The sequence below is a fragment of the Oryza brachyantha genome, chromosome 7 (assembly GCF_000231095.2).
Source record: "Oryza brachyantha chromosome 7, ObraRS2, whole genome shotgun sequence".
NCBI classification, from domain to species: domain Eukaryota; kingdom Viridiplantae; phylum Streptophyta; class Magnoliopsida; order Poales; family Poaceae; genus Oryza; species Oryza brachyantha.
In genome coordinates, this window is record NC_023169.2 from 3749901 (window position 1) to 3821800 (window position 71900).

General features: G+C 41.4%; 5 protein-coding genes and 2 pseudogenes across 6 annotated transcripts; 4 read left to right on the forward strand and 3 right to left on the reverse strand.

Annotated features, from left to right (window-relative positions):
* Nucleotides 1–47: 47 nt before the first annotated feature.
* On the reverse strand, nt 48–1916 carry LOC102713790 (polygalacturonase). The gene is made up of 5 exons (XM_006664834.3): nt 1662–1916; nt 1445–1576; nt 1168–1359; nt 560–1075; nt 48–460 (listed from the first exon to the last, which is right to left on the reverse strand). Exons 1-5 carry the CDS (start codon nt 1914–1916, stop codon nt 227–229), a joined length of 1329 nt encoding a protein of 442 aa, XP_006664897.2. The 3' UTR covers nt 48–226.
* Nucleotides 1917–8242: 6326 nt separating this feature from the next.
* LOC102714063 (CTD small phosphatase-like protein 2) lies at nt 8243–14322 on the forward strand. 2 transcript variants are annotated; one of them, XM_006664835.3, is made up of 7 exons: nt 8243–8328; nt 9102–9365; nt 10404–10528; nt 10886–10982; nt 11776–12267; nt 12815–13152; nt 13847–14322. In XM_006664835.3, exons 2-7 carry the CDS (start codon nt 9212–9214, stop codon nt 14045–14047), a joined length of 1407 nt encoding a protein of 468 aa, XP_006664898.1. In that variant the 5' UTR covers nt 8243–8328; nt 9102–9211; the 3' UTR covers nt 14048–14322. The 2 variants fall into 2 exon arrangements, with proteins under 2 accessions (XP_006664898.1, XP_015698937.1); XM_015843451.2 differs by having other exon boundaries at nt 8290–8328; nt 9182–9365.
* A 757-nt stretch (nt 14323–15079) lies between these two features.
* Nucleotides 15080–32013, reverse strand: LOC102722411 (annotated as a pseudogene).
* Nucleotides 32014–42332: 10319 nt separating this feature from the next.
* On the reverse strand, nt 42333–44155 carry LOC102712549 (polygalacturonase-like). The gene is given in 5 exon segments (XM_040525866.1): nt 42333–42753; nt 42872–43387; nt 43492–43677; nt 43785–43916; nt 44009–44155. Coding segments are annotated over 5 exon segments (1215 nt in total). The 3' UTR covers nt 42333–42519.
* Nucleotides 44156–46543: 2388 nt separating this feature from the next.
* LOC102712826 (40S ribosomal protein S15a-1-like) lies at nt 46544–48129 on the forward strand. Its single transcript, XM_006657486.3, has 4 exons — nt 46544–46639; nt 47404–47541; nt 47627–47787; nt 47890–48129. Exons 2-4 carry the CDS (start codon nt 47409–47411, stop codon nt 47986–47988), a joined length of 393 nt encoding a protein of 130 aa, XP_006657549.1. The 5' UTR covers nt 46544–46639; nt 47404–47408; the 3' UTR covers nt 47989–48129.
* A 6891-nt stretch (nt 48130–55020) lies between these two features.
* LOC102713098 (polygalacturonase-like) lies at nt 55021–56797 on the forward strand. Its single transcript, XM_006657487.2, has 5 exons — nt 55021–55167; nt 55263–55394; nt 55498–55689; nt 55804–56319; nt 56437–56797. The coding sequence occupies exons 1-5, from the start codon at nt 55021–55023 to the stop codon at nt 56668–56670; spliced, it is 1221 nt and encodes a 406-aa protein (XP_006657550.1). The 3' UTR covers nt 56671–56797.
* Nucleotides 56798–59847: 3050 nt separating this feature from the next.
* LOC102722692 lies at nt 59848–61893 on the forward strand (annotated as a pseudogene).
* Nucleotides 61894–71900: the final 10007 nt, after the last annotated feature.

The window sequence follows — 71900 nt, forward strand, 5'->3', positions numbered from 1 at the left end:
CATAATCACTGAAACACTACATGTAGAGACAGTCCCGAAGGATGGATCACAGTAGTTTTGAAGCTTTATTACTGATCATAGTTATGAACCGAAGAAAATACAATTTACAACTATTCGTAGCTGCATCTATATATGTTTGCGCACTTACCATGCCTACATAATGTCTTACATTTTATCTGTACACAATTGTACATGATCAATTTCAATTAGGAGCCATCACATTTGATTAGTTAGAGGAAGCACAAGGCTGTGGAATGACAGTCCCTGATTTCTTCCATTTCGCGTTTCGGCAAGTGCTCTTCGCATCACCTCCATCTCCCTTCACAGTGAGCTTGACGTCCTTCAAGTTTATGTCTTGGCAAGGTACATTCCTGCTGCAGTCCAGCTTGATGGCCTCCTTCGAAGCACTCGTGCCCCTGATGTTCTTGAAGCTCACATTGCTAACCTGAACTGCAGATGTCTGAGACAACAAAACCACCAAATTATAAGCATCCACATTATTTAGACTCTGGACACATGGATAGCTAAATGACAGTTAAGCTATCGCTGAGATTTCTACCTGTTTCTTGCAGGGAGTAGCAGAGTCACAGTAGTTTTGGTCAATAATGATTGGGTTCCAAACATTTTCCATGATCATGTTTTGGAACACGATGTTCTTCGCATAGCCCCGACCACCCTGCCATGTCTTGATGCGAGCTCCATTGGTTGTGCCATATAACCTGACATTGTCGACGGTGACATTGTTGACACGAGCTTTAGAGTTGTGATCGCCTAAGCTGCCGATGCTGATGCCGTGTCCCGGCCCACACACGATTTTCTTGACATGAAGATTCTCGGTTCCATCCTCAATTGACATGCAGTCATCCCCAGTCTTGATTGTGCAGCCTGTCACATGTACTTTTTTACTTCTGGTGATATGGATGCCGTCAGTGTTTGGGCTAGTGCCTGGTGCTGTGATTGTCAGGCCAAGGATCCTAACATCAGTGCAATCCTCCACAGACATGTGGATTTGTTGGCTGTTTACCAGCTTCAAGTTCTCAACTTTCAAATTTGAACATGAGGAGAATGTCAAGGCCTGTATAGATGAAAAAAAAGAGGCAGACTTATCAGAAAAAATACCAAGTTTTCTGAATTTTGATGTGCTAAAAGATCAAAAAGCAAACTCACCGTTGGTGCTTTAGTGCATGTCAGCTTCGAGTTGGTTTTGCAGGAATTTTGCCACCAAATCTTGCCATTTCCATTGATGGCCCCATGACCAGCGACAGTAAGACCTCGTACACCATTGAACATAATCCAGTGTTGGATAGTTTTCTTGCTCCAATCTGACTTCCTTGGAGGAGCCACCAAAGTACCCTCTATCTGAAAATTTTCAGGAAATTAAGATTGTTGCATAATTCAATTTTATATGAAAGTAAATATAAGTGCATGGGTGCATCTTTATCACCATTAATGTGATGCTGGATTTGCATGGACCAGATAGTGTAATGTGCTTGGTGAGGTATTTCATGCCCTTTGGAACAAGAACAATTGAAGGTTGTGAAGAGGAGCAAGCTGCAGACCATGCCTTTGCCAATGCCTGCGACAACAATAGTTTTTTAGTTTTGCTATTTGTCAGTCGCCTATTAATTAAAGAAAAGATATTAGATGGTGTTGTGTTGTACCTTTGAATCATCATGTAATCCATCTCCGTAAGCACCATGTTTGCGCACATCGAACACTAACTGATTTGACTTTACAGACCTGCCCCTGAGATTATCATCTCCACTAGTCAAAGAGGATGCATTCAGGTTGACCTTGGCATGAACACTACACAAGAAGAATGACATGACGACATATGCCGAGGAAAGCAGCAGCACGTTGTAGGCCATCTTTTCAAGTGCAGGTATGTACTGCAATTCAGACGAAGAACAGTGCATAAATGCTAGTGTCGATGCGAGTTCTGGACTTTGTAGGATGTGTTGATGGATGTGTTGGTTTGATGGAGTCCAAGGATCTATTTATATGCGCCAAGACTACTTGGAAATCTTTGTATGTTCAGCTCAGGTTGCTTGCTGTTGATCGGGAAGGTGGGTTCAGATATTTGGATCCTAGTATCACTAGATTCTGTCGGCATGGAAACTGAGATAAATGTGCCTGAATCCTAACAATTTGTTGCTTCACTAAGTGGTCTACTTGTATGGCTAAATTGCTTCCAGCTAAACTAATCCTTCAACTGAAAGTTCATCACTAAAAGCAAAATCAAGGACACCTGGATCACAATTGAGTACAGACAATCCTACATTTAAAAATCCTAAGCAATTTCATCGGTGCTGCACTCTTGAGAGTTGAGACCCACTAAGTCTGACAGATGTATAAGCCACATGTCTCCATATGTAATGGTATTTCATTTTCTATATGATTATGCACTTAAACCAGTGCTAATGACAAGTTATTAGAGAGAAAATAAAATAAAGGCATGTGTATGTGAATTCCAACGTGGTATTCTCTACCTAAAGGCCATGTTTCATTCAGGTCTCTGAATATTCTTGTGTTAAAACTTGAGGTGTAAAGCTAGCTCTTAGGTGAGAGAGGAAAAGGTATGGGGCTCCAAGGGAGCCTATGAAAAGGAAAACAATGCAGATTTGAGGAGATTGCTCACATATATCTTATTGAAAGTATGGAGAACTCATGGAGTAATCAGATGAACAACTTCTAGTGTGGCTTACAAGCATGGGGAAGTGGTTCAGAGATTTTTAATGAACATCCTCTAGTGTGGCATGTTAGTGCTTAAACAATTATCAGGTGTTATATGATTTTATTAATAGAGGATTTAGGTCAGTTAATAGGATTGTGTTGATGGAAGTATGCAAATCACAAGTCTTTTAGCCCTCTTTGTGCTGTCAGCTACACCACTTTACATGACAACTCTAAAACTAGTAATGTATCGTGCTAAAGCTACGATGTCAGAATATACTTTATAATATATTATTTGCCAAATTTATTTTCATACAAAAATGCATTCAAGCTTTAAATTGTGCCAAATATAATTTACACAAAGTGCGACAACATAGCCTACCTATAGATATTGAACTTGGTAAAATAAACCATAACATTTTTATATTGTGCATAAAATACGTCCACGTAGAAAAAAATGATATAATGTCATAACATTATTTAACATGGTGTGAACATAAAAGAATATTAAAACATAATCATATCTACTATTTTTTTAAAAAAAATGATAATGATCAAAGAATCATATCATCTTGAGTTTTAATTTTAACAGAAACATTCTTTGTGAGATCATGAAATAGCAATAAACAACTAAATATGAAATATTTAATGATATCGTTGATTATTGAAAAGCCCGGTTTTTACTTAGAAGTGAAAAGAAATAGAAGAAATAATAATAGCTAAAAGTCGTCGCTTGATCTACCAACATGTTGCTGCTCGATTTGCCTAGCTAGGCTGCGTAGAACCCCGGTGTCCAGACATTTGTTGTTGCTCGTGTGATCTGCCGTGTCTAGTCTGCTACTGCAGCTTGCACGATCCATCGTCTAGACTCTATCATAGACCCTTGCCTCAACCTACCTCCATATTAATGCTGGCAAATATACATAGTGCACAATTAGATTAACTATATTATTGCAAAGTGTATATATTTATTTTTATATAAATACTATAATATTATATGGAAAGTGTTTGTCTTATTTATAGAAACCTTTTAAATTGTGCAAGAATTTCTCTCTACTGTTATTTAGTAATCTTACTGATGTATCATTGTTTTTGCAAAATATAATATCCTACCTGCTAAATTAAAATATAAATATTTTTTATACCGAAGTGATCTCAACTATTTCTTCTGGAGATGGACTACGAGCTATGACTGCATTCTAAAGAGAGATTTCAGGAGAGATATCATGGAAGTAGTTAGGCCCTTGGATTAAATATATAGGAAGTATTTATGATCTTAGATTAAAGGGGTGAAGATGGTAGAAGTGAGGGTAGATAAATAATTTAATTTAGACCCAAGTAAGTTATTTATTTTTTTATGAATGATTTATGATATTGTATATTTGCAATAAAATTTAAAAAATACAAACGGTCAACGCCTAAAAAACCAGACAAAGTAGTATAAATAATATTGTGTCAAAAATAGCTCCCGCAATCATCTATGAGTCAATCTGAACATACACATATTTATAATTTAAATAATATATATGCATATATATCACAAAATTTATTTTATACTCGTTTAATTTTTTATTTAACATCGTTGATTCATTCATGTTGATACATACATATAAAAAATACGAAGGAGTATTTCAAATACCACCGCATGAAAAATATCTATTATTATTATTATATATATACTTGATTTTCTTTATGACTTTGATTTATTAGTCTTTCCAAAAATATACATGTATGATGACTAATTGGCTGTCTCTGATGGATATGCATGCATGCGCCCAATTCATTGACGAAATGTGTATTCTTTTTCCATCAATTTTGGTTGGTTAGCATGCATGACAATTTATCTACATGCATGCATGATCCACGGAATGCATGATTAGCGGCGAGCATGATTTGCATGCATGTATGCATGATCTGCGGATACGGAGGCATACATGATTCGCTTGTCATACCAGACTATGGAGTTGAAGGGCCAGCCGGCGGCTTCTTTTGTTGGAGGCGAGGCCGGAGCTTACCGTCGGAGGCGACAATGCTGGAGACTAAGCCGGCGGTGCCGAAGGATGAGGACGAAGCAGACCCGACGCTAGGAACGAAGGCAACGACGCTTGAGGATGAGGTTGGAGTTGAGCCGCCGATAGAGACAGGGTCGGAGGGACGGTGCCAGGAGTGAAGTCGACGACGTTGTAGGTGTCGCCGGGAGCCGCCACATGGAGCAGAGGTGGTGGAGCCAATGTTTGAGGGTGGCTGTGGTGGTGAAGCCGACCAAGAGTGAAGATGGTGTCGGCTTGCGGTGGCGGAGTTGGGAGCCAAGGCGGTGCCGGATGCGGGGGCGCGAGTACGGCTTGGGGCGATGACGACGTCAGAACTGAGCGAGAGGGTGCCAATTGGAGCAAACCATAGACTGGGGGTGGAAGGATGGAGAGCAGATGCGTCTGAGCTAGATTAAATGTGGAAGATGTAATCCATTGGATTCACGAGGTGAGGACTGTAGGATGAGGGCTCATGTTGGTGCATTGTAGGGTAGAAAATGTCAAACATTTGTTTAAAATGACCCGTGACAAAATAAATATTAAAATGTTGTTGAACTTTGAAAATAACATCTTGGTGGGTGGGCTCGCAGCTGTCAACTTTTTAACGGAGAGTACCGATATTGGTGGTTGATTTAAGAAAGAAGTTGATGAAAGAACACCAAAAACTTTTTGATGAGATTTTTGTGTACACAGTTTTGGTGTATCTGGGTGCAGTGAAATGACACGATGAAACTGGTGGAGCACGTCATCGGCATTGTTATTTGATTTTGCAAGGATGGAAGAAGCTTTAGGCCGTCAACATCTTTTCTCTTATACTTATATTTATAAGTCAAATTTTAAATTTTAAAACTTAAATTTAGAGTTGATTTTAGAGTTTCTTCTTCATAGTTTGTTTTTCAACGTTTGCTTTAGATTGCTAAGAACATATATATAGAAAATTAATTATGAATTATTTTTAATTATTAGTAATTTGTTTTGATTATGCTTAATATAAGGGCAAGGAACATCTCTCCTTAAAATGGAAAACGAAATGATGTATTAACACACAATGATTATTAGCTATTGAAAATAAATTAATATAGTTTTTTAAAACAAATTTCATTAGATTTTTTTAATAAAAAATACATCATTTAGTAGTTTAAAAACTATGTGCTTGGAAAACAATGGACTAAAAGTTGGTACGTGAAAAAAGAACCACCCTAGCTTCTTAATTCATCTATGCGGACCTTGGCGTTGTTAGAGAAATTTTTCTTCTTTTTTATTAGAGCAAGGTTAATAATATAACCAAGTGCTAGCTTTAAAACTTAACATATATTTTATAGCCAATCTAGCACAAACTAACTCAGTATATAGCCATACATGCCTATACTTATTACTACTATAAAATATATAGTGGATCAATGTGCTAGCCACCACCTCAACTCACCATTCTCTTTTAAACATATGGCACCATTCTCTTTTAAACATATGGCACCATTCTCTTTTTAAAAACCTGACCAAAAAAACTCCAATTAGTTATAGACTTTAAAATAGGCTCTCTATGTGTCTATGTGATGGTTTTAATTTCATAACAATGTGCATATATTTTACTAGTATACTATCACATTAATACACGATCCATCTCTCTCACATAAATTGTAATTAAAACATTTGAAAGATATAAGCATATACTACCAATTATCGAACAAAATTCAAATCATCCAAATGCTACCTCTCTTCTTATATGCAAGAGATTCTGCGAATGAATATACCTGGACAAGTGACTGTCCAAATTCATCGCTAGAATCACTTACATTATAGTTCAAAGTATAACGATGAACTTATCTTGGAATGGATGAAATAGTATATTTTTTATAGACATGATGAATCTTAAAACTTAAAGATGACGACTTAGATTTATATTATAAAACATATGGATGAAGTAGAAATAGGAACAATTCAAATCTCAATAATAAAGTGTGCGTAAAAACTTGTACCAGTAGGAAGCTCCAACAATACCGTGTTCGCTACTTCAAGTTACTAAGGCCATTCTCAATATAAGTTTCATGGACACGATTACCTAGAGTAACATGTCATCAAAAAATGTTTAAAATTAGGATAAAACACTCATCTCTCAATACATAGTTTCATCTATTATTGTTTACTAGGTTACATGCAAAACACAAGCTGTCTAGGTAACTGTGCATACAGAGTTTCATCTCTATGAAACTTATTTTATTTATCTCTTCATTAATACGTTACCACATCATCAAAAATGTCTACATGACACCTTATTTATTGCCCATAAAACTCTCACTTAGACTGACATAATCCATATTCTCTTGTTTTCCATGCGCACATTTTTCATAGTATATTTTTAAAAAATAATTATAGAAGATTGTTTTAAAAATTATATCAGCCTATATTTTAAATTTTTATAACTAATAAATAATTAAATGAGAGTAAAGTGTAACAGCGGTTCCTAAAATTGGGTGCATGTGTTATCTGGGTCCCTGAACTCTCAAAATGCATTTTTGGGTCCCCGAACTTGTCTTGGGTGTCATATAGGTTCAAACGGGCTCTGACCCGCTCTATCCACTGACGTGACATGCCACGGTGGCCTACGTGGCAGTGAGGCCATTGGGGTCTCACATGTTAGTATCTCTCTCCTTATTTTTTTCTCTCCCTTTTCGATTCCCCCACTCCTTTGTTGTGCTATTTCATTCCATTCTGACATGTGCGTGCGCCCGAGCGGGAGACGGCTGGCGCGTGACGGCGCGGGCTGCGGTCGGGCAATGTCAGCGCCACGTAGGCGCCACCGTGGCATGCCACGTCAGTGGATGGAGCGGGTCAGAGTCTGTTTGGACCTATATGATACCCAGATAAGTTTGGGGACCAAAAATACATTTAAGAATTCAGGGACCTAGATGACACATATACACAAATTTAGAAACCGTTGGTGCACTTCACTCTTAAATATATTAATATTCACTCTTAAATATATTAATCGCAGGCTATATTTTTCCGCACGGATCACACGAGCTAACCCCCGAAGCCGCCTCCGTGCAAGGCAGCTCAGCCGTCCATTCTGCTCGTACAACGCGCCACCCCCGCTCCCACCCCGGCCCACCGGCTGACTTGGACCGGACCCCAATCCCATTCCCACGCCCCTTCGTTTGGGATACGGGATTCCCAATCCCGGGCCCCGTCCCATTCCCATTCCCGTCGGATCCCATTCCCACCGGGGGGAGGGGAGGGGAGGGGATTACTTCTCGCCTCGGGATTCCGCCTCCTCTCGCTACCCTTCCAGCAGCCACCCACCACCACTCTCTTCTCGGCGGCGACGTCCACGCCCACGGCCACGGCGGCGGCGACGGGCCACCTCCTCCGGCGCGGTTCCCCTCCGCCACGTGCTCTCCCCCACCCCGACCCCGTCCCCGTCCCCGGTAGCGGTGAGGCCTTCCCTCGCGTTCCTCCTCCTCCTGCTGCTGCTCTGACCTCTCTCCCCCCCCCCCTTCCTCACTCCCTTGTCTCTCACTGGGCTAGGGTTTCTCTTCTAGATCTCGGTGGGCTGAGCCCCGGAGCCGGAGGAGGCCGGTGTGGCGGGGGACTACTGGAGGCGTGTTCTCGGGGAGGGGCGCAGGAGGTAGTAGTTTTTTCGTCTCCTCCACCTCCATATTCTTCTGTGGACTGTGGATTTTTGCGTGCTCGTGTTCGTGCTCTTGCTTCATTAGGGGTGGATGGGGGGGGGGGGAGGTTGCTTTGGCATGTGTCCTCCTAGATGGTAGGGTGCGTTCCTTCTGACTGAATTTTTTTCTCCTTCATGTGAATCCGTCATGTGTTCTGTATGGTGTGGGGGAAGCGAATTCCAAAATCGAGCGCCATTGCTTAGAGATTTCGACATGTAAACAGGAGGCTATCAATACTGAGATAGATGGGAAGAGCAAGTAGGTTTTCGAAATCATGTTTCTGGTAAAAGAAAAATTAGGGATTTTTGGTTCTGCGGGTTGATGGGAAAACAAAGAAAACAGATAGTGCGCTAGAACTAATCTGAAGTGTCTGTATGAGCCCCGTGCACATAAATATTGTGTGTAAATAATCTCCATGCCTTCACCATAGCTGCATCATATTATGAAGCTTAGTTGTATTGCGTACTTATGCTCATTTATTCTGTGTTTCTAGGGCATTTCTTTGAGGTACATTGAAGTATTTAACTCTTTGGTTTGTTGTTACCATAAAGCTTTTGTCTTGGCATTACCTAGATGTGGCTCTGCATCTGATTATATGCTTTCTCATGTAATCATTGTCAACTGTTATTATCTAAAAATTCCAATGTTATGTCTGTCTACATTATCTGAACTGCATTCTTTGCATTGCCTGTGAACTAATTCCACACATTTACTTATTTTAACTTTGCAGTGCTATTTTCAGTTTGAAGGAAATTGCAGTCAATCTGAATTGATTGGTCCGGTGTTGTCTGCATTCTTCTTTTGACCCAGATGATTTGGAGGTATCGACTGTAATCAACAATGCAGACAAGGAAAAAGGGTGCTACAAGAAATGCACATGGGGATCCTGCCAATACTAAAACTAGTAGGCAACCCAGAAGAGCAAATCAGGTTGCAGCTTCTGAAAAGAAAGTGAATGATCTCATTACATCTTCTGCCAAGAAGAAGAAGTCTGGTAAAGTTCTACTTTTGAAGTGTATATTGTGTACTCACTCTGTCCCAAAATATAAGCATTTTTAGGATTCAAATTTTGTACCACAATATAAGCATTTTCCCACTGATTCCCATGATTTCAATCATTCCATCAGTTCCAGATCCAATCAGATGCTTAAAAAGGGAATCTAATCAATTCAATCAAAAATTGACCACCGAAGTGACTAAAAGGGAAATTTTTAATATCTCCTTAGTAAGGACTATATGCTAAACAACCTAGAAATGCTTATGTTTTGGAATGGAGGTAGTATGTTAAATGTTAATGCCAAATCAACTTCATCTGTACCAACATATTGATGCAAACATGCTTAATGGTTATGTGACTATTGTTTATTCAAACAAACTAGAAAAAAACTTACTAGTATGATGTACAAGATAAGTTATATAAGCTTTTCTTTGACAAATAAGATGCCTTTTCAAGGTTCTGAACTTGCAACAATATGATGTGAAAGTGATACTCTGTTACGCTTCTAGAATAAATAAATATATTTTGGCCTCTTAAAGTGGTTGGCTCTTTAACCACTAGTCTGTTACTATACATAAGTTGATTGTTCAATTTATTATTACTGTAGTGCCCATTTGCTGGAACAGTTTTAAAATAAATTTATGTCATTTTCCAATCTTGAAATTGCAAACCAAATATTTAAAATCTAAAACTTAATAAATCATACCAGCCAGCCATTAGCATATATACATGTAAACATGGTATATTTTTCTTTAAAAAATCCTGCAAATAATGCAGTTGTCTACATGGATCCATCTACAGAAGATAATCATAGAACAAGCGGTAACCGTCACCAACTCTTCTTTCTGATGAGTAGATTTTCACTTCGAGCGTAATTCTTCCACTTGTTGCAAAAAGAGCCATGACATGCTTTGTATGCACAATTGGTTATCATTTACTATTTAATGTTGTATATCTCATGAAGAAATGGTTTTGATTAAGATTGAACAATGGCTGTGTTTGGTTTTTATATTTTAATGATTGCTTGACATGCAGTTGGTGTGCCTTCTAAGAAAAATAGAGCTTCGAAAGGTGGAAAGAAGTTGATCTCCGCATGTGATGCAGCTGATGCTGAAAATGAAGTTACTCAGGTGGTCTCTGGTATTTCCTCGGATCAGAAGGTAAAATATTTTATTGCTTGAAGTAAACTTTTCGGCTACTTTTCTATTTGACCCCTGTATAGTGAATTTCCTTAAAAAGAAAGAGAGAAAGGGCTAGAATACATTAACTGCTTAATGCATTTTGGCACATGATAATTACACTTCTATCATTGAGCTACCAAATTAACATTTGAGAAAAAAATATAGTGCTTAGCCCTTTTACAACACCTGACAATCATGCATTGACATGTGCTGTGTTTCCTTACTATAAAGTTTTCACAATGAAATTTGGAACTTCTTTTCTCTATATTATTTATCGGTATAGTTTGTATGCATACTTAATTACTTATGCATTTATTTCAACTACTACTTGGGCAGCGGTCAGATGACAATGTTGATGGCAGGCCATGTAATTCCATATTTTCCCCTGCATACCACCATCAGAAAGAATGTGGTGTGAGTAACTTTGCCAAAGGTATATAAATTTTAATATTTTGAATTCCTTTTTTGATTTCTTCATTGTTAAGTTGTATTTTTGTAAGGCAATGGCTTCTTAATTTTTTGGACTAGAATGCTTTAAAAGTCTGTTGACCACATCAACACAGTATAAGCTTCTGGATATAAAAATGTACTAACTGCTACTAACATTCAACAATCTGTACCCACAAAAAATCCTGCAGTATGATCCTGTTCTGATACATGCTGCAGTTAAGTTCTTGAATGAAAAGCTTTTCCTAGTTTGGTTAGTGGCAAATATATTTTACTGGACTAAATTATTCTAGGATAATAACTTCATATTAATATGAGTAAATCACCTATTTTTTGTCATACATTATTGTGCTGTCCTGTTTGCAACTTTGCATGAGAATAAAATGAAATATCACTTTTGCATTCCTTCTTAGGTGACTTGTATGAATTTATGCTCATATAAACAGGTGGATATTTCAGTTTAACAAGAAGGTTTATCTGTCAACATAGGGTTCCTTTCTGATTGTCAAATTAATTTGCTGTCATCTATTATTGGGGTCTGTGCACCAGTAAACTACATGTCTTATGCATGCATCATTCCTTGAGATTTATATGTTTCTGTATGACTTATATTCCTTATTGCATCTCTGGACTTGCCCTCTAACTAAGGGGTATAAATGCTGACAATTTATTCATCATGCATGCTGTTTCTATGTGACTTCACTGTGGCTATGGTGCTCATTTTGCTCTCCAAATCAAGTTGCTCCATTAGTTGATTGTTGAAGTGAATAATCATGCAGGGTTAGAACATAAAGGTGATACATTCGGTTCAGCTGGCTCAGTCGAAGAAAGAACAAGACATGCTCAAGGTAGAAAAGAAGCTACTACCATCAGATCTGAATCCAATCAAAATAATGAATCCACTAGCCATGCAGCTCAGACTTGTGTTGGGAGCGATCACCACACGATAGATGCACAATCAACTTGTTGTAACACACCACTTGAAGAGGATGAATTCAGTGAACTTGGAAACCTTTCTTCAGAAGTATCAGCAATATATCTTGCTATGCAGCAGTCTAAATTGGAGTGCATTGATGAACAAAGTCAAGATTCTATCTCAACAGAAGGTTATGTTGATCCTGATGACACTGAGGAGTATGATGATTTTGATCCATATGCATTTATCAAGGATTTGCCTGATTTATCTCTAGTGGTTCCCAAGTTTCGCCCTGTCCTACTTCCCAAGCAAACTCGGAGTTGCCCCACAACTACCCTGGTACTTGATCTGGATGGTAATATATACTTCCTATCTGAACACTTGTTATCACTACTACCTTAAGGAGCATTTTGTTCTACTTCTATGGTTAACTCCAACTACTTTCAAGCAGGAGTCCGTTTGCGTAATAGTACTTATTAGTGAATGGATGAAGTTAGCTACACCTGTTTACTGTTGTGTTAACTTCATCATTTCCTTCTGCTATGCATTGGTGTTAATGATACAACTACCTAAAGGCTGGAAACTGATAAACAGGAGCCTTGGAGATTGTGTACTGATGGACTTCATATGCATCATGATTATTATTAACATACCTTCATTGGTCTTACTGTTTGAATAGTCAACATAGATGTGATGTTGGCGTTTGATTTTGCCTGCTGTTTGGCATTAAACCTGCACATAGCAGCTAGTGCCTTCCCCAAAACAGGCTTTGACTTTGCTTTATTGTTCTTTTGTACATTTCTGTTTGGTCTATGTTCTCTTATATGGCCAGTTAAGACACATTTTTTGAACTGTGCTTCCTTGCCCCTTTGATTCATTTTATGTCACTCTAAACAATGCAGAAACACTCGTGCATTCAACTCTTGAACCCTGTGAGGACGCGGACTTCGCGTTTCCAGTTTATTTCAACTTCAGAGAACACACCATATATGTCCGATGCCGTCCCTACCTGAAAGAGTTCTTGGAGAGGGTTGCCAGCTTGTTTGAGACAATCATTTTCACTGCCAGTCAAAGCATTTATGCAGAACAACTTCTCAATGTTCTTGATCCTAAAAGAAAGTTGTTCCGTCATCGTGTTTACCGTGATTCTTGTGTCTATGTGGAGGGAAACTACTTAAAGGATCTAACTGTTCTTGGACGTGACTTAACTCGTATAATGATTGTTGATAACTCTCCGCAGGTATGAACTTAGCCATCCCATTTCTGTGTGACAACTTCTGTTCAATCTCTGTTTCCATTAGTATTGTAAACTTATCCTGGTTTTAGTGGTTATATATTTACATTGAAATGCCTGATTTGCAAGTTGGTGTATGTACATTGTGTTAGGTGGATGACTGCAAATATAGGTGTGCGGTGTGCATGTATCAGTTACCAAAGGCTGTAATCCTAATTCATAACTGTTAACTATGCTAGGGGTCTCGATTAACTTGCCCAATGTTGTGACATATAGTTTAACTTTCTACTTGCATGGCCACTTAGGACTTTTTGGAATTCCACTACCTCCAGAAGAGAACTTTTTAGCTAAATGGCTAACCTTGGCTACAGTTTATTGTTATATATTTGCTTATGCCATTTTCATGATAATGCCTAACATTTTTTTGACAGTATCATTGGTCAAAATTGGTACAATGTTTCATTGCAAGTAGAGTTAGTTTTATAGTAATGTAAATTACATAGCAAAATCCTTGACATTGGTCTTCACTATTAGTTCTTAAACACTTAGGCTGCACTGTTAGACTTAAAAGGCACTTGTGAAGCTCTGATTAAGTAATTAATATTTAGTTTTAGCAGTTGCCTTTTAGTTCTGAAACTATGCATTTTATTCATCTCCATATTTTTAGATCCTGAAAAATGTGCTGATGTCCTGCTTACAGGCTTTTGGATTCCAATTGGACAACGGTATTCCAATAGAAAGCTGGTTTGATGATCCTAATGACCAGGAGCTGTTGAAACTGCTTCCATTCTTGGAAAGCTTAGTTGGTGTTGAAGATGTTCGACCATATATCGCTAGGAAGTTCAACCTCCGGGAGAAGGTAGCGACCGCATCGTCCCTCCCAATGGATTTGCAGATGTGATCCACTGTGCAAAGGAATATTTCTGTGCCCAGGTGGTAATCACGGTAAATGCAGAAGAGCTATGGTGACTCTGTAGATTGTAGGCTGTAGTGTATCATGATCCCCCATGTTGCAAATCATGTATGTCTTTCAAACCACCATGTACAATGTTCTCCAGATGTAAGTTTGTACTGGAAGAATTTGGGGATCCCATGTATGACTAATCAAGGTTGCTAGTAGATTCATGGTGGCAAACTTTCCAGCAATGCAGATAAAATCATTCAAAAAAAAGATAATCTTTGATCTTCATCTAACAAAGAACACAGCCTAAGTTAAATTATCATTCCTGTTATCCTGTCATGATTGTTTTGGGCTTTTAGATGTACCTTCTGCCCTAACAAAATGGAGAGGGGGCGGGGGTTGAAAGCTGGTGTACTTTTATGAACGTCTTCAGAAATTATTACGCATTTCCAGTTGTGATGATACTGACAGATCTGATTGTAATCGTATTTGTAAATTTCATGCATCTGTGATGGACGTCGCAGATGCTGTATTGCTGTTGTCACTTCCAACTTTTATACGGTGGATGAGATATCGGAATGCTGTTTGTAAGGTATTCTTTTTAGCAGATGCAGTCGGTTTCTCTCACTTGGGTGTCAACATAAAAATTAGCAATGACTTTATAACATTTTGACTTAATTTCGCCAGGCAAATATCACATATGATTATCTGAATATCTGATGGTGGACGCCGATGATTGCGTTCTCCCACTGGATTGCGCTATTGCACTATATATCCATTGTTACCACGGAGTCTTACTACAATAAAGAAAAAAAAAGATGGCAAGTAGTTCGGCCAAAATAATTTAGAATGATTCCAGTTATAAGAAATAATCTCAACCAAAAATTCTTATACACTTCTCTGCTTCAGTTCGTATCAACTTTCGGTACATGCACTGAATCCCTACTGTACATACACACTTCTGTCTCTCTAGTTCCATTAGCTCAAATACATCTGTTGCTCTACATCTTCTAAGGGTGTTTCTGTTTCAGATCAACTCCTGAAGCCACATGGCTGGGGACTGACACTCCCAGACTCCTTCCATTCTGCATTCTGACATGTGCTCTTCGCATGATTTTTATCTCCCTTGACAGTGAGCTTGATGTTCTCCAAAGTTATGCCATGGCAAGGTACACTGCTGCTACAATGCAGCATGATGGCCTCTTCTGATGCAATCCCGCCCCTGATGTTCTTGAACAACAACATTGCTCACCTCCACCGCAGATTTCTGCAACAAAAGGAAAAACAATAAAAATCTTAAGCTTAATTGCACATATGAATTAGTAGTAGGTGAAGAAATTCAGCTTGACGATCATTGAAATTCTATATGGAATTAAGTTTAGCTTTGAACAATTGATATTATGATATACCTGTTCCTTGCAGGGATGTCACACCCGGAGTTTCGTCCTAAGCCTAAATCGTAAAAAGAAATCCGTAAATAACAATTGGCTTAATTAACTCAGGAAAAATCCCTCTAAAAGGAATTAATTCAATTAAATCGAGGCTCGCAAATCAACTAACAGGAGTTAAATTCAAATTGCAGAAGTATAAAATTTGGCAAAACAAATTAATTTAAAACTCGGCAAAAGTGGGGTTTTCCTTTTTCCCTCCTTTTTCCTTTCTTTTTTCCCTTCCTTCTCAAATTGGGCCGAAGTCCAATTTTCCTCCCTCTCTCTTTTTCCTTTTCTTTTTCTTTTTCTTTTTCTTCCCGGGCCGGCCCAGCCGAGCCGGCCCACTCCTCCTCGGCCGGCCCAGCCGCGCCGGCCGCTTCCCTCCGCCCGCGCGCGCCCCCGCCTGGGCCGCCGTTCGGCCCAGCTCCCGCGCCCGCGCCCGCGCCGCGAGTCTGCGCCGCCTCCCTCCTCTCTCGCACCACTGACAGGTGGGGCCCACCTGTCAGTGACCGTTTCGCCGCCTCTCCGCCAGCTCGCGCTCCCGCGCCGCGCCGCGCCGCGTCCGAGCCAGACTCCGCGCCGTCGCCGCAACCGCCGCCACCGCAACGGCCGCCGCCGAGACCGCGTCGTCGCCGACTCGGTCTCCAACCTCCGCCCGCCCTAGCCGGTGCCGCCACCCTATAAATCCCGAGCCGTCGCGCGCCGTCGCTCACTTTCCGTCGTCGCTCGAGTCGCCGCCGCGCTGCCGCCGTTCGCCGCCGCCGCGCAATCTCGCTACCAGTCGCCGGTCGTCGCCGCCTAGCCGCGTCATCGCCTCCGCCTCGGTGTCACCAACCTCTCCCGGGCTCTCGTCGTCGCCGGTGGATGCCTCGCGCCCGCCGCAGCTCCTCCAACCTCTCCGCCGCCGCGTCTCGCCCCCTCGCCGCCGCCCGTCGATCTCCGCCGCCGCTGCCGATCTCCCGCTCCAACCCGCGTCGCCACCTTCGCCTCGATCTCGCCGACCCGTCCGCGCTCTCGCCGCCGCCGGTGAGCATCCCCATCCTTCTCCCCTCTCTCTCCCCTTTCCGGCCGACCGCCGCCGAGTCGCGCGCCGTCGCCGGACGAGACCGAAGCTCGCCGCTCCCGCCGGCCGCCGTGGTCGTCGTCGCCTCCGCGTCGCCGACGTCTGGCCGCCGTTGCTTGCGCCCGCGCATGCCGTGCCATCGCCGCTCGCCAGCCGCCATCGCCGCTGTCCTTCCACCGTCGCCGTGCGTCGCTGCCTCGGCCGTCGTCGCCGTCGCGCCGTCGCCGCTCGCCGGTCGTCGCCGTCGCGCCGCCGTCGCCGTGCGCCGCCGCCGCCGCGTCGCCCGCCGCTCCCGCCGGTCGCCGCCGTCCGCCCGAGCCGCGCTCTGCTCCCCTCCTCTCTGTTCCCTCTCGCTGACGAGTGGGCCCCACCCGTCAGTCACCCTGCACCCCTCCTTCCTCTCTCCTCCCGTGGGACCCGCGTGTCAGTCTCTCCCTCTCCCCTTCTCTCATCGACAGGTGGTCCCCACCTGTCAGTCATCAGCTTCCTCTCTCCTTGCTGACGTCAGCAGCCCCATTAATTGCGCAATAATTGATTTAGGACTTTTCTGTTTAGCTAAAAAACCCAGAAAACTTCTAAAATTCATAAGTAATTCATCTAGTCTCCGTTTAGGTCCATTCAAATTTCATTAAATTCATAAAATTATCAAGAATCCATTAAAAATAGTTTCTTTTGCTGTTTCAGTAGAGTTTGTGCCTGTTTTATTTATTTTTGTGCTTTGTCGCCTAGATTCGAACCCCGCGGAAGAGCCGGTTTACTTCGAGATCGTCGCCGAAGTTCCCCAAGGGCCAGAGCAAGGTAAGTGACACTCATCCTTAAACATATTGAACCCATTATTGCAAATTCCCCGCTTATTTATTTCAAATATGCATTGTTTTAATTAAAGTACTTACCTTATGCTATTTTCGGGTAAACCTTATTATTATGCCGTTGTTTATCCAACTTTATTCATTGCTGGACCAGGGGTAACTTGACTAGAGATAGGCCTAGGTTAATGCTTAGCCGTGCTTAGAACAAATAGCTCATGGGATCACATATAATTATGCTTAGTTCTGAAATAGCTGAGATAATGATTCACTACCCGGTTCGGGTTAATGTCAACTAAAATATTGATAATGGTGGGCTGTGGGTGCATGGTTTTGAGAGTCGCACCCATGGCGATTAAGGACCGGTTCACGGGAAACCCTGGAAGTCATTAAGTGCTAACCACATGCCGAAATGGGTAAGGTGGGATTTGAAGCATGACTTCGAACTATTTGACGTACCCAGGCAAGGGTAGGCGTGATGGAGTATGGACTGGCAATCGTGGTGAACGAAAGCTTCTCCTGCTTCCGGATCTACCAAGGCACAAGAGGGGACTGCCCGACTTGGTGTAAAGGAGGGGGTGAAACCTGAAGTGTGGTGCGATTAAATAGGGAGGGTTGTGTAACGGGTCCTATCACGGTCTCCTTTCCGGTATGCCGTGGTGGTATGTCGGCGCACGTTCAAGTGTAGTGGAGTCGTGTCTTGTGGGTACAGTAGTACGCCTCTGATCAGAGTATAAACTATTCGAATAGCCGTGTCCACGGTTACGGGCGAGCTCCCAGCTTCACTGTGATTAGTGAACCCTAATAACTTGAGTAAATTGGTTATCTCTCGGGACTACTGCAACGTGGTGTAACGTTGAGTAGTGGTTGGGCCTGTTGCAACGTGGTGTAACGTTGGACAGTGTTGTGGTATTTTAAACTGTTATTTACTTATCCTTTACTGTATTTAATTACCTGTATTTCTTTTTATCTCTGTTATTTGTTTAACTGCTGCTTTATTGCAACTAATCCCAGCCTGTCCTTGTTAATCCCTATGCATTATTTATTTTCCCCTTGTCCGTGTTACTTGTTGAGTACGGTGGTTTGTACTCAACCTTGTTTAACTTTACCAACCCAGAGCTAGAAGCAGAGTCCGATGGAGGTGCCTCTCAGGAGTGAGCTGTTCCGCCATCGAAGTGTTGCCTGTGGACTGGAGCCGTACCCGCTGGAGCTAGTCTACCCCTTTGTTTTTCTTTCCGCTGCATTTCCGCTAGAATAAGTGTAATTTTCAGTTGTTTCTAAGAACGATGGTTATGTAATCAACATTGTCTTTTGTGTACCTTGGCTGGTCCTGGACAGGGATTTAATACACAATTAAGTTCAGAAATTCGTGTGAGGAATTTCTGGACGTGACAAGTTGGTATCAGAGCCACCTTTGACCGTAGGATCAGCCCAATGGAAACCCTAAGAGCCTTCTACTTTTCATGTTTGTGCATAGTTTGCGAAAGTGGGAGTGTTTTGAAAATGGGTTAGTGCTCTTCAAAAGCGTGAGTGTTTTAAAAAGACAAAACCCCTTTGATTGAAAAGCGTGAGTAAATCGATTTACGGGTAAAACTTTATTTACTTTCTTTCTTTTATGATTTATTTATCTTGAAATAAAATTTTGCATCTATTGATTCCAGATCCTTGTGTTCTTTAGATGGCTGACCACCCTTTGTATCATCGTGGAAACGGGATGGCTGGATTCGTGGCAGAGTTGGCAAGAGTCTCGTTCACAGCAGGATACCCCTACGAGCCGGAGTACACCACGATCCATCCTTTGGAAGGCGAGTTCCCCCACCGAGTAAGATTGGAGCTACATGGAATCCCCGGTTTCCTCCCTAACTTGGAAGCAGAAGGAGCTAGAGGTTCGCATGAGCATGCCTGCCAGGAAGCTGCTTACAGTCTGATGACAACGCTCAGGGCCAGGCATGACCTGACGTTTCGACATTCGGCTTACCGGTATCACCCTGGTCGTGGACCCAACTCCATGGTCAGTAGGTTTCAGTCTGCCCAAAGTGAGCAAGACCCTACCTTGGTAGGATGTGCACGGTGTTGCAGGGTCTCGACCAGATGCATCACGACCTCCACGAAGCGTCCAAGGCCTTGAACGACGCCAAACTCACCCAGATCGTTCGTCTGCAAGATGAGGTCGACCGCTTGAAGAAGGAGAACGCCAGGCTCAAAGGACTCCCAGAGCCCGGAGGTGCAAGGTGTCGCACTACGGCAAGAAAGTGAACCCGTGGGCCGCCAAGAGTTCAGTCTTACCCTGGTGCCCCGGATGAACCAAGACCCTTGATGCAGATGGTGCCAACCTCTCCGACCCCAGTGCCTGAGGAAGGTGTCTCCCCGTTCAACGCTGCAAGGAACCGCAACAGGGTCGTTTCGGTCTCTAGCAGCAGTGAGTCCGCTTCAGGTGAAGGTGAAGATGGTCTCCCTAGCAACTCCAGAAGCCGCTCTGAAGACGAGGAAGAAGATCCGTCCCCTGTCGTCGATCGTCGCTCTCCTTCCGCGCCCTAGACGCCGCCCTTAGCTTCGTTTTAGTCGTTGTGTGCTAGTTTTGGTGTGTTAGGTTTGCTTCGCTTGGGGCTAGTGGTGAACCATAGCAGTAGTGGGGTTATGGTTGTGCCACTAGGAGTTGTGTGGTTTTAAGTGTGTTTCTTAAGCAAGACAATTACAGTTCACTAATTAAATAAAGCCCCTGTTTGCTTAGTCGTTTCTTTTTCTTCTTTCTCTTTCTGTTCCTCCCGCCCCGCAGATGGTGAACACCCGCCACGGCAACCGCGACACCGACCAGTCCAGCACCGGAGGACCGCCCCCGCCGCCTCCACCAGAGAACCCGTCGCTTGCCCAGATTCTTGCTAGCCAGACGCAGATGCTCTCTTGGATGATGCAGCAGATGCAACAGCAGCAGCAGCAACATCAACAAGTGCTCCACCAGCTTCTAAATCAAAGCCAGAACAACCAGCAACAGCATGGACCACCCCCTGTGCAGTCCAAGTTACCAGAGTTTCTCCGCGTCTGTCCCCCGACCTTCTCAAGCACCACCAACCCCATGGAGGCAAGTGATTGGCTCCATGCTATCGAGAAGAAACTCAACCTATTGCAGTGCACTGACCAAGAGAAGGTTTCCTTTGCCGCACATCAACTGATGGGTCCCGCCTCTGCTTGGTGGGATAATTTCCTGGTTACCCGCACCGCTACCATGAAAGTGACTTGGGCGGAGTTCTGCCTTAACTTCCGCAAGGCCCATATCCCCGACGGGATAGTCACCCAGAAGAAGCGTGAGTTCCGCGCTTTGCAGCAAGGTACCAAGACGGTGACTGAGTACCTTCATGAGTTCAATCGCCTAGCGCGATACGCTCCTGAGGACGTCCGCACCGACGCCGAAAGACAAGAAAAGTTCCTCGGAGGCTTGGATGATGAACTGAAGAAGCAGTTGCTTTCGGGCGACTATGCCGACTTTGAGAAACTAGTGGATAAGGCCATCCGTCAGGAGGACCAGCACCTCCAGATGGACAAGAAGAGGAAGGCTTCGCAGTCCAGGTCTAACCAGCCGCCTCCTCAGAAGCCTCGATTCCACACCGGCCCCTATCCTTCGAATCAGCAGCACGGGCAATCAACCTTCATTGTCCGCCAATATCGTCCTTACAACCCCAGCAACTTCTCCAGTGGTTCGTCCCAGCGTGCTCCACCTCAACGCGCTCTCCCTGCACCAGCTCCCCGGCAACAGAATGCTCCTCCACCAATAGCTCAACCTCCTCCAGTCAGGAAGGATGCAGGTGCAAAGCCTGGGGTGTGCTACAACTGTGGCGACCCAGGTCACTTTGCTGACAAGTGCCCGAAGCCGAAGCGCAGTGGGCAAAGGTTCGTGTAAGCTCGCGTGAATCACGTCACCGCCGAAGAAGCACAGGCTGCGCCAGAAGTAATACTGGGTACGTTTCCTGTCAACTCCGTACCTGCTACAATACTTTTTGATTCTGGTGCTACACACTCTTTTATTTCAAGGAAGTTTGTGGGATTGCTTGGGTTAAAAAGGGAAAAGTTAAGAGACCCGATGCGGGTTAATACTCCAGGGCATAGTATGTTTTCGGACCTTTATAGCCCTGATGTGCCCATAGAAATCCAAGGGACACCCTTTCTAGCCAATCTCATCCTTCTCGAATCTAAAGACCTAGACGTCATTTTGGGAATGGACTGGCTTACAAGGCATCAGGGAGTGATTGATTGTGCCAAGCGTACAGTCACCTTGATCGGTGAAGGTGGTAAGGTGGTGACTTATCAGTCGCTGGAGTCAGTAACAACCAGGACTTGTTTGAATCAGATGAAAGCCGAAGAGCAGCCCTCGGAAAAAGCCAAAGACCCAAAGAACTTGGAAGACATACCAGTGGTTTGTGAGTATCCGGAGGTGTTTCCAGATGATCTCACAACGATGTCGCCAGAAAGAGAGATCGAGTTCCGTATCGACTTGGTACCCCAAACCGCACCGATCTATAAGAGACCCTACAGGATGGCCGCCAATGAGATGGCAGAAGTGAAGAAGCAAGTGGATGAACAGCCCCAGAAAGGGTATATCCGACCGAGTACCTCGCCTTGGGGTGCCCCGGTTATTTTTGTTGAGAAGAAGGACAAAACTAAGAGAATGTGTGTGGACTATCGTGCTTTGAACGATGTCACTATTAAGAATAAGTATCCTCTGCCAAGGATTGATGACCTATTTGATCAGTTGAGGGGAGCCAAAGTTTTCTCCAAGATCGATTTGAGATCAGGGTATCACCAGTTGAGAATTCGGGAAGAAGATATCCCTAAGACGGCATTCACTACTCGCTATGGCTTGTATGAGTGTACGGTAATGTCGTTTGGACTTACTAATGCCCCGGCATTCTTCATGAATCTCATGAATAAGGTGTTCATGGAATACCTGGATAAGTTTGTGGTTGTCTTCATCGACGACATTCTTATCTACTCCAAGTCAGAAGAAGAGCACGAGCAACATTTGCGGATTGTGCTAGAGAAGCTAAGAGAACACCAGTTGTATGCCAAGTTCAGCAAGTGTGATTTTTGGCTGCATGAAGTGAAGTTCCTTGGCCATGTGATCAATGCCCAAGGTGTAGCAGTAGACCCCAGTAATGTGGAGTCAGTGATCAAGTGGACCCCGCCTAAGACGGTTTCCCAAATCAGGAGTTTCTTAGGACTTGCGGGCTATTACCGCCGGTTCATTGAGAATTTCTCAAAGATAGCCAAGCCAATGACACAGTTGTTGAAAAAGGAAGAGAAGTTCAAGTGGTCCAATGAGTGCGATAGGAGTTTTGAAGAGCTCAAGCAAAGGTTGGTTTCGGCACCCGTGTTGGTTTTGCCGGATCAAACGAAGGACTTCCAGGTTTACTGTGACGCATCCAGATCAGGACTAGTATGTGTGCTAATGCAAGAAGGAAAGGTGGTTGCTTATGCCTCTCGTCAGTTGAGACCACATGAGGGTAACTACCCGACTCATGATTTGGAACTAGCAGCTGTGGTGCATGCCCTAAAGATTTGGCGACACTACTTGATCGGTAACAAGTGTGAAGTATATACGGATCATAAGAGTTTAAAGTATATCTTTACACAACCGGATTTGAACCTCCGTCAGCGAAGATGGTTGGAATTGATCAAGGATTATGATTTAAGTATCCATTACCATCCAGGCAAAGCAAATGTAGTTGTAGATGCTTTGAGCCAGAAGAATTACTGCAATGCTGCGGTAACAACAGAAGTTTGTGAGCAGTTACAACAGGAGTTTGAACGACTAAATTTGGGTTTAGTCGAAAAAGGTTTTGTGGCAGCTCTAGAAGCGCAGCCCACTTTGGTGGATCAAGTTCGCCAATCCCAAGCAAATGATCCGGAGATAGCCGAGCTAAAGAAAAACATGCAAGTCGGTAAGGCCCGAGATTTTTCAGAAGATGAACATGGAACAATCTGGATGGGAAACAGGTTGTGCGTACCAGATAACAGGGAGTTGAAGGAGCTGATACTCCAAGAAGCTCATCAAACCCAGTACTCTATTCACCCTGGGAGTACTAAGATGTATCAGGACCTCAAAGAAAAGTTTTGGTGGGTTAGTATGAAGAGAGAAATTGCAGAATATGTCGCCTTGTGCGATGTTTGTCAACGGGTCAAGGCAGAACACCAAAGGCCAGCAGGATTGTTGCAACCTCTCCAGATTCCAGAATGGAAATGGGAAGAAATCGGGATGGATTTCATCACTGGTTTACCAAGGACTGCTGCTGGTCATGACTCAATTTGGGTAATTGTTGATCGATTGACAAAGGTCGCTCATTTCATACCAGTTCACACTACCTACTCTGGGAAAAGATTAGCCGAGATTTACTTGGCTAGGATCATGTGTTTACATGGAGTACCGAAGAAGATCGTTTCTGACCGTGGAAGCCAGTTTACTTCAAAGTTTTGGCAGAAGCTACAGGAAGAATTGGGAACCCGACTGAATTTCAGTACGGCTTATCACCCACAGACAGATGGTCAGACAGAGAGGGTAAATCAGATTCTTGAAGATATGCTCAGAGCATGCGCTCTCGACTTTGGTGGAACGTGGGATAAGAGTTTGCCGTATGCAGAGTTCTCATACAACAACAGTTATCAAGCCAGTTTGCAGATGGCACCTTTTGAAGCATTGTATGGGCGAAAGTGTCGTACACCTCTCTTCTGGGATCAAACAGGAGAACGTCAAGTTTTTGGGACTGAAGTTCTAAACCAGGCCGAAGAGAAGGTCAGAATAATCCGCGAAAGGTTGAAAACAGCTCAAACCAGACAGAAGAGTTATGCAGATAATCGTCGAAGGGACTTAGCCTTCGAAGCAGGAGACTATGTGTACCTCCGCGTCACACCATTGCGAGGAGTACACCGGTTTCAGACCAAAGGAAAATTGGCACCACGTTTCGTGGGACCATACCGGATAGTGGAACGCATGGGAGAAGTTGCGTATCAGTTGGAACTCCCCGCTAACATGGCCGGAATCCATGACGTGTTCCATGTGTCGCAGCTCAAGAAGTGTCTCCGTGTGCCTGAAGAACAGACCAACTCCGAACACATCGATCTTCAGGAAGATCTAACTTATGTGGAGAAGCCAGCACGGATTCTAGAAACCAGTGAAAGGAAGACTCGGAACCGTGTGATCAGATTCTGCAGAGTTCAGTGGAGTCACCACTCAGAAGAAGAAGCGACATGGGAAAGAGAAGATGAGCTCAAGGCCGCCCATCCGCACCTCTTCGCCAGTGCCTCCGAATCTCGCGGTCGAGATTCCGTTTAAGGGGGTAGGTTTGTCACACCCGGAGTTTCGTCCTAAGCCTAAATCGTAAAAAGAAATCCGTAAATAACAATTGGCTTAATTAACTCAGGAAAAATCCCTCTAAAAGGAATTAATTCAATTAAATCGAGCCTCGCAAATCGACTAACAGGAGTTAAATTCAAATTGCAGAAGTATAAAATTTGGCCAAACAAATTAATTTAAAACTCGGCAAAAGTGGGGTTTTTCTTTTTCCCTCCTTTTTCCTTTCTTTTTTCCCTTCCTTCTCAAATTGGGCCGAAGTCCAATTTTCCTCCCTCTCTCTTTTTCCTTTTCTTTTTCTTTTCCTTCCCGGGCCGGCCCAGCCGAGCCGGCCCACTCCTCCTCGGCCGGCCCAGCCGCGCCGGCCGCTTCCCTCCGCCCGCGCGCGCCCCCGCCTGGGCCGCCGTTCGGCCCAGCTCCCGCGCCCGCGCCGCGAGTCTGCGCCGCCTCCCTCCTCTCTCGCGCCACTGACAGGTGGGGCCCACCTGTCAGTGACCGTTTCGCCGCCTCTCCGCTAGCTCGCGCGCCCGCGCCGCGCCGCGCCGCGTCCGAGCCGGACTCCGCGCCGTCGCCGCAACCGCCGCCACCGAGACCGCGTCGTCGCCGACTCGGTCTCCAACCTCCGCTCGCCCTAGCCGGTGCCGCCACCCTATAAATCCCGAGCCGTCGCGCGCCGTCGCTCACTTTCCGTCGTCGCTCGAGTCGCCGCCGCGCTGCCGCCGTTCGCCGCCGCCGCGCAATCTCGCTACCAGTCGCCAGTCGTCGCCGCCTAGCCGCGTCATCGCCTCCGCCTCGGAGTCGCCAACCTCTCCCGGGCTCTCGTCGTCGCCGGTGGACGCCTCGCGCCCGCCGCAGCTCCTCCAACCTCTCCGCCGCCGCGTCTCGCCCACTCGCCGCCGCCCGTCGATCTCCGCCGCCGCTGCCGATCTCTCGCTCCAACCCGCGTCGCCACCTTCGCCTCGATCTCGCCGACCCGTCCGCGCTCTCGCCGCCGCCGGTGAGCATCCCCATCCTTCTCCCCTCTCTCTCCCCTTTCCGGCCGACCGCCGCCGAGTCGCGCGCCGTTGCCGGACGAGACCGAAGCTCGCCGCTCCCGCCGGCCGCCGTGGTCGTCGTCGCCTCCGCGTCGCCGACGTCTGGCCGCCGTTGCTTGCGCCCGCGCATGCCGTGCCGTCGCCGCTCGCCAGCCGCCATCGCCGCTGTCCTTCCACCGTCGCCGTGCGTCGCCGCCTCGGCCATCGTCGCCGTCGCGCCGTCGCCACTCGCCGGTCGTCGCCGTCGCGCCGTCGCCGTCGCGCCGCCGTCGCCGTGCGCCGCCGCCGCCGCGTCGCCCGCCGCTCCCGCCGGTCGCCGCCGTCCGCCCGAGCCGCGCTCTGCTCCCCTCCTCTCTGTTCCCTCTCGCTGACGAGTGGGCCCCACCCGTCAGTCACCCCGCACCCCTCCTTCCTCTCTCCTCCCGTGGGACCCGCGTGTCAGTCTCTCCCTCTCCCCTTCTCTCACCGACAGGTGGTCCCCACCTGTCAGCCGTCAGCTTCCTCTCTCCTCGCTGACGTCAGCAGCCCCATTAATTGCGCAATAATTGATTTAGGACTTTTCTGTTTAGCTAAAAAACCTAGAAAACTTCTAAAATTCATAAGTAATTCATCTAGTCTCCGTTTAGGTCCATTCAAATTTCATTAAATTCATAAAATTATCAAGAATCCATTAAAAATAGTTTCTTTTGCTGTTTCAGTAGAGTTTGTGCCTGTTTTATTTATTTTTGTGCCTTGTCGCTTAGATCCGGACCCCGCCGAAGAGCCGGTTTACTTCGAGATCGTCGCCGAAGTTCCCCAAGGGCCAGAGCAAGGCAAGTGACACTCATCCTTGAACATATTGAACCCATTATTGCAAATTCCCCGCTTATTTATTTCAAATATGCATTGTTTTAATTAAAGTACTTACCTTATGCTATTTTCGGGTAAACCTTATTATTATGCCGTTGTTTATCCAACTTTATTCATTGCTGGACCAGGGGTAACTTGACTAGAGATAGGCCTAGGTTAATGCTTAGCCGTGCTTAGAACAAATAGCTCATGGGATCACATATAATTATGCTTAGTTCTGAAATAGCTGAGATAATGATTCACTATCCGGTTCGGGTTAATGTCAACTAAAATATTGATAATGGTGGGCTGTGGGTGCATGGTTTTGAGAGTCGCACCATGGCGATTAAGGACCGGTTCACGGGAAACCCTGGAAGTCATTAAGTGCTAACCACATGCCGAAATGGATAAGGTGGGATTTGAAGCATGACTTCGAACTATTTGACATACCCAGGCAAGGGTAGGCGTGATGGAGTATGGACGGGCAATCGTGGTGTAACGAAAGCTTCTCCTGCTTCCGGATCTACCAAGGCACAAGAGGGGACTGCCCGACTTGGTGTAAAGGAGGGGGTGAAACCTGAAGTGTGGTGCGATTAAATAGGGAGGGTTGTGTAACGGGTCCTACCACGGTCTCCTTTCCGGTATGCCGTGGTGGTATGTCGGCGCACGTTCAAGTGTAGTGGAGTCGTGTCTTGTGGATACAGTAGTACGCCTCTGATCAGAGTATAAACTATTCGAATAGCCGTGCCCACGGTTACGGGCGAGCTCCCAGCTTCACTGTGATTAGTGAACCCTAATAACTTGAGTAAATTGGTTATCTCTCGGGACTACTGCAACGTGGTGTAACGTTGAGTAGTGGTTGGGCCTGTGGCAACGTGGTGTAACGTTGGACAGTGTTGTGGTATTTTAAACTGTTATTTACTTATCCTTTACTGTATTTAATTACCTGTATTTCTTTTTATCTCTGTTATTTGTTTAACTGCTGCTTTATTGCAACTAACCCCAGCCTGTCCTTGTTAATCCCTATGCATTATTTATTTTCCCCCTTGTCCGTGTTACTTGTTGAGTACGGTGGTTTGTACTCAGCCTTGCTTAACTTTACCAACCCAGAGCTAGAAGCAGAGTCCGATGGAGGTGCCTCTCAGGAGTGAGCTGTTCCGCCGTCGAAGTGTTGCTTGTGGACTGGAGCCGTACCCTCTACCCCTTTGTTTTTCTTTCCGCTGCATTTCCGCTACAATAAGTGTAATTTTCAGTTGTTTCTAAGAACGATGGTTATGTAATCAACATTGTCTTTTGTGTACCCTGGCTGATCCTGGACAGGGATTTAATACACAATTAAGTTCAGAAATTCGTGTGAGGAATTTCTGGACGTGACCAGGGAGTAGAAGAGTCGCAGTAGTTTTGGTCAACGATGATGGGGTTCCAGACATTGTCCATGACCATGTTCTGGAAGACGATGTTCTTCGCAGAACCCTTCCCTCCCTGCCATGTCTTGATGTGAGCTCCATTCGTCGTGCCGTACAGCCTGACATTGTTGATGGTGACATTGCTGACATGAGCTTCAGAGTTGTGATCGCCCAAGCTCCCGATGCTGATGCCATGCCCGGGCCCACACACCATGTTCTTGACATGCAGGTTCTCGGTTTCGTCATCGATCGACATGCAGTCCGTCACCTGAACATCTCTGCTGCATGTGATGTGGATGCCGTTAGTGTTTGGGCTGGTTTCCGGTGCTATGATCGATACGCGAGACATCTTCACATCGGTGCAATTCTCCACCGATATCTGGATTTGTTGGCTGTTCACCACCTTCAGGTTCTCCACTCTCAGATTCTTGCAGGAGTAGAATGTCAGTGCCTGTCAAATAAAATGGAAGGAAGGTAGGGTTTGTGAGATGAATGGTCATCAAGGTTGATGCATTGTACTGGAATGTCCATGATTAGCAGATCTGCAAGCATACGTACCGTTGGAGCCTCTGTGCATGGCAGCTTTGAGTTGGTTTTGCATGAATTTTGCCACCAGATCTTGCTATTTCCATCGATGGTCCCACCGCCAGTGACAGACAGAGCAGTGACATCACTGATCAGGATCCAGTGTCTTATAGTCTCCTTGCTCCAGTCTGACCTCTCTGGAGAAGCCACCAAACTACCTTTCACCTGAATATTTCGCACAAAGTGAAAAATAAAATCCAGATTCTTTTCTTACAAAGATATGTATATACATTTATACAAATTTTGCATTTTTAATTAATTATGTCTCACCATGAACACGATGCTGGATTTGCATGGACCGGTCAGTGTTGTGTGCTTGGTGAGGTATTTCTTGCCCTTGGGGATGAGCACAACTGCAGGTTTCGCAGAGGAGCAAGCTGCAGACCAGGCATCTCCCAATGCCTACAGCATTACACACAAAGAACAGCGACAGGTTAGGTTTCAGAAGCTATATATGATTTTCTCCTGAAGAAATCCCAACTATGATTTCATGTATTCTGCTCACTGCATTGTAGTTTACCTCGGTATCATCGTGGCGTCCATCTCCGTGAGCCCTGTAGCTCTGTATGCTGAATACATTATTACTGCCAATCTCTGCATCAGCACTGTCCAAGAAGAAGATGAACTGTGCAAGGAGAGATGCACAGAAAATGAGAAGAGCGGAGGCCATTTGTTAGACTGAACTTGACAATTTGTCACAAGTCAGAGAGGAAGTACAGTGCTAGTTTTGGTCTTGTAGATGTAGGATATGCAGCTGCTGGATGTGGCAATTGATGGAGACCAAGGTTTGATCAAGGGGGCTATTTATATGATCCAGGCAGGTTGGCAGGTTTGGAATTTTTTGGATGTTTTCTACTCAGGTTGCTTGTGTTGATTAGCTAGTTTGGTGTAGATAGTTGGGGTGTAGTATTACAAGATTCTGTCAGCATGGGAAACGAGATAAATGTGCCCGACTTCTGAGTTTCTGTTTTGCTTCAGGAAAAGGTCTACTTGTAAGGATAATTCCTTCTATATGGTCTCAAATTTCACAATTAGCAGAGAAAATTAGGACCCTATGAATTCTTCTCACCCATTAAGTAATGAAGCTCGATTGAAACAATAAAATTCATCAGTACCGCTGAGACCCACCAGGCTTATTACATGAAACTGAGCCCCTGACAGATGGCCATGCCATAACCTGGCCTCAGATATAGTTTAATTACATAGCTTAAAGATCCTTTGAAGGCAGTATGGTGTTACAAAACATGTGATGAATATGATAACATACGCTCATGTTTGTTCATGCATATCTGAATCTGCTGTCTGGATACTTCAGATGTGAGCTCTTAGAATGGAAATGCTTGGGAGCACAAAGAGAGCTTATTAAAGGACAAATTACCTACCTGGGAATTTTTTCATGGCCAAAAATTTGATCATGGATATCTTATTGAAAGTATGGGGAATGCATTGAGTAAGAAGGTGAACAACCTTAGTTGAATGGGGAAGGAACAGCAAGTACTTTTTTAGTTTCTGGAAACCTTTTAGGACAGACTCAGCTGACATGTATATGTATCATTAGTTCAGTCTACTTTGTTTTTTCAGTTCATCCCTTTTGACTGTAGATTTACAGCAGTAGCTCTGCCTCTGACACTATCTTTTTTTCCCCGAAGTATTTACAGAACAAAACTTTTGAAATAAGTACTTTTCATATCAATTTTGATAATGGGTACTCAGCAACTGTAAGTGATTTCTACTTAGGCATTTTTTGTTTGGAGGAATGCCTAATTTATAACATGTGCGTGTCCCACATTTTCGAATTTGCACTTGTTCAAATTTACGAAAATTCTGAAAAAAATATGGGTATGTAGATTTGCTACAGCATACGCATACACAATATCATGCATTCATGCCAAAATATATGACTATATATATATATATATATATATATATTATACAAGACCAGGAGGTTGTTTTTCATTAGCAGTTGACTATCGTATTAGATATAGAACTATATCGTATTACTGTCATCATTTTATTTTCATAATTTTACATAGCCCTTTCAGGGAAAACGAGGATCTGACCCATCAAGACATATATGAAAATACTTCCCCAGAACATGACTATCTTCAGTGTTAAAAATGCCAAGAATATGATGATCGGTTCAGTAGCTGGAAGCATACATCTTTACTCATCACAAATTCTTGTGAAATTAAGGAGTGCACGTGCCATGTGGGGGCGCACGTACACCAGGCGCCGACGGGCCCGCGACGTGCGTTGTGCAGCAGAACGCGTGGCAGGCGCGCAAAAGAAAACTGCCACGAGTGGCTAAATTAGGAAAGAGAGATTGATTTACTATTTTAGTTCCTTAAGTTTAGGAATAATTGGGTTGAAGATAAATTAGGAAGGAGAGATTGCTTTACTATTTTAGCTCCTTAAGTTTCGGAATAACTAGTGGAGGCTTTAGGCTATATATTACTGTAACCGCACGTTGGATAAATTCAAGCAAATATTAGTCATATATTCTTCTTCCTCTGTTCTACAACTAAGCCTACAACGGAGGGGTAAAACCTCGCCGGAGAAGACGGATCACGGCTACGAACTACGTATCCAAGGTCCTGCTGTCTGGGGCCTCGACGCCCTTGACAACCTGGTATCACGAGTTCGGCGATCCTCGTCTACTCACTTCCACTCAACCAATCTGTCTTTCCTAATTTGGCCACTCTGGGAGTTTCCTTTTGCGCGCCTGCCGCGCGATCTGCAAATACTGCCACTTCATCCCGCTCGCCCACCCATACTCCGCCGAGTCGGTCGCCCAAGCTTTCTTCGCCGACATCATCCGTGTTCATGGGGTGCCGCAGTCCATTGTGTTGGACCGTGCGACCTGGTTTTCACGTCGACGTTGTGGGGTGAGCTCATGCGCTTGGTGGGCACCAAGCTACACATGTCGACTGCCTTCCACCCGTAGTCGGATGGGCAGTCCGAGGCGGCTAACAGAGTCATCATCATGTACCTTTGATGCCTCACGGGCGATCGGCCGCGTCACTGGCTGCAGTGGCTCCCATGGGCAGAGTTCGTCTTCAATACGGCGTACCAAAGCTCGCTCCGGGACACCCCGTTCCGGGTCGTCTACGGGCGCGACCCTCCAACCATCCGGTCCTATGAGCCAGGGAACACACGGGTGGCGGCCATCACCAAGAACATGGAGGAACGCCAGGACATCCGCGCTCGCCTGGAGCAAGCGCAGGTGGTTCAGAAGCGTCACTACGACAAGGCCCATCGTGATGTTTCGTACAAGGTGGATGATTGGGTGCTGCTCAAACTTCGTCAGCGCCCGGTTGCGTCGCTGCCCCAGGCCACCTCCGGCAAGCTCAAGCCGCGCTACTTCGGCCCCTACCGCATCACCGCGATGATCAATGAGGTTGCTGACTGCCTCGCTCTTCCACCGCAAGCCCGTCTGCACGATGTGTTCCATGTAAGCCTCCTCAAGAAGTTCCATGGCGCTCCGCCAGAAGCTCCTCCGTCGCTGCCGGCGGTGCACCACGGCGCCATTGCTCCTAAGCCGGACCACGCCGTTCGTCGGCGCGTCGCTCGCGGCGTCCCACAAGTCCTGGTCCAATGGAAGGGTCAGTCTTCTGCATCGGCCACCTGGGAAGATGTCGAGACGTTTCGAGCCAAGTATCCAACATTTTAGCTCAAGGATGAGCTGCCTCTCAAGGAGGGGAGAGATGTCATGTGGGGGTGCACGTACACTAGGCGCCGACAGGCCCGCGACGTGCGCCGTGCAGCAGAACGCGCGGTAGGCGCGCAAAAGGAAACTGCCACGAGTGGCTAAATTAGGAAAGAGAGTTTGGTTTATTATTTTAGTTCGTTAAGTTTTGGAATAATTGGTTGAGAATAAATTAGGAAAGAAAGATTGCTTTACTATTTTAACTCCTTAAGTTTAGGAATAACTAGGGGAGGCTTTAGGCTATATATTCTTGTAACCGCACGTTGGATAAATTCAAGCAGATATTAGTCATATATTTTTCTTCCTCTGTTCTACAACTAAGCCTACGGCGGAGGGGTAAAACCTCGCCGGAGAGGACGGATCATGGCTACTGTCACGCCCAGAAATTTTCACCAATTTCTGAACAATAGCATGCATTAAATCTCGGTCCAAGAATCAGCCTGAGTACACACTATGACAAATTAATACACTTTTCCACGACTTAAAAATAAATAAAAACAATTATCTATCGAAATGCAGCGGAAAAAGAAACAACCTAAAACCATTTAATCTTCAGCTTCAGCTGGCGAAGACGGCTCCACACCACAGGCATTCTCGACGGTGGAATGAACCTCACTTCAACCTTGGGAACAACCTTCTGATTGAAACTCTGGCACTTGCTCTTGTGGGGGAAAAGTTAAGCAAGACTGGGTACAAACCAACGTACTCAACAAGTAATACTCAAGAGAGGAGAATAATGAATGCAATAGGATATCAAGGATATGCTAAGGTTAAATTGCACAAAGCTGCAGCTATTTAGCAAAACAGTAAATAAAATAGACTGAATAAAAAGTAAAGTAACATTTAAAATAATCATCCACTGTCCAACGTTACACCACGTTGCAACAGGCCCAAACCGCTGTCGAACGTTGCACCACGTAGCGACAGGGTCAACACTCTGTCCAACGTTACACCACATTGTGACAGACCCAAACCACTGCCAACATTACACCACGTTGACAGGGCCAAACCAGTTCCAAGTTCATCAAGTTATTAAAGGTTCGAAATCCCAGTGAATCTGTCAGTTTGCCCAATAACCGTGGGCATGGCTATTTGAATAGTTTTAGTCTGCAGAGGTGTATAACTTACCCACAAGACATAGCTCCCAAGCATGTTACCATGCCCCAACGTATCACCACGATACCTAAGTACGGAAAACATGATAAGACCTTTCACCTAACCCTCCCTAGACAATCGCACCACACTTCAGATTTCGCCCCCTCCTTTACACCAAGTCGGGCATCTCCTCTTGTGCCTAGGTGAATCCGGAAGCAGCAGAGGCCATTGTTACGATGTCCCATCCATACTCCATCACGCCCACCCTTGCCTCGGTATGTCGAATATAGACAAGCTATACTACGAGTCTCACCGTTGCCCATTCTGGCTTGTGGCTAGTACATGTAAGACTTCTAGGGTTTCCTGAGAAACGGTCCATAATTGCCATGGGCACGACTCTCAAAACCATGCACCCACAGCCCACCATAAGCAATATTTTAGTTGTATTTAATCCACATCGGGAAATTTACCATGGTCACAACCATTAAAAGTCTGTCAAAGTCTAACAAATAATTAAACAAAAATTGGTGAGCTAGTTGAACTAAGCATGGCTAAGCATTGACTAACCCTAATTCTAGTCAAATTAACCCTGGGATGACAATAATAATGAGTGAGAATCAACGGGTATATAAAGGTAAAGACCCAATAGATAAATACAATAAATAGATTTGCATAAAACAATGCATGTTTGAATATAAAGCAGGGATTTTATAAACATAGGTTCAGTATGATAAAAGAAGGGTGTTACTTGCCTTGCTTAGATCTACGAGGAACTTTGGCGATGACTTCGGGAACGAACGACGCTTCAACGGGGTCAAAACCTACGACAAAAAAAGGCAAAACAAGCTATAAAACTACTGAAACAGAGAAAGAAACTATTTTTAATGGATTCTTGGCATTTTTCTAGATTTAATAAAATTCGAATGGACTAAAATGGAGACTAGATGAATTAGTTATGAATTTTAGAAGATTAACTATGTTTTTAAACTAAACAGAAAACCTTAATGAATTAATTGCGCAATTAATCGGAGGCGCTGACGCCAGCATGAGAGGAGAGAGGAAATACTGACGGACTGGGCCCACTAGCCAGTGAGACAAGGGAGGGGAGAGACACTGCCACGTGGGCCCAGGGGAGAGGGAAGACAAAAAAGGGGAAAAGTTGACAGGTGGGGACCACTTGTCAGGGAGATGGAGAGACCGACAAATAGGCCCATGGCTGGGTGAGAGAGGGAGAGAGAGGAGACTGACACGCGGGACCCGTGAAGGGAAGGAGAGAGTGACTAGTGGGGTCCACCCGTCAGAGGAGAGAGAGGGCTGATGAGGCGGGCCCACAAGGCAGTGAGGGAGAGGGAAAATGGGCAGCTGACGTGCGGGCCCAGGGTGGCAGAGAGAGAAAATAGAGAGGGAGAGGGGATGGCGCGCTCGGCTTCGGTCGGAGCGGAGGAGGGAGAGGGCGGCCGGGTGGCGGACGTCGGCGGTGATCGGCGGCGAGCGGGGGGGGGGGGGGGGGGTGATGACCGGCGACGGTGTACAGCCGGCAACGACCACCGAATGGCGGTGGGCGGTGCTAACAAGCGGCGGCGGCGGCAAACAGAGTAGAGCGAGGAGGCGAGACTCGCCGGCGGCGGCGCGTGCGATGAGAGATGGCTGCACAAGCCGGCGCACGGCGGTGAGCGGTGGCGCAAGGTGACGGGCATGCGGCAAAGTGCGGTGGCTCGATGGGAGAGGAGTGGCGGCGGCCGGGGAAGGACGGCGCGAACGCGGTGGCCCAACGGCGCGGCACGCGCGAGTGGGAGGTGGCGCGAGGCGGACGCGCGGGCGAGCGGCGCGACGCGGCGGCGGAGGCTGGAGAGGAAGGAGGAGAGGGGAGATCGAGGTGCGGCGAGTGTGGCCGGGAAGAGGAGGGAGGAGCGGCACGCGACGACGGCTTGACGGCGTGATGCGTGCGCGGGGAGGCAGAGGAGGATGGAGGGAGGGGTAAGTCGTGGCGACGGCGGCCGAGGAGCGGTGCGACGACGGTGCGACAGCGGGCAACCGGCGTGGGCGTGGCGGTAGGGAAGGAAGAAGGAGAGGGGAGAGGGCGGCGCTCACCAATGTTGGAGGACGGTGACGACGGCCGACACGACGTGGGACGGCGCCCGGCGGCGACGATTGGCGATGGAGACGGTGCCCAACGATGACGGCGAGGAGCGGCGACGAGGGACGGGTTCCAGAGAGGCGAAGGAGGGCAATGGCTCGAGCAGGCGAAAGGGAGCGAGTGGCGGCCGGGGGGGGGGGGCGAATTTATGGGTGGCGGCCAGCGCGTAGCGCGGGGATGGTTGGCCATGGCGGCTCGTGGGTCGCGGCCGGCGGTTACGGGGTTATTGGCGGCGGGGTGTGCACGCGGGAGCGGCGGGATCGGAGGCGGTAGTTGCGGCCGGTGGTTGCGCGACGCGGCGCGCTGGCGCTCTGGCGGGCGCGGGCAGAGGCGGGCGTGTGTGACGCACGGGCGCGAGCGACGCGCGCATGCGGCGCCGATACGGCGATCGAAGCGCGGGAGGTGGGGAGGCGTGAGGCGAGGGCGCTACCATTGGCGCGGGTGCAGCTCGGCCGGGAACATGGCGCGACGCGGCGACAGCAGCGGAGGGCGGTCGAGAGAAGGAAGGCGGCGGCCGGGACGGTGGCGCACGAGTGGAGGGGGCAGTGCGGCGGTGAGTCGACCAGCGGCAGGGCGCGCTCGGGTGTGGGTGGAGTGCGGCCGGCAATCACGGGGCGGACGGACGGCCTGGACGGGGTAATGGCCGCGGCGCGCGGCGCGGCACGACATGCCCAGGCGTGCGGCCGGAGGAAGACGATGGGGCTAACAGGTGGTCCCCACCTGTCAGTGGCCCGGAGAGAGGAGAGTGAGGCGGGAGTGAGCGGGCTGTGGTGGGCTGGAGGGGAGAGCTGGGTCGGCCCACGCGGGAGAGGGGAGGAGTTCGAAGGGAGTTGGGCTGGCAGGCCGACGACCTTGTCGGCTAGGAGGGAGGAAGAGGAGGGCTGGGCTGGAGGAGAGGGGAAAGGGAGGCAGACTAGCTGGCCCGGCCGAGTGGGGAAACAGGCCGAGGGGAGGGAGCGGGCCGACTGGCTGGGCCGGTGGAGAGGGAAAAGGGAGGCAAAGGGGACTTCGAGCGCAGGTTGGGTCACGACTCAGGAAATTGCGAGCAGAACGCGTATTCGCAGAACATAACCAAAACGTGCACGAATTAGAGTTTCGCAGGACCAATTAGATCTGAAACACGAAAACGGGAATCGTTAGCGGAACAACGATAGGAATTAACGACCCGTTAAATCGAGATTTAACGACTCGTTAAACCGGAAACTAAACGACTTTAACGTAAAACCAATTTACGTACGAAATTGAACTCCACACTGTAGATCAACCTCACGCCAGCTAATTAGATTAGAAAAACTAAACAATTATACGGTATCAAAAATAGATTGATTCGTAAAAGTAAAATGTGTGCGAACGTGAGATTCGGTGGAGAGATTGATGACGGATTGCTGCTGCTTGCTTGCTGTTCGGCACCCACAGAACAGGGACGTGCAGCAGCACAAGATCGGCGGCAAGGACGACCAGCGAGGCTGCAAAAGAGGGCTCGGCCAACGGCTGCTGTTGCTTGCTGTTTGGCAGGGATGAACCTCGATGAAGTGACCGAGAGGACGACCAGCAGAGGATCAGCGACAAGCAGGGTGGTGGCTGATCGGCAGGGGAGGCGACTCGGTAGGGAGACGGTGTCGACTGAGCATAGAAACGGCGTGGGCGCAGCGCAGCTGAAAAAAGACGGAAAAAGAGGAGGCTTGGGGGTCTATTTATAGCAGAGAGCTAGAGATAAATCTAAAAATCCATCTTCTATTAAAAAGGAAATAGATAAAGTTTTAAAGGGATAAGAAATATAGTCTAATAGATTGGAATTAGTTTTTACGTAAGAGAGGTAGGAATGGGGTGGCTCACGGCCAGGCAGGAGGGGGAAACGTGCGGCACTGCAGGGGAGATCGCACTATCCACGGAGGAGGGGAGAGGAGGTGCGACCAGGGAGAAAAAATAAGGAAAAGAGAAAAAGAAAAGGGAAAAAGGAGAAAGAAAGGAGGGAAAAGAAAAGAAAAGGAAAGGAGAGAAAAAAAAATTACCTCTAATTTTACCGATTTTTATTAAGTTTATTTAAGCAAATTTTATTGATTACAATTCAAACATAATTCATGTTAATAATTTAAAATGCTTTCGGGACATTTTAGAATATCCGAAAAGCTTCCAATTAGTTTAATTAAATTTATACACTGATTTTCTCTTGAACTTTAATTAGAAAAATTATTTTTAATACATTATTTAATTATTTATTGGCTAAGGTAAAACTCTGGACGTGACAGCTACGAACTACGTAGCCGAGGTCTGGCTGTCCGGGGCCCTGACGCCCTTGACAGCACGGTCAACATGCTTTTAATGAATATTATCAATAACCATTAATATATATATATATATATATATATATATTCATTATATTTTACACTCACCATATCACTACCATAAAGCTATCATTTCAAACAGTTTGTGATTGTTATATCTGTAAGTTCACAGAACCCTTCTAATTTCCAAGAGCATGCTTAATAATAAGGCGGAGTCATCCCAAATAGTTAGGCAACCATTATAAAAATCAACCTTTTATGAAATGTACTCCACAAGAAAAAATGTTAAAAATATTTTTTGCCTTTACCACAAGCTATGTAGCATTATAGTTCTACTATTATCTCATTATTAATTATGTATTATCGCAAACAAGCTTTCCAAGCTTAAAATCAGTGTGTTCTGTATAAAAAACTATATATAACAGTTTATAATCTGATATTTCTAAATATTTTTTTTTCACTTTGTAGTAGTTAATTCAATTAATTATACCATCAAATAGCTATCACAAAATCATATAATCCAGAAAATCTAAAAATTTTATGAGAAAAGAACAGCACCAAGTATCACAATTTTGCAAATCGTCCTTGAAACAATACCTTAAGATACCACATTTCATAGTTTAAAACTTTAGTGTAAAACTTTTACCTCTAGATACAATGTATCTCATGGTATCAAAATTTTGCATTACTTTCTCAAGAACCGGAAAATTTTCCTTTTGCAAATTATAAGTTCAAGGTACAGGAGATTCATGCGAGCTCATCAATCATATATGAGAAATCTTATATCATTGATTAAACAAGGTACCCCTATAGTTGGAGATGGACTTATGCTAGTCCTTTACAGCCCCATCGTTTTGCTTATTATGAGCATAAGTTAAACAATTTATTAAATACTAAAAATGATTTTTTGAAAAAAAATTATATATATGTTCTTAGCGATCTAAAAGCAAAGGCCAAAAAATAAACCGTGATGAAAAAGAAAATCCAAATTTAGTTTTTAAAATTCATTTTTTTTCTCATAAGTATAAACATAAGAGAAAATATGGGGGCCTATCATCTGAAGCAATTCATAATATAATGAAATAAAAAATCCTAAATAGAATCATAAACATTACATAGAACTTACAAGTTGCAACCAAAAATCTCAATGTAACTACCTGTACACTTCGCTACCACAATACAAGAACTCCAATTAGCAGTTGACATTTGCTCGAAATCTTGGTTGAAAGTTGAATCATTAGAAAATTGTTGCTAGATGATTTTCTTGTCCAAACAATGACAAAAATCACTAGCACAGATCCTCTCATTTATGACGGCCTGTCACATGCCTAGGCTAATGGGCCGTCAGAATAAATTCATCTCAATCGGGCCTAAAATGACCCCGTCATAGATGTAGTTGCATAGCCGAATCTAGGTGCATATACTTAGGACCCATCAGAGATCATACTTATCTGTGACGGGCACAAATGTATGTCCGATTAAGATTGTCTCAATTATCTTAACGGGCCAAACTATTAAGCCCATCAGAGATAACACTCATCTCAATCGGGCCTAGATTATGGCCCATCACAGATGACTCTTATCTCTGATGGGCCATGATTATGACCCGTCACTGATGACCCTCATCTCTGACGGGCCTAAATTATGGCCCGTCACAGATGCTATATTTAAATATAACAACTTCAAATGATATTTTTAAATACTAAATGATTTCAAATGGAAAACTTATTAACAACAAAGTTGTATAATTTTTGAAGATTTATAACTTTTATTTTGGTCATTTTTCTATATAATGTTTTCTTGAACAATTTGAATTTGAATTTAAAAATATGACAACTTCAAAACAACATTTTCAAATACTAAATGATTTTAACTAAAAATGTTATCAACAACAAAGTTTTATAACTCATCAAGATTTATAACTTTTATTTTGGTCATTTTTATATATCTTTTTTAAAAATAGTTTGAATATGAATTTGAAAATACGACAACTTCAAACAACATTTTCAAAGACTAAATGATTTCAACTAAAGAGGTCATCAACAATAAAGATGTATAACTCATCAAGATTTATAACTTTTATTTTGGTCATTTCTTCATCTAGCAAAGTGTTAGTAACATTGTTCACAAAATTGGCATATATGTGAATTTTATGAACAATGTTACTGTCACTTTACCGGATGAAGAAATGAACAAAATAAAAGTTATAGATAATGATGAGTTGTATAACTTTATTGTTGATGACTTTCAAGTTGAAATCATTTAGTATTTAAAAATATTATTTGAAGTTGTTATATTTTTAAATTCAAATTCAAATTGTTCAAAAAATGTTATCTAGCAAAAATACCAAAGTAAAATTTGTATGAATGTAGTTGTGTTAAATATATTGATGATTGTGTTTGTGGATGTGACATCATGGCCCAGGGGTTAATACGATTAATAGAATACTCATACTAATAAATTACAATTTCTTTTTCGGAAACAATATTCAAAGGAACTATGAGGTTAAGCGTGCTTGGCCTAGAACAAGACACACGGCTAACCAAATGCCCGTCGGAGATGACCACCAAAGAGGCATACATATGACAAAATTTATTCTAGGCCCGTCAGAGATGAGTGTCATCAGTGATGGGCCATAATCTATGCCCGATTGAGATGAGTGCCATCTATGACGGTCGGATGCCCGATTGAAATATTTTCTCACATAACTGACCTTAGTTTAGTGACGGAAGCCATACCCGATAGAGATGGTACTTTAAGCCCGTTAGAGATAACTGATTCCGTTCTAGTGAATGAAAGAGCAGGTGGCACTGAATCTTAATCCTCAAAATAAAAAAAAGTGATCAACCTAGGAGGAACTATGTTGACTTTGTATTAACAAGCAAATAGGCACTCACATTTATCTTGATGAGGATTCATATTTGTGTGGTCTAGATATAAACCCACACATGACACAACCAACTGAGCTAGGATCGGTTCGTGATCCTCAAAAGCAAGAACACAAGAAAGCATAAGCGAAACAGTTTTTTAACGATTAAAAAAATAATTTATGGATAAAATATGCGTGTGTATGTTCTTAGCGATCTAAAGCAAAATAAACCCACACCATCAACCAACTGACCTGTTCACACTAGATTTCTCTCTTTTTTTTCCTTGAATGTGTGGGTGGAAAATTAAAGTTCAAATTTATGGCATATTAGATATAGAACTATATCGTGTTACTGTCATCATTTTATTTTCATAATTTTTCATAGCCATTTCAGGAAAAACGAGGATCTGAACCATCAAGACATGATATATATCAAAATACTTCCCCAGAACATGAGTATCTTCAGTGTTAAAAATGCCAAGAATACGATGATCGGTTCAGTGGCTGGCAGTATACATCTTTACTCATCACAAATTAAGGAGTGCACAGTCAACATGCTTTTAATGAATATTATCAATAACCATTAATATATATATTCATTATATTTTACACTCACCATATCACTGCCACAAAGCTATCATTTCAAACTGTTTGCGATCGTTATATCTGTAAATTCACAGAACCCTTCTAATTTCCAAGAGCATGGTTAATAATAAGGCGGAGTCATCCCAAATAGTCAGGCAACCATTATTAAAATAGACATTTGTAAGAGTTTCTTTATCAACCTTTTATGAAATGTACTCCACAAGAAAAAACGTTAAAAATATTTTTTGTCTTTACCACATGCTATGTAGTATTATAGTTCTACTATTTTCTCATTATTAATTATGTATTATGGCAAACAAGACTTCCAAGCTTAAAATCAGTGTGTTATGTATAAAAAAACTATATATAACAGTTTATAATCCGATATTTCTAATTTTTTTTACTTTGTAGTAGTTAATTCAATGAATTATACCATCAAATAGCTATCAAAACATCATATAATGCAGAAAATCTAAAAATCTTATGAGAAAAGAACAACACCAAGTATCACAATTTTGCAAATCATCCTTGAAACAATACCTTAAGATACCACATTTTATAGTTTAAAAGTTTAGTGTAAAACTTTTACCTCCAGATACAAGGTATCTCATGTATCAAAATTTTGCATTACTTTCTCAAGAACTGAAAAATTTTTCTTTTGCAAATTATAAGTTCAAGGTATAGGAGATTCATGCGAGCTCATCAATCATATCTGAGAAATCTTACATCATTGATTAAACAAGGTACCCCTATAGTTGGAGATGGACTTATGTTAGTCCTTTACAACCCCATCGTTCTGCTTATAATAAGCATAAGTTAAACAATTTATTAAATATTAAAAATGATTTTTTGATAAAATTTTTATATACATGTTCTTAGCGATCTAAAAGCTAAGGCCAAAAAATAAACCGCGATGAAAAAAAAATCCAAATTTAAGTTTTAAAATTCAATTTTTTGCTCATAAGTATAAACATAAGAGAAAATATGGGAGCCTAGCATCTGAAGTAATTCATAATATAATGAAATCGAAAAATTCCAAATAGAATCATAAACATTACATAGAACTTACAAGTTACAACCAAAAATCTCAATCGTAACCACTTGTACATTTCGCTACCACAATACAAGAGCTCCAGTTGCTCTACTCTGCATCTACGCTCTCTTTTCAGGGCCTCCCTAAGATGTAGTATCCGATACATATTTTCCCTCCTATTCTATATATATTCTTGGGCCCCCTATATTCTTCTGTAAAGATCTGCTCCTCTGCATTTTCCACTTGGAATGGTGTTACTAGCTGATTCAGATCAATTTTTGAAACTACATGGCTGTGGACTAACACTCCCAGATTTCTTCCATTCTGCATTCTGACAGGTGCTCCTCACATCGTTGCTACCTCCCTTGACAGTGAGCTTGACATATTCCAAGGTTATGCCATGGCAAGGCACACTGCTGCTGCAATGAAGCATGATGGCCTCCTCTGATGCACTTGTGCCCCTGATGTTTTTAAATAGCACGTCACTCACCTCCACTGCAGATTTCTGCAACAAAAAGAATACATGAAGTTAAGCTTAACCACACAGATGAATTGACAATAAGCGAGGAAATCCAACTTGTTCGTCCTAGTTTTGTGTCAAAACTAAGTTCAACTTTCTATACCTATTGCTTGCAAGGTGTAGAAGAGTCACAGTAATTTTGGTCGATGATGATGGGGTTCCAGACATTGTCCATGACCATGTTCTGGAACACGATGTTCTTGGCAGAACCCTTCCCTCCCTGCCATGTCTTGATGCGAGCTCCATTCGTCGTGCCGTACAGCCTGCCATTGTCGACGGTGACATTGCTGACATGAGCTTCAGAGTTGTGATCGCCCAAGCTCCCGATGCTGATGCCATGCCTGGGCCCACACACCATGTTATTGACATGTAGGTTCTCGGTTCTGTCCTGGATCGACATGCAGTCGTCTCCGGTCTTGATCGTGCAGTCCATCACCTGAACATCTCTGCTGCGTGTGATGTGGATGTCGTCCGTGTTTGGGCTGGTTTCCGGTGCTGTGATCGATACGGGAGACATCTTCACATCGGTGCAATCCTCCACAGAAATTTGGATTTGTTGGCTGTTCACCACCTTCAGGTCCTCCACTTTCAGGTTCTTGCAGGCGTGCAATGTCAGTGCCTGTGAAAGAAATTAAATAAAACAAGGTAGAGTATGTAAGGTAAATTGCCATCACGGTTGCTGCACTTTAGTGTTCATGATATTTAGATTGCAACCATACATACCATTGGAGCTTCTGTGCATGGCAGATTTGAATTGGTTTTGCATGAATTTTGCCACCAAATCTTGCCATTTCCATCAATGGTCCCACCGCCGGTGATAGTTAGGGAAGTGACACCACTGATCAAGATCCAATGTCTTATAGTCTCCTTGCTCCAGTCTGACCTCTTCGGAGAAGCCATCAAATTACTCTTCACCCGAAGATTTTGCATGAAAATGAAAAGGAAAGTCAGATTTTTTTTGTTAAGAAGAAATACATACATGCATGCAAATGAATGCATCTGTAACTCTGTCTCACCATCAGTACGATGTTGGATTTGCATGGACCAGACAATATTGTGTGCCTGTTGAGGTATTTCTTGCCCTTGGGGATGAGCAAAACTGCAGGTTTTGCAGAGGAGCAAGCTGCAGCCCAGGCATCTCGCAAAGCCTGCAAGGTTACACACAAATCAACAACACTGATTAGGTTTTTCTGAAACTATTATTTATTCAGGAAGTAAACAACAATTAATGTATTTTTACCTTGGTGTCATCGTGGAGTCCATCTCCACGAGCCCCGTAGCTCTGCATGCTGAACACATTACTGCCAGCGTTTGCATTAACACCAGTCAAGGAGAACAAGAACAATGCAATGAGAGATGCAGAGAAAATGAGAACGGTGGAGGCCATTTCTCTGACTGAATTTGACAATTTCTCAGAGAGCAAGTAAAGTGCTAGTTCTGGTCTTGTAGGATGCGCTGCTGCTTGATGTGGTGATTGATGGAGACCAAGGGTTAGAGCAGGGCAAGTATTTATATGTGCTGATATGGGCTGGATACCTTTGGACGTTTCCTATATGTGCTGGATGTGTTGCTTGTGGATGATTAGCTAGTTTGGTGCAGATATTTGGGGTTTAGCATCAGAAGATTCTGTCAGCATGGGAACCGTGATAAATGTGCCTGAGTTTGTGTACTTGTAAAGATAATTCCTTCCGGGTTAGCCATTTCTCTCTTGAATTTCACAAGGAGAGAAAGGACATTAGGAGATAAAATTCACCTATTAGCAAATATGCTCATTAAATCAACATAATTTGATCAGTACTCTACAGTGGAGAGTTTAGACTGACTAGGCTTACATGGAAAGCTGAACCCCTGACAGATGTAGAGCCTTAGCTGACCTCCAGATATAATTTAATTACATAGCTAATTATCTTTTGAAAGTGATATGTCGTTAAAAAACATAAATACTAGGGGCATATGATGAGATAAGGATTGTGCATCTCTGAATCCGCTGTCTAGATACTTCATATGTATGCTCTTAGCTAGGAAAGGAAATGCTTGGAGGCACAAATGGAGATTATTCAGGGACAGAATGCCTATCTGGGGATATTTGCATGGCCAAAGATTGATCATGGATATCTTATTGAAAGTCTGGAGAATGCATTGAGTAAGCAGGTGAACAACTTAGTTGATTGGGAAGGAACATCAAGTACTTTTTTGGTTTCTGGAACATCAAGGACTAATAGTCTTCACCAAGAAAGCTGAAAAAACCTACAATTTTTTAAAACAAATCATAGGCCTGCCGGAGGCTGGTTTGATGGATGATTCCAAGACTTGTTGGGGGAAACATGTTTTGAGGTAGATATCCAAGTCTGACCTTTTTTAAGGTAGCAATCTGCAATTAGTAATGAAATAAAGAGATATCATTAGTCTTTTCAGATAGTTGTTGTTTGTTTTGAGGTAGATATCCAAGTGGAATATGACATAATCTAATTAAACCGAACAATAAAGGGCTACACTGTGTAGTTAGCAACGCATGAATGTACATGAATTGATACTGGCAGTTGCTGCTGCTTTCAAATTTTTCATAATTAATACTACCTCCGATTTTTTTCATATTTGACGATGTTGACTTTTAAACATTTGTTTGACCATTGTCTTGTTTATTTTTTTTAGAAATATACAAAATTATGGTTCATGCTTAATGATTGTTTAATGATAAAGTAAATTTACAACAAAATAAGTATCACCTACATTTCACAATTTAAGACTTTCTAGCATTAACTAGATTCATATGAATACTAACAAATCTAAACATATTTACAAACGATATACACTGAATTGATTAATAGATGAATATAAACATAGCCAAAATATCTGAAAATATAATACAGAGGGAGTAATAATTACATAATTTTTTTAAATAACACAAATGATCAAACATTGATTCGTCAAGCATAAAAAAACCAGAGTGAGTACTTCATAACCTTTTAATTCTGTATCATAGTGTATCATGATGATCATGGGGGCTGATGAAATGCTGCAAATAAAGGTTTTTAGGAGGTCATACACACGCAAGATAGCAAAATCACCATCTACACAACAATCAGAAAAGTACCCGTTTCTTGTTCTCTGTCACCATGCATGCTCCCTTCTCCAAACAAACTTCAACTACTTCAGAAGGAACCTAGCAAGCATAATAATCAAATTATCCAAACATGGACATGAAAAAACACCAGATAAATCATCCAGCTGTACGAAAACCTAAGGAAGGAAACTAGAGTTGACTGATCAATGCATAAGAATGTAAAGACTTGTTCCTAGAGAGAGAAGAAATTCCTTGTGAGATCCTGCCTAGGTTTAATCCACCAAAAGAGAGAAAAAAAAATTCGAAATTTGGCGGCTTGTTCTTGCTCTATTGGTGAGAATGAATGGAGGAGGAGCAAAAGAAGAAGAGGAAGTAGGCAGAATGAGACGGCTTCTTCACCATTCGCCGCCGCCTCTCTTCGCACTGCGCTGTGGCGCCAGCTGAGAGGGGGAACGCGGTCGGCGGCCTCTCGCCGTTCGCGCCGCCGCCGCCGCCGTGGGGGACTCGCCGCGGCGGCGGGAGTTTTTTTTTTCCCATATCTTCTCCCCTCGTGAGCAACACGGCCCATGAAAGATTCGGGCCCAGCTCACCAAGAGGATACCTCCTCGTAAAGTTGTGAGGCCCAGATGACGCGGCAGCCCGATCGGACGGTCCAGATCGACCGGATCGCGCTATAAGAGGGGCGCACCACGCACCCAGCTCCAAAACCCTCAGCCGCCGCCGCCCGAGCAGAGAAGCCGCCCTCGCCGCCGACTTCGCCGCCACCGCGCGCTCTCCGACTCCGTCTCCGTCTGCGGCCGCCGCCAGGTGAGCATCATCTCCCTGGCCTCCCTCCCGACCCAGTGATCGCGCGGATGGATGCTACAGGGAGATCTGTTCGCGAAGCTGAGCGCGCCTTGTTCCTGGTGTGGGTCGCACTCTCGTTTGCTGCTGGGTTAAACCCTAGGGTAGTGTAGATGATGAGGGGAGCACGAGTTAACGATGCTTTGGCCATATCCGTGCTGTTCCGCCGCATGAAATTGTTGCTGCGTCAGGCTAGTGAGCGAGATTTGTTTTGGAATCTAGGTTAGGTTGGCAACGTTGATTCCTTTCGAAAGAAAAAAAGCTCGTTACACATGGTTATATGGAAAATGCATGTAGTTTCGGTTTTCACACTGTTCACGGAACCAGTTAGGCAGTCATTTTGTTTCTCATTGTCAGATTAACAGCTTAGTTTTCCTTTTGCTTAGGCATATGCTCACATGTACCTATCGATTAATCAGATGATTGCTGTATTTTAGTTTCTTCATTTGGTACCAATTATGTTGTAAAATTGGTGCTTTCTATTAGACTATTATTTCAGGCAATTTTTTTTAAATGTTAGTTCATATATGGTAGATCCTTGATTATATCTGTATGTTGTGTTTTTATTTACACTCATCAGCGAGCATGTATGCATTTGTTATTGTTATTCATAGATGCTTTTTTTGTCTTCATTGATATCTGTTGAAAGCATTTTTTAGCTTCATCATGTCTTGAGACTTGTTTATATGATAGTTAAGTAATGAAATGTTCTTCTCTTATTTTTGCAGACAAAATGGTGAGAGTTAGTGTACTGAACGATGCCCTGAAAACCATGTACAACGCTGAGAAGCGTGGTAAGCGGCAAGTTTTGATCCGTCCCTCCTCTAAGGTGATTATCAAATTTCTCATCGTCATGCAGAAGCATGGTAAGTCTTCTCTCAGTATGTATGCAGACATCAAACCGACTGATTGTTATACATGATATCAGACTCATGCTATTTCTGACTGCAGGCTACATAGGTGAGTTTGAATTTGTTGATGACCACCGGTCAGGCAAGATAGTGGTTGAGCTAAATGGACGGCTCAACAAGTGTGGCGTGATCAGCCCACGCTTTGACGTGGGTGTCAAAGAAATTGAGTCCTGGACTGCAAGGCTCCTTCCCTCCCGTCAGGTTAGTTTTTAGTCAAACTTTAGTCTGCACAAACTAAAACATCAACTTTAATTATGTTGTTTCAATCGTTCTGAGAAATAATTCGTATGGTATGTTGTGTAGTTTGGTTATATAGTACTTACCACCTCTGCTGGCATCATGGATCATGAAGAAGCGAGGCGGAAGAACGTCGGTGGCAAGGTTCTTGGTTTTTTCTATTAGAGACTCCTATCAGTTAGCCTTTAAATCTTTAAATTTGTAATGGGAGTCTGAATCATTGTCACTTCGTTGTGTGATGCTCCGAATCTTTGCATGATGCGTGCCTTTTTGATACTAATAATCTTTTACCGCAAGATACTGAAACTTTCTTGATGATCTTGTGACAAGCGCGATTCATAAATTACTCTGTCCCGATGTCCCGGCCCCGTTAATCGATAGTAAAGCGTGTGTTAATCAGCAAATTCATAACGCCATATAAGACTTAATCTGTGAAGTTAATGTTAACTGATTTGTCATTGAAAGCACGTGTTTAGTAGCATTGTTCACCAATAGTTTGTTATAATATATCTATTTTATTTTTAAAATATTACTATATTTATTTTTAAACTTTTCTAGATTTAATTTAGAACAATATAAATATAAATATTTTATAGTATATAATATTAATCATGGCCGGCATCGTTGAGGGCGTGCGAGGTTGTCAGCAAACGGAGCTCGCCTTTTGTATATACCGAAGAGTTAACGAGTAATCCGAGTACTAACTAGTCCAGGGTCACCGCGCATATTGGTTATCATTGGCAGTAGCATCTACGTGAATTTGGATGAAAATTCTAATAATATTTGTAAAAAAATCACAAAAATTCCTGGGAATAGATATGTTTTTTTAAAAACAGTTTAGTATTAAAATATCTGAAAATAGCAATTGTACTACCACACTTGAAACGAAAACTGACTAAATATGGAAAAATGAATAAATATTTGAGGATGCTATATCATAAATTTTTCCCACAATACTTCCTTCCTATTTGTCCGTAACATTTTACACATTTTAGGAGAGCACCAGTATGCGCGTGTTTTCATCAATATTTGTGACCTTGCTTGTATCCTGTTCGTGTCATGGATAATAGTTGGTTGTATGATTTGTGATTCTATCGTGGATAATATAGTATATACAAGCCGACAAACCCGCGTGTTACCGCGGGATATAAATATGGTAGCAGCAGAAAATAGATATATAAAGGACACTATATTTAAAAAGGTGTTTTTAAAAGAGTGAAGTGCACCATCCCTAAACTAAACTTGTAGAGGTTAATCGGCTGTAGATAAACGATGAGATAAACAGTGCGCATGAACAGTGCAACAGTAGAGCTGCTGCGTGGCAGCTGGACAGTACTTTCACCAAAAACATTAGTTTTTATAGATACATAATAGGCACTATAAACCTTCTACTAATTGATATTGTATTGTATTATGGTACATACACAAATTTTAATTGTGTTGTATATTTATTGGTCAAATAGGAGTTCCCATTTATAATGATTTGAATATTAATTAGCAAAGGTCATGCCGACGTTTTCAATTTACCAATTAATATGTCCTATATGTGCCAAACATATCATAGTATTTATTTTCTATTTCCATATTTTTTAAAACTTTTTAGGATATCCACTTTTTTATTATCCTACGATCAATCAGGTCATGATTTTGAGCATAATATTTTTAAATTTTTTTAGGATATTCTCATTTTTATTATCCTAGGGCCAATCAGGTCATGATTTTGAGCTCAAACCACTCAATAATTGCTTAAAACCATAGAAAAGCCACGAAGACCATGATGTTTGAATTTAATATTTTTGAAGATGATTTTTTCATGGTTTTCGTGGTTTTAACCAAGCTACTTTGGACCGTGGAAACATCAATAAACCATGGTACTAGACCGATATAAGGCTATTACCATATTCTAACACTGGAACTGATTTATTGAGTCCTAAAAGCAAATAGGGTTGTTTTAATTGTTAATGAATTCAATTATATCCTCTATCTCAAAATATTAGTGGTCGTGAATTTTTCCTTTTTCCTTTTACATGGAGAAGTTGTTTGGACAAATTTCAAACACTAAAAGTTGATATAGTTTGAGACAGTATTTGAAACATTCATTAATTGATTCCAATTAGGTACCTCATTTTAGTTAAAAAGTCGTATTGCCCAAAAAGATTGATAAGGGTCCGGGAATACAGCATGCCTTAAGCTTATATAATATTCAAAATTACATTACTTATGACGTCATACCTAACATAAATCTTTTTCAAAAGACCCTTATATAATTTTTTACATAATATGAGTTTTTTATTAAACTCAATCCATTACATAAAGACAATTTAATAGCAATAAAAATACTCTTGGCCCCTACATGGCTACGAGGGCACTGCAACCAAGAATGTCCATTTATAGTGCACATATAATCAATAATAGTATCTTTTGGCACGATCTCGTGTGTGCATATAGTGTAAGTAATATACGCGTCCATATATCTTTTCAGAATTTTCGTGAACAGGACAGGTAAGAATTTAAATCTGAATGACAAAGTTCGTCTATATCAGCACACACATTGACCCCTGGTGCATACGTGAGCAGCACAACATTGTTAGCGTCTTTCTATTCAGCTACGGCGCCGATGGAAGAGCATGTACACTAGCACAGACTATAAACTACCTATAAATATATTTTAAAAAGATAAGAGAGGAGAGAGAAGAGAGGTGAGCTACTAATTTATAGCCAGCTGCACACGGGCTCCAAAACAAAATGTGTGCATGACATGTTTTGTAGAGCTAACTATTGTATGCATTGAACATTAAATTGGCTATAGATGAATTGGAGTTAGTAGTTGGCTATACTATTGAACTTGCTCTAAGGGGCGAAGCTGCATGTACAAAGAGGAACCCCACGAAAAAAATTTCGCTAAAGTTTATCAATCTCACCATATATTCATTCCTTCGATCTAAATTCAGGCACCCGTAACATTGAAAAATAAATCAGCGTCACCACCTCTGTTTCGCTTAGCTTCGACCCTGGCCAATGTAGCTGGCTTTATCAGAAGGTTTATTCCTATTCATATATTATGTCTTTCTATGGATCTATTTACAAAATAAGTTTCTAAAAATAACTAAAATTTAAAATTTCCTGGCTCCTGAACATCTTATGCTTTTGTTGTCTTCTTAATATCCAAGGGATTTCGGTAACACACCGGCAATCTGCACTCTCAATTTTTTTACAGGTTATGGTTTTACCGAATATTCATAAAACTATTTGGGTAACAAGGAACAAACCTAATTGTCACTGATAATCTGAGAGACCCAATGAATATGGCAGGCTAGACTCCCCTGCCACACATTTATACTCCAGCCTACTTCAATTTTTATTTCTCACAGTTAGACTTTTACATATACCTTTGATCATACTTATTAAAATACATAGTTGTGATTTATTTTAATATTATAGAAACTTTAAGGACAACTTATAATTTTATATATTTATATAAAAAATTGAATAAGACGATTGGTTAAACATAGATCAGCGAGTGAACGACGTCGAATGAAAAAAATCAAAGAGAGTATTATATAATGATTCTGCCATCACTCTGTTTACTAAAATATTGTTTACTAAAATATTATATATTACTTATATAATGACGCGTGCCTGCCTTTTTGACACTCCTAATGTTTTACCGCAAGTTACTGAAACTTTCTATTGTGTTGTCTCGGTTTCTTATGATGATCTGTTGCCAAAACTAATCACTCCGGCACAATGGCCCGGTTAATCTATGTGACAAAATAATCCTGTAGTAAAACATGTGTCGTCAGGCAGTAAATTCTTAACGGAATATAAGATTTAATCTGTGAAGTTAATATTAACTGATTTGTCATTGAAAGCACCTATTTAGTTTTTTTTAATAAAGGCACTGTTCACCAATAGTTTGTGAGTTAAATAGTTTTATAATATATCTATACTGAAAATATTACTATATTTATTTTATAAACTCGGTTAAACTTGACTAGATTTGATTTATAACAATATAAATATTCTATAATATAGTATAAAAAGAAGGGAGTAGAATGCTAATGGGTACTGCACCTCGTCCTGAGAGCAAGAGCTAATGGCTGTAGTACTAGAGGCAACAAAAAAGCGTTTGGTTAGACCTATTTACGAACAAAATATAATTTATAAATAATACTTTATACGTATATTTTTAGCGATTAAAAGCTAAAGTTAAAAAATAAATTTTGGCAAAAAAAACATAAAATCATTTCTTCATTTAAGATTGAAAATTAAAATTTAGCTTATAAAAGAGAAAATAAGTATCTGTGTTAGTATATGGTGGCATGCCGACACGCTGCCACGGAGTTGTACATACAAAAGAGTTGACGAGTAATCCAAGTAGTAGGCTGCGTTACCTTTACCGTGGTTACCGTGCACGCTGGGACGGTATTGGTTATCATCGGTGATAGCATCACGTGAATTTGGACAAAATTTTAAAATGTTAAAAATATTTGTGGAAAGAAATCACAAATAGTTTTGGGAATAGATATGTATTTGTAAAGAAGTTTAGTGTTAAAATTTACGAAAATAACAATTCTACCACCATATTTTAAACCAAAACCGACTAAATAGGAGAAAAATGAATAAATGTTGAGGATACTATATCATAATTTTTTCCATAATGCTTACTTGCCATTTATCCATAACTTTTTAAACATTTTAGGAGACCACCGGCATGCGCGACGTGTTCTCACCGATATTTGTGACCCTCCATATATCTCTATTTATGTTATGGATAGTATTTCATATTTGGTTGTATCGTTTATTATTCTACCATCGACACTATAATATACGAATAATAGACTATAAACCTTCTCCTCATCGATATATTATGGTACATGCATGAATTTTAAATTTTAATTGTGTTGTATATTTATTGGTGAAATGGGAATTGCCATTTATAATTATTTGAATATCAATTAGCAAAGGTCATGCCAAAATTTTCAATTTACCAATTAATATGCCCTACATGTACCAAACATATCATATCATAGTATCTATTTCCTGTTTCCACAACTTTTTTAAAACTTTTTAGGACATTCTATATTTATTATCCTAGGACCAAATAGGCTGTCAAACCATGCGATAATTTCCTAAAACAACGGAGAAGCCACAGAGACCTTGGAGTTTGATTTCCAATTTTGAAGATGAATTTTTCACGGTTTTAACGGCTATAACTGATTTTTTTTACCTTGTAGCTATTTTGGAAAACTTTTATCATAAATAGATCCTTAGAAAAACTTTGAAGAAATGGACCTTTTTGCTCGGTGCAAAGGTCCAATGTCTCGATGGCAAAGACGATGGTGCCGCTCCTTGGATGGCTACGATATTGACTTGGAGAAGGTCGGCGCCAAAGAGGATATGTTTGCAAAAAGAAAGAAAAATAATCTATACGTAAAACAATATATTTATAAATAGGTCCTTGGTGCTAATATGGCTTCACTGAGGACTATTCATTTTTTCTTACACATAGTCCTTTTTCTAGATTATTTTTACAAATAGACCCTCAGGGCGTGACATCTTCTCTTTGTATTGGCTACTGGGGTATGGGGTAAGGGTCTCGGTGCCAATGACTGTGGTGCTGAAACATTGGACAGTGCACAGAGAAAAAGTCCATTTGATTCAGGTTTTTTTAAAATCCATTTATAAAATAAGTTTTCTAAAATGACTAAAATGTAAAAAATGCTGACGGCTATAAATCATGATATTAGACCTATATAAGGCTATTAACATATTCTAACACTGAAACTGTTATATTGAGTCCTAAAAGCAATTAGGGGTGTCTTAATTGTTAATGAATTCAATTATATCCATTTTGTCTTAAAATATAAGGGGTCATGAATTTTTATTTTTTCCTTTTACATGGGGAAGTTGTTTGGACAAATTTTAAACCCTGAAAGTTGATATAGTTTGAGACGAAGTATTTCAAACATTTATTAATTGATTCCAAATACGTACCTCATTTTAGTTAAAAGTCATATTGCCAAAAAAGATTGATAAGGGTCGGCGAATATAGAAATACATTGTCAGGTTTTTTTATTTCATTCAAAAGACGAAAAGATGAATATTTGGCACGATCTCGTGTGTGCATACGCCGTGGCTAATCTACGTGTCCATATATCTTTTCATGATTTTCAAAATTAAACAGGTGCAATTTAAAAAAGCTGGGCACAATTTTTTTTATCAAAAATAACATGGTTGCTGAGTACTCGTTAGCACAATTTGTGTGAAAAGTACTTTGATTATTCGCACATGTTGCAAGATTTTTGTTATGGAAATAATCCACATAACTAGAGATCTTCTGGGAAATAGATTAATTGAAAGAACAAAATAAGCTGAACCCATATTTCAAGATTTTTGTTATGGAAATGATTCACTTAACCTGAACAAGGTACATTTTTTAATTAATTGAAAGAACAAAATAAGCTGAACTCATATTTCAAGATTTCCGGGAAAAAGATAGTTCTTTCAGAGCTACTACTATAATCAAAATGGATTAATTGAAAGAGCAAGATAACCTAAACAAGGTACATGTCAGCTGAGTCCCTAAAATGTATCCACAAACCAAAAAAGTACATCCTGTTCCTTCTCCATTCAACTAAAGTTGTTGTTCACCCGCTTACTCAATGCATTCTCCATACTTTCAATAAGATATCCATGATCAATCTTTGGCCATGCAAATATTCCCAGCTAGGCAATATATTCCTTAATAAGCTATCTTTGTGCCCCCAGGCATTTCCTTTCTCGGCTAAGAGCTCACATCTCACACTTCCAATGTTCAAATTTCCATTCCTAGTGGTCGAAATTAGAATATAACTGGCTAATCTGAAAGGAACTATCCTTGCAAGTAGACCTTTTCCTAAAGCAAAACATAAACTGAGTTATCAGGCACATTTATCTCGGTTTCCATGCTGACAGAATCTTGTGATACTACTCTACAAAAATCTACACCAAACTAAATAATCAACCACAAGCAACCTGAGTAGAAAACATCCAAAAGCTGCCAACCCATCTTGGTTCATATAAATAGACCCTCTGATGGAACCCTTGGTCTTCATCAATTGCCGCATACGGCAGCTGCACCTTCACATCCTACGAGAACAAAACTGTTCCTTTCTCTGATTCTCTCTGACTTGTGTGACAAATTCAGTCGAAGAAATGGCCTCCACCGTGCTCATTCTCTTTGCATCACTCCTTGCACCGTTCTTATTCTTCTTGCCTGGTGTTGACGCAGACACTAGCAGTAATGTGTTCAGTGTGCAGAGTTACGGGGCTCATGGAGATGGACAACATGATGACACCAAAGTGAGCACAACGCAGCCACAAACTTGTTCTGTTCGGTAGCAGATTACAGTTTCCAAAACCTAACCAGTTTTGTTTTTGTTTGTCACATTCTATAGGCATTGGGAGATACCTGGTCTGCAGCTTGCTCCTCTGCGAAACCTGCAGTTGTGCTCATTCCCAAGGGCAAGAAATACCTCACCAAGCACACCACACTATTTGGTCCATGCAAATCCAGCATCATGTTCATGGTAAGACATAATTAATTAAATTCTCAAAAGTTTGTTTAGATGTATGTACATATCTATGTAAGAAAAGAATCTAAATTCCAATTTTACTTTGGAAAATCTCCAGGTGAAGGGTACTTTGGTGGCTTCTCCCGAGAGGTCAGACTGGAGTAAGGAGACTATAAGGCATTGGATCCTGATCAGTGGTGTCACTGCTCTAACTGTCACTGGTGGTGGGACCATCGATGGAAATGGCATGATTTGGTGGCAAAATTCATGCAAAACCAACTCAAAGCTACCCTGCACAGAAGCTCCAACAGTACGTACTTGGTTACACATTTTCCTATACTACGATCAACATTCCAATGCAATAACCACCCTTCATAACCATTTCATCTCAAAAACTCTAACTTTCTTTCATTTAATTTGACAGGCATTGACATTCCTTTCCTGCAAGAACCTGAAAGTGGAGAACCTGAAGGTGGTGGATAGCCAACAAATTCAGATTTCAGTGGAGGATTGCACCGATGTGAAGGTCTCTCGCGTATCGATCACAGCACCAGAAACCAGCCCAAACACCGATGGCATCCACATCACACGCAGTAGAGATGTTCAGGTGATGGACTGCACGATCAAGACCGGAGACGACTGCATGTCGATCGAGGACGGAACCGACAACCTATATGTCAAGAACATCGTGTGTGGGCCTGGACATGGCATCAGCATTGGGAGCTTGGGCGATCACAACTCTGAAGCTCATGTCAACAACGTCACCATTGACACTGTCAGGCTATATGGCACAACCAATGGAGCTCGCATCAAGACATGGCAGGGAGGAAAGGGTTCTGCGAAGAACATCGTATTCCAGAACATGATCATGAACAATGTCCGGAACCCGATCATCATCGACCAAAATTACTGTGACTCTTCTACACCCTGCAAGCAACAGGTATACAAAATTAGACTTAATTTCATCTTAAATTTCAATGTCTAAGTTGAATTTCTTTCGCAAATATTTCTTCACTTGCACGGTTAAGCTTAACTCGACATACATTTTTTGTTGCAGAAATCTGCGGTGGAGGTGAGCAACGTGCTATTTAAGAACATTCAGGGCACAAGTGCATCAGAGGAGACCATCATGCTGCATTGCAGCAGCAGTGTGCCTTGCCATGGTGTAACCTTGGAGAACATCAAGCTCACTCTCAAGGCAGGTAGCAGTGATGCCAAGAGCACCTGCCAAAATGCAGAATGGAAGAAATTTGGGAGTGTCAGTCCTCAGCCATGTGGTTTTAAAAACTGATGTGGAAAAGCAAGGAACATGCGTCCAAGCAGAACATGTAAAGGGATGGATATTTACGGTTATTGAGAAAGTATCAAAATGTACCAATTTTTTATTGTAAAATTTTGATGCCCCCTACTAACCTAGTACTTGGAGTTATCATATTTTCTGATATAAATACTTGGTAACTCCTGATATCTTCTTAAGGATGGTAAAATAACTACGTATGGATATATGACAGATGTAGAAGCTGGAGTGATATCCATTATCAAGAAAAAATTGGTATCACTGTCACACTGCATAGCACCCCAAAAGAGAAAAAACTAGAAAGAGAATGACTGAACAAACTTCTGGAGTTCTTGTAGTACGCTAACAACGTGTATATGTGATTGCGTTCAGATGATTGTTTGTAACATATATCGTTGTACATTATCTTTGATGTTTATGAGTTTTTTGGATTTTCAAATGTTATTATAATTGGAAGTTAATTAAGAGGAGTAATGTTTTTGATTGAGACCATGACTTGTCCACCCCCAACATAGATGTTTAAATAAGTGCATATCAAAAAATAACCGTTCCGTCTTGCCACAAAGCATCGATGCTTGATGAAGCACCAATGCTTAGTAAGCTGCTCATTGAAAACTTATCTCAATTACATGCTTTAAGCACTTGGAGATGCTTGCATCGGATGAGAGGATTCTTAAATTAATAGATGTTTTAACTTGTTACACGCCCTATATTAGCAACTCACACTGTAGATTCCCTAGAGAATTGGAGTACTCTATAAGCAAAGCATTGGACCATTACATGAAGTGTTACCGGTAACAACACTGGTTGCACGTTTCTACGGTGACAGCGGTGGCGTGACAAGCTAGGGCGACGACGGCGATGAAGAAGGATTCAAGAAAAGGAGAGACTGAGAGAGGGAGTATGAGAAAGAGAGAACGAGAGAAAGCGGCGGATAGGCTTGGCCACTATGGTGGTGACGCAGGGAGCTAGACTTTCTATTTCTCCTCTTTTATATGGCTGCTAGCTAGGCACCTGGGCCTAATGGGCTGCTATTACTTGGCTGGCTGCTTTGCTGAGGGATATGTAGGTATGCACAATTTATATGGGTACCCATGATTATAAAGGAACAGGGGGTTGGGGAGCATACCTTCCCTGCCTCACCCGATGGGAGGGGGGAGGGTTAAGCTAATATTAGCATCATGGGTATTCATTTCACTCCACTTTCATACCCCAATAGAGTTTTTACCCATTGGGGATCGAGGTTCGGGTCCCCATTGCTATCCCTATGTTTAACAGACATGCAAATGCATGTTGTTTCATTCAAGAAGCACTAATAATATGCCCAGGCCAATGCTACCATGACAATTATTATTGGAAATAAAATATATGTTTTGGCCATCGAGCATAGACTGAGGTAGTTAACCATCTTGTCAATGTGTTCTTTTAAGATCTCATCACACACATTTACTAAAATTTATTGGCAAAATGACAAGAATAGCTAGCAAAGCTGCACAAGAGCCGTATCGATGGTGTTGAACATTTAGTCCGTGGGACCCCCTTTGTAAGTTCGGCCTAGGGCTGTGAGGACATGGCCCGAAAGCCTTGTCCGAGTGAACGTGCAAGCAGATGAAAGGTTTTCGAGGGGGGGGGGGGGCGGTCGGGCCCCTCGAATGAACGCAGAGGAATTATACAAGTTCGGGCCACCGGGAGGCGTAATACCCGACTCTTGTTGCTTGCATACTATGAGACTAAATGCGTTACAAGCTCTTGTGGGAATGTTCGCCCTTCCTCTTCTCTATTGGCTAGGGCCTCCTTTTATACTGGAAAGGGACACCACAACGGCCAATATTTCCTATGCCCACGATTGGCAGGTGATCATTCTCCTAGGGACTGCTGCGGTCGCCTGCCGTAGTCAACCTAGCTCCACACCGCTCATGTCCGATCCTGTCTTTCAAGGGGTGGGCAGACGGGGGCGGTGCTCCTTGAAACCCAGCGGTCCGAAGGGGGGCCGCCGCGGGTCTCTCATGGTCGTTCGCCGCATTTAATGCGATTTTGACGCGAGGGAGACTGGCCACCCCTGTTGCAGCAGAGACATCACAACACTATCAGGGTATCATGTCTCCCTCCCCTTTTTTCCCAGGAGAGACATAGACGGGAGGCGTGCGCCTGTGCTGTATTTACTGCGGTGCAGGCGCACGCCCATCATGAGGACGGCGAGGCTCGCCAGGCGCCCTTCCATCGCAATAAATGCGGTGGTTGGGCGCTGGCGCCTCGCCTGCCGTAGAGTTGGCCCCGCAACAGGTGGCCTGAGTACTGATAGGGGGCAGGGGGCGGCCTGACCCCTGCAGCGTCCACCCAGCGAGCCAAATGCACGACACTTCTGGGCTCTGACCTCCCCTTCCGGGGGAGGGGGGTTGGTAGGTGGTCCCACCGTCGTCGTGCGCCTCTCAAGCTTAGTGGATACTCCCGGGCCTACTTCTCCGACAGTTATCCTGCTTGAAATCAGGAGATACATTTTTTGTGAGTAAATTAGGAGGTACTTTAGAGGCTAGAAGAAGGATTTGGCAAGCCAATTAAGACAAATGGAAACACACTAATACAGGGAAACCTGAAGAAGCTTGAGAATGGTTTCAGAGATGTGGTTTCAGAGATGTTAGACATTCCATACACAGTATGTGCCTCTGAACGACGTTTCGTACTGTTTCCAGCAATCCATCCATTTTTTTTCCTGCTCTTCTACCTGTATGGGCCTTGGAAACAGGTTGTCCATCGGATTACTCCATATATTCTCCATATTCTCAATAAGATATCTGTGAGAAATCTCCTCAAATCTGCATTGTTTTCCCTCTATAGGCTCGCTAGCTTCAAGCTCATACTATTTTCCTTTCTCAGCTAAGAGTTTAACATCTTATACCTGAAATTTTGTGCTTTAAGATTTAGATACTGATCTGAACATGATTGTCGTGCTGCATCTAGATTATAACATGTCGCCATTCACATAAACATGCCTTTTTCTCCTAATAACTTTTCATTAATTAATGCCGATTAGGCACATAATGACTTGTGAAACTACATATGGAAGCCCCTGAATCGTACGCCTGTTAGGGTTAAGTTTCGATGCAAGCTTAGTGGTTCTCAAAGTGCAGCACTGAAGAAGTCTTTACGATTTTGAGCTGATTGTCTGTACCCATGGGTGCTCCAAGTGTCCTTGATTTGCTCTCAGTGCTGAACTGTCAATCGCAGGATTAGCACACTTGGAAGTAATTATTCATTTGCCATACAAGTAGACCACACAGTGAAGCAACAAGGAGTCAGGATTCAGGCACATTTATCTCGGTTCCCATGCTGTTAGAATCTCGTGATACTATGCTCCAAATATCTGAACCAATCTAGCTGATCAACAACAAGCAACCAAAGTTGAGAGCATCCAAAGATTTGCAACCGGTTTTGGCACATATATGTAAGTTCCCTGATCAAATCCTTGGTTTCCAGCAATCACCACATCCAGCAGCATATCTCATAAGAACAAAGCTATGAACTGTGCAAACATCTTGCATAGTGATTTGGTCTGAATTTTAGTGCATATTTACACCTAGAAAGATGGCTTGTAATATGCTCCTTTTATCTGGATATGGCGTCATGTCATTCTTCTTGTATAGTGTTTGTGCCAAGGTCAACATGAATGGATCTTCTTTGACCAATGGAGTTGATAGCCTCAGAGGCAGGTCTCTACAGTCAAAGAAGGTAGTGTTCGATGTGCGCAAACATCGCACTTTCGGAGATGCACAACATGATGATACAAAAGTACAATGTGACACCACATAATGTATTTGTATGTTTTATTAGCAGGTGACTGATGAATAACAAAACTGAACTACTACAGTACTACTGTTGTCACAGGCATTAGCGAAGGCATGGGCTGCAGCTTGCTGCTCTTCACAGCCTGCAGTTGTTCTTGTTCCAAGGGGCAATAAATACATCATCAAGCACATTACACTATCTGGTCCATGCAAATCCAGCATCACGTACGTTATGTTTACTTCAACATAAAACTGAATTATGCAACGATCTTAATTTCCTGAAAATTTTCAGATAGAGGGTACTTTGCTGGCTCCTCCAAGGAAGTCAGATTGGAGCAATGAAACTATTCGACACTGGATTATATTCAATGGTGTACGAGGTCTTACTGTTACTAGTGGTGGGGCCATCAATGGAAATGGCAAAGATTTGGTGGGAAAATTCCTGCAAAACCAACTTGAAGCTGCACTGCACTGAAGCACCAACGATGAGTTTGCTTTTTGATCTTTTAGCATATCAAAATTCAGAAAACTTGGGTATTTTTGTTCTGATAAAGTCTGCCTTTTTTTCATCTGACAGGCCTTGCATTCTCCTCCTGTTCAAATTTGAAAGTTGAGAACTTGAAGCCAGTAAATAGCCAATAAATCCAAATGTTTGTGGAGGATTGCACTGATGTTAGGCTCTCTGGCCTGACAATCACTGCACCAGGCACTAGCCCAAACACTGACGGCATCCATATCGCCAGAAGTAAAAGTTTACAAGTGACAAGCTGCACAATCAGGACTGGGGATGACTGCATGTCGAATTATCGATTGAGGATGGAACCGAGAATCTTCATATCAAGAACATAGTGTGTGGACCGGGACACACTGTCAGCATTGGGAGCTTAGTTGATCACAACTCTGAAGCTCATGTCAACACTATCACTGTCGACAATGTCAGGTTACATGACACAACCAATGGAGCTCGCATCGAGACATGGCAGGGTGGTCGGGGCTATGTTAAGAACATTGTGTTCCAGAACATGATCATGGAAAATGTTTGGAACCCAATCATTATCGATCAAAACTATTGTGACTCTGCTACACCTTGCAAGAAACAGGTAAAAATCTTGGTGATAGCTTTTGTTCCGTTCAGTTATTCAAGTGTGTGAATAATCTCTATGATCTTATAATTTAGTGGCAATTTTTTCTATCTCAGGCATCTGCAGTTCAGGTTAGCAATGTGGCCTTCAAGAACATCAGGGGCACAAGTGCTTCCAAGGAGGACGCTATCAAGCTAGACTGCAGCAGAAATAGACCTTGCCATGGCATAGCTTTGAAGGATGTCAAGCTCACTATCAAGGGAGGTGGTGGTGATGCCAAGAGCATTTGCTAAAATGCAGAATGGAAGAAATCAGGGACTGTTGTTCCACAAACCTGTGCTTTCAGTAATTGATTAAGCATGAGGAGGGTCTGATTTCTTTTGGAGGATAGGGCGATCTATATTGGAATTGATTAACCCATGTTTAGTTAGATGGAAGGGGAAACCTTGGTATGCAAGCTTAGTACACGAGGAAAAACAGTTGCAATTACAAGTAGGTGTGTAAATTGGTTTGTCTTCATATCATAATTATGATTATTAGTTCTAATTCATTCGTTAGCATATGTTGTGCCTAGAAGTGGAAATAGGCCAACTTTTTCTACAAAATTTAAGGGTTGCATTTAAAATGGGGGTGACCTAAAATTTTATAGATTTGTGAGCTATAAATTTTTAAGGCTAAGTAGGGTTGAAGTAGGGTTGTGAAACGACCCATGAGCCTTGGCCGATTAACACCTCTAGCAGTGCCGGTGTTTTGTATTGCTTATGTTTTTGAATACTTCTATTGTTAATTCTAAGAAGAAAAATTTTCGTATCGCAAGTTCTCATCTTACGTTGTTCTTAAGTCTTAACCCATTTGAAGTTTAAAAACTTCCAATATTTCAAGTGGATATTGAAAACTTCCCAAGTATTTCTCCTATTTCACATTTCCACTAGACCAGGTCAATAAGGTATTATCAGCTAAGATTGAGAAAATTAGTGAGAACACTAAAGCCACCTAGGTGCAGGTCTAACAACGATGCAGACTACTAGTCTGAGTGTCTGGCTGTGCCCCCCGTTGTTTAGACCAAGTTCTCCTAGAGTCAGGAGAGATCAAAATTTGACCCCAAAACACACTGTTCGTGCTGATGATGATCTATACATGAAGCAAAAACGGAAGAGGATGCTCTACCATAAGTTACAGGACTTTACGGTCATGGATGTATGAACCTATAGCTAGTGACCTTAAAGATAGTGATTTAAGATAGAATATACGATTCTAGCCAAGATCAGTCAGACTACCAATGTCAATGATATAACTGACAGTTATTCACAATTTATAGACATTTCTTCATGACAACTCCTGATTGCAAATATCTGATTATTTATCACTTAAAGACTTCAAGCAATGGACTGCTTTCTCTTGGGGAAGCAACATTGATAGTTTGGTGCAGTCTTGGATGCATGACCCACCAACCAAGGTTGAAATCCTACATGCATCCTTGGTGGAGATCGGAAGTCATATTTCTTTTTTGTCAAAAAGAAATGCAACCTTATCTTACATTCCACATGCATTTCCTCCTTTTGTCATCCTTTTTGAGGAACTGATTTGAAGGATGCCAACAAATGCATCCGGTGCTTCTAGTATCTCATCTTCAAAGCTATGTGTGTATATATATGTTCAGCTCCAAGCTAGCTGATGGTGACAATCAAGGATAACAGTTGGAGGCGTAATTACAATGTCAATTGGATTTCCAAAATGAGTTTGCAAGGTAGCTATACTAGCGATAGGATGGGGCTTTGGAGGAAAATAATATTCTTACAAGACACATATATTAGTTTGAATGGATACAACAAGAACATTGTTTGCCCATCATTATCCATTGAAACTAATGAGGTGTTGTTATACGTTGTACTTTTAGGAAAATAGACTAATTATGAGTAAAAGGTTTTGTTTTATTTTTTTATGTTTGATAGTTTCTATTTTCTCGATTATTAGCTACAGATAGAAATATCTTGTTCAAAAAATTTAGGGGTATAAGCGCATTGAAGTAGATTATCAAACAATAGTGCACCATAACTGCACAATGTGAAGTCACAAGCTTGTACGGTCAAAAGTGTTTTACGAAGAAAACTCACGAGAACACAAAATATAACGTAGGAGATAATAGATTGCTGTTACTCTAGAGCACTTCAATTACATCAATAATTAAACAAATTGAAATAGGATTTGGAAAAACAACTTTGACTCCATTGTTCACCCTAAATTTAAAAATAATTACACTACCCTAAAATTTTAAAATCATAAAGATATCGCAAACCATATTTCCTAGTGATTTTGTTTACAATAATAATTTTTCAGTGAGTTTGAATTTCTATTACTTAAGTTGCATTAATGTACACACAATGGAAGCATGAACTAGCAAAACTACAACCATATCGATGAAAAAACATTGTGGAGGGTTGATATAACTCTGATTTGTGCAATTTTATAAATTGAGAATACGACTAACAGTCTTTAAAAGAGGTAAAAGGAAAAAAAATATATGTTTAAATTAATTATGATTCATTCAACATGACATTTTTTTACCACCGTGTGTTGTATCTATAACGCGCAAGACATTTTTCAAATTTTAATGCGCCAATCAATACTAAAGCTAAGAAGAAAGATTTTATATATATATATATATATATATATATATATATATATATATATATATATATATATACATACATATATAATCAACTTAAAGTTAAATTCAAAAGTCAATGCCATTCTTGGATATAACATTTCTTAGGTGTCTTCATAATAATTACTTGCTTGATTCGAGAACAATTTCACCCACATGTGCATCAAGGAGGCATTTGCATGATGGAATAATTTTACATGTGAGAATTACCTAGAGTTTAAATTTAAAGCCATATATAAATGGTTGTAAGAAATTTAATGACCAATGGGAAAAGAATAGAGGGAGTAATAAGGTGTGAGTTAATACAAGTACTTTGATATCCTTGCTACAAACACATTGCAGTTACTACATGAGATGAAGAACTGTATTTTATTCACAAATCACAATTTTTGTCCCGCAATCTTCAGATGTTGGTTAAGAACCCAAATCGATTTTTGCGGAGAAGACAAACTTTACTCAATCTTTATACACACTAGTCTATGTAACTGGAGACAATGAGATTTTAGAGAAAATCAAACATATCCACAAAGTAAACCTTCTCCATATAATATAGTGATTGTATTGTAATCATGCACACTCCATTTTTTCAATAACTTAAAAAAAATATAGAACATTGCGCAAGACCCACATCAAGAATGACACGAAGGAATGAAGTATAATACACCTTACTGTACATTTATATGGAATATATCAACACTCTTTCTCCAAAATCAGCGTTGAAGTAAAACTATATATGTTAATTTTATTACGTGAAGCACGTAAGTAATAATACGTATTAACTTAACGCGCATGCACGTAAATTTTAGCTATCAAGTGGAACAAGAAGATGAGCTTACATTTATAGGCTGATATTTATATATTGTTAACTATCAAGTGGAACAAAAAGATGAGCCTACATTATAGATTCATATTTAATTTTTTTCATGGAAATTTATCTATATGTATATTAATTGGGCACATACTATAAGCTCCCATCTTAATCAAAAAGATCTGAATGCACCAGGTTATCATGACCATAGATTATATTTAATATCATGCCTTTTTATTTTTCACTAAAAATCATCTCTGTCAATCATATCCCACTTTTCAGTTCCAGTTAAAGCCCATCAAGCAAAGGTACATGCCATATAATCATATTTTATTGCTTATTTTGTATTTTTTGTCCGTACCAAATATAACAAAATATCTCTATTTTTTCTCTATAGTTTACAGTACAGATAGTACACGTGGTTGGTGCTAGGAGCAAACCAAGCATACAACAAACACAAATTCGGAGCCAATTCATATTCACCACAACAGATACATTGTGAATTCATTTTTACCTTTTCATCTTTATTATTTTCTATTATAAAAATTGAAGTTGTTTCCGCCAAAACCTTCATATATTGTCTGAACTCTAATCGAAGTGCACTGTATGATATGTGTTATTACAAAAATTCAATTTGTTTATGTATTAACCATTTTTGTCTGTCACGATCCAGGCGGGAGAGATGCAAACGAATATGTATCAGTCTTGCACTGTCTCTGTTTTTTTTAAGACGACGGTGTTGACCGTTTACATTTGATCTTATAAAATTATTAATTATTTTATTATGATTCGATATATTAAAACTTTAAATATGACTTACAAGTTTACATATTTGGATAAAAAATTAAATAAGACTAATGACCAAATATAAATTAAAAATATCAATAACTTCAAATAAAACAAACTGGATTCTTCCATCCCCATACAAACACGCTCTTGCACAAGGCAAGCAAAACTGTGATCGTATATATAGCCAAAAACTATCAGGCTGCATGCAAGAACGCAAAACTGGGTCTTGGATCTGAGTAGACCAGTAATGCAGCTAACACCGTAAGTTTTTTAATCTTTCTCACTCTTGAAATTTAATTATAAGCCGCTGAATATACAGGAAATAAGATGGATAGATGACGAAGGACTCTGCGATCCGTACAAAGAAGGGGTTTTTGTAAATTTACCACTGTTTTTTCTAAATGATAAGGATGTCACTCGAATGACATTCTAATGGCATATTTGTAATTTTATAGTGGTAGTTTTGCAATAAAGTTTTAAACCAATGGTAAATTTGCAATTATCCAAAAAAAAGTACTTGACCGAAGAATCAAAAGAGAACTGTGCTGGCTCCATACATACAGAGATGTACCTGTTCTAGCTCTTCGATCTACAGTCTCTCACCCTATGTTTTTACTTACGCCTATGCTTATAAGCTAAAATTGAAAAAAAAATAACCTTAAATTTAGAGTTTGAGATTTTTTTACTCTAATTTTCTTTTCAGCCTTATCTGTAACAATACGTATATAAAATTATTACTTATGCGGTTTGGTAAAAAAGACAAACAATCACCCCCTCTATCGTGTCAATCTGTCAATTCCTTGGCAGCAATTAGGGGCAACTACTCGTGATTCAGTCAAGCCTATTGTGGGTGATCAATTAAGCCACACCAAGATCAATGGCAGCAGATCAAGGCTGGTAATGTTATTAAGATGATAAGACCGATTACTTTCGTGTACATGCTCTACGTTATTAAGCTTTAGGATGTCGCTGTGTTGTGTCCTTACCTTAGGCCACAGTGTCATTGCTCATGGTATTTGAGAGGTTATAGGGTGAAGTTAATCAAACAACAAAATCAATGAATCAAACGCGCTCTAAGGCGGACATCTAAATATTTTCTTCCAACGTACTTTACTAGTCACATTTTCTAGTAATTCAAATCCAATTGTAATTACAAAAATTGGTATTTTTCTAAATACACATAGTTTGTCAGACTAAATTAACCCTAGGCCAGGATACATCATGATTACATAAATGGAAATTGTGCATGCATCAGAGAAAATGTCCATAATTATTCAGACATTCAGAATCCGGAAAAGTTTCCATTCAAAACAAAAGCTTAAAAGAGGGATTTTGTATTTATGTAGATTTGAGTCACCCTTAATTACGAACTGGTGAACAAAATGCTCACGGTATATATATATCCTTTGTTGCTGATTGGGATTAACTCAAAGCTACTAACCTATGACATTAGACTTAGGCCGAGAAAGATAAATTATTGATATAAGAGAGTAAGAGTCACTCTATGAGATTTTGGAGAAAAACAATTTTCTTTTGTTGTTAGGATAGGGTGTGTTGGCAATGACGCTTAGTAGAATATATATGGATGAATAACTAAGATCAAATTGTGATGAAATATCTTAGGAGTATAATAGAGGATGCTATTTATGCCAGTAAACTATGTAAACATTTTAAGCTGAGATGAGTCGTAATGATGAGTTTTTATATTATATGTTGCTTTATTGTATGGTGACAAGAATTAAAAAAAATATGTTATGTCATTTGTGCCAGTTGGTGATAATAATTAGCACAAATATTGAGTACTATGAATGCTCACGGAGAACTTCAGGAAGAACTTGACAACTTCATCTTAAGATATTGATTTGTTTGGTGCAAACTAATCAGAGACTACTCATATTGCACTGGAACAATTGTTTTTAATCCTTCGCTTGTGTTGTACTGGAATAACTATTTTTAATATTAGTAATATCCCATAAAGCTAGTATGCAGTCTAGCTTGCACTGTATTTAGAGCTTGTGCCATTTATATATAGTTTTTGTCGATGCATATAATAAAATGTTCCATCCGTAACCAAAACCACATAATATTGTATACGAACTAATTTGTTCGACTCGCAGACCATGGGCAGATGATAGATATGGGTTTTCTAAGGAGAGGAGGTGGTCAATGGATGCCTTTGATGTGATTGGCAACACTTCTTCCATTGCAATCATAAATATAAGGGACAGTTACAAATTTACCACTGTTTTGAAACATTGCTGCAAAAATATCATTAAAAAATTGCAAAAATGCCACTAGACATCCTTGCATTTTAGAAGAAAATAGTGGCAAATTTGCAAAATCCCCATAAATATAATGTTAGGATACTACCACATTATTGATTAATTTGATTTTTTATTTTGAGTCCTCTTATCCTTTCTTGTGTGATATTTTTCATGCATGACATACTAGATCATGCTAGCTTAAAAAAATATTACACCCATGTGTAATATTTGTAGACACTAGGATTTGATTTGGATTCTACTGACAACAACACTTGGCAATGATGCTTCACTATTCTATATGTAATTTCATAAATACTAATTTTGAGTTTTGGAACTAATAAGTTTTTTTGTTAAAACATTTGATCAATATTTACATATATATTTCAAGAAAATTTAGTAAAAATCTGCATTTAACATATTGAAAAATTATTGATAAAACAGACAACAATAACTATGCAATACACGGGTGGGCTAGTAGGATTCCTAATGCATGAGCAGAAACAGAAAAACACACGATTTTGGACTTGGAAGTATCATCTAAATCTGTTAAAAATATCACTTATCTAATACTACTGCCAATGCAACTTTTCTTTATCCCTCAACCACGCAGTGCTAGTTGAAAAACTGAAACAGCTGTTCTGAAGAAAAGAAAATCATTTTGTTGCCACACATGGGGTGCTTCTAACTATCAAATACTAGTCCACACCATTGCATTTGGTTTATTAATTGGCTCATGTCAGGAGAGTGAGCAATATGGATGTTAACTCCAAGTTTCCAACCAGATGATGTAGCAAGTTATGAGACTTTGGTGGGACCAAAGTTTGTAGTAAAGCTTAACTATTTGAACCACATACAGTGAAAATGGTGCATATATATCACGCATAGTAACCAGGAATATATGGTATGCTTGTTATTTGAACTGACATGACATGCTTGTGTTTGGCTATATATAAGAGATCGATTTATTGATTTCTAAATAAGTTCGTATGGTGATGTTGTGTGTAAATCGAGGTGAACTTAATAATACATGGTTAACACAAAGCCTCTCTTTACTCATTTTTCTAATCCTAATTTCACGGTGTAGTGATCTATACTCCTATAAAGAGAGGAATCTGCCACAACCACCTACTCTCACTGTAGTTTTACAATTTAGCTCTCAATATTTTTAATATTAAAAAGCAGTTAAATATAGATTGATATCTACATATATATTCAAAATAAGGTGACTACTTCATATAAGAAAATTTGATAACACACCATAACTACATGTGTCATGGTAAATCAACTTATTTTTCAATGGTGCACGAAAACGTCCACAATAGTGCCACCATGCATCCGGCTATGCTATAAAACTAAGTTGCGAACTAAAGTGATACGAAAAATATTGATATGCACCAGGGTATATGTTACCGTTAGTAACCACCACAGTTACTCCGTGGAGGCGTGGTAGCGGTTACCTGCCATACCATTCAAATGAAAATCTGCCAAATTCAAAAAATTGACAAAAAAGTGTGATTACCGATTTTATAGAAATAATGTTTGTAGGACCAAAATCTTAGCCAACTGATTAAATAGTGGAGAAATAAATAAAAGGTGATGAGCACGCTACTGTTAATTGAGGACCATGACCTGTCCACTAAAGGATTGTTAGTAAATTAATTAGATTATTATGGAATAATTGTTAATAAAAGTTAATAATAATATGATTTATGCAGTTAGTTTTTGGTACAATGTTCAAGCAACGTACATCTAATTTGATATGTTTAGTTAGTTACTGTTATTGTAGAATTATATCATCGGCACATATTTTTTTTTTGTATAATGGACATTGTAACATTTCTGATATTTGATATTATCTTATGAAATATGCATGAACTTTAAATATAAATTATATTGTATATTGGTTCCTTGTTTGGGAATTGTCATTTATAATTATTTGAATGCCAAACTTTTAGCAAAGGTTATAGCGGATTTTTCTACGTGTATCAAATATATCATATTACTTATTTCATATTTCCCATAACTTTTTAAAGTATTTTAGGAATATTTTCTGTTTTTATTCTCCTTAGAATTAACTTGGCACAGTGTTTGGGCAAAACCATGTGAAAACCGGCGCAAACCGCACCATTTTGACTCCAAAACCATCGATAAATTGCAGAAACTATGGAGTTTCAGTTTAAATTTTCCAAAGGCATTTTCATTGTGGTTTTCGTGCCACCGTGGGCACATGGTTTGGGTGGAGATGATGGTAAAGGGAACCCTATGCTTGACTGCGTACCACCCATGTGGCCATGCATACCTACAAGGTTTGCCATAGGGAGTCCAATTCGACGAGTCTTTTTGAGTTATTGAGTTATTGAGTTCCTAATTGGTTTTAGGGGTAATGGAAGGTCTGTGTATTTATCAGCAGGAATTCTCCAACAACATATTTAAATCCAAACATTTTTCTTTAAGAAAAAAGTTGAAGGGACGACATAGTAATACCCTAACCATTAGCATTGTCTTGGTCTATTCAGGTTCTCTTATTACAGTTTCTGTCTAGGCCCATGTGTTCATTATGTGTGAATAGTCCCTTATGTCGGGTTTACTCTTTTACAGGAAGTGAGAATAAATATGTATGTGATGTAGTATTTGAATGTGGGTCTACTCGTAATCCCATCTTTTTGCTTCCACTTTTGTTTATAAGCTAAAATTTAAATCTACAACCTTAAATTTAAAGTTGATTTTGAGGATTTTTCATCGTAATTAATTTTCAGCCTCTCATTTTTTATCGCTACGAACACGTATATAAAAGTTTTATTTATAAATTATTTTTTATTTACAAATATGTCATTTGTGTTTTTATAGGAAAAAACCAAACGATCACCTCTTGGGCGTGTAGAGTGGACTATGCTGGTTTGAGGACTAGGTATGTTACAGACATATATCAAAATTTAAATGTTAGCTTATTTTTATAAGAAACTTTGATTGGTGTAACAAGACAAATCCAAATTCATTAGCACAAGTTTTCATCTCTAATAACATATTTTTGCCACAGCAAACCTTGAGAGCCAGCCTCGTGCTAAAATATAATTTCAGTACTGAAAATGAGTTGCAAACGCGCGAGTGTACCAATCATAAAATGATAATGGCTTGAGTTGAGCTTAATCCATTAGCTGCAAGTGTGACTAACGACATTTAAACAAAACTGTAAAATGTTCATGCATCGTGTCTTAATGCAGACACTTTTCTACACGTGATATTACGGGCAGCTATCGTATGATATCTCGTTCCGAAACGGGATGACTTCTGCGAGGTATCAAACGTGATATTTCATCGGTATCAAATCTAATACCGCACCGGTATAATCTAATACTCAGTTGGTATCAACTGATACCCTATCGGTAATGGAAATACTCATTAGTACGAGAATGATATCTAGATGTATCGGAAATACTCATTAGTACGAGAACGATACTTTAAAATATAAACGATATTAAAATATCTCAATACTAATAAAAAAAATAAAGACATGCGAAACCATCAATCAAACCATGTTGAGATAGCTAGTTGTTGCCTACAAAATTAATCACTAATGTAATTAACTAGCATACTATTAATTAGCTATGGTTTTGCGCATGCACACACTATGGTGCAAGCACACTACGGGGAACCGCGCTAATGAGAGAGACGGTATAGGATAGCTAGATTTTCCCATATTTTATTTCTTGTATCATTTTCCCTTTCTTCATGTTGAACCATGCAAACCATTTGCTTCAGCTACCTTATTTTTATGGGAGCACATTCTGAAAGTGCTATTCGAAAGAGAAAAAAAAGTAAAAGCAAGTTTAATTG

Coding starts and splice junctions, on each gene's coding strand:
- LOC102712826 (XM_006657486.3), top strand. CDS start 47,409: ATGGTGAGAGTTAGTGTACTGAACGATGCCCTGAAAACCATGTACAAC. Junction 47,542..47,626: donor CATCGTCATGCAGAAGCATG/GTAAGTCTTCTC, acceptor TTCTGACTGCAG/GCTACATAGGTGAGTTTGAA. Junction 47,788..47,889: donor GGCTCCTTCCCTCCCGTCAG/GTTAGTTTTTAG, acceptor TATGTTGTGTAG/TTTGGTTATATAGTACTTAC.
- LOC102713790 (XM_006664834.3), bottom strand. CDS start 1,916: ATGCACTGTTCTTCGTCTGAATTGCAGTACATACCTGCACTTGAAAAG. Junction 1,577..1,661: donor GATTACATGATGATTCAAAG/GTACAACACAAC, acceptor TTGTTGTCGCAG/GCATTGGCAAAGGCATGGTC. Junction 461..559: donor CTACTCCCTGCAAGAAACAG/GTAGAAATCTCA, acceptor TTGTTGTCTCAG/ACATCTGCAGTTCAGGTTAG.
- LOC102714063 (XM_006664835.3), top strand. CDS start 9,212: ATGCAGACAAGGAAAAAGGGTGCTACAAGAAATGCACATGGGGATCCT. Junction 9,366..10,403: donor TGCCAAGAAGAAGAAGTCTG/GTAAAGTTCTAC, acceptor CTTGACATGCAG/TTGGTGTGCCTTCTAAGAAA. Junction 10,983..11,775: donor TGTGAGTAACTTTGCCAAAG/GTATATAAATTT, acceptor ATAATCATGCAG/GGTTAGAACATAAAGGTGAT.
- LOC102713098 (XM_006657487.2), top strand. CDS start 55,021: ATGGCCTCCACCGTGCTCATTCTCTTTGCATCACTCCTTGCACCGTTC. Junction 55,395..55,497: donor AATCCAGCATCATGTTCATG/GTAAGACATAAT, acceptor GAAAATCTCCAG/GTGAAGGGTACTTTGGTGGC. Junction 55,690..55,803: donor CCTGCACAGAAGCTCCAACA/GTACGTACTTGG, acceptor TTAATTTGACAG/GCATTGACATTCCTTTCCTG.